General features: G+C 54.1%; 2 protein-coding genes across 5 annotated transcripts; both read right to left on the bottom strand.

Annotated features, from left to right (window-relative positions):
* Positions 1-6,413: 6,413 nt before the first annotated feature.
* On the bottom strand, positions 6,414-26,852 carry LOC129150026 (granulocyte-macrophage colony-stimulating factor receptor subunit alpha-like). Its single transcript, XM_054720210.1, has 12 exons — positions 26,780-26,852; positions 26,576-26,589; positions 25,946-26,080; positions 24,331-24,457; positions 23,544-23,673; positions 20,979-21,163; positions 13,095-13,228; positions 12,070-12,093; positions 11,124-11,259; positions 8,918-9,020; positions 8,062-8,143; positions 6,414-6,631 (listed from the first exon to the last, which is right to left on the bottom strand). Exons 1-12 carry the CDS (start codon positions 26,850-26,852, stop codon positions 6,458-6,460), a joined length of 1,317 nt encoding a protein of 438 aa, XP_054576185.1. The 3' UTR covers positions 6,414-6,457.
* Positions 26,853-36,558: 9,706 nt separating this feature from the next.
* CSF2RA (colony stimulating factor 2 receptor subunit alpha) lies at positions 36,559-66,693 on the bottom strand. Of its 4 annotated transcripts, none has more exons than XM_054720220.1 (13): positions 66,536-66,693; positions 59,230-59,335; positions 57,794-57,936; positions 55,912-56,035; positions 52,946-53,075; positions 51,020-51,195; positions 48,394-48,527; positions 44,911-44,940; positions 44,073-44,208; positions 41,494-41,587; positions 38,870-38,936; positions 38,002-38,136; positions 36,559-36,700 (listed from the first exon to the last, which is right to left on the bottom strand). In XM_054720220.1, the coding sequence occupies exons 2-12, from the start codon at positions 59,303-59,305 to the stop codon at positions 38,041-38,043; spliced, it is 1,206 nt and encodes a 401-aa protein (XP_054576195.1). In that variant the 5' UTR covers positions 59,306-59,335; positions 66,536-66,693; the 3' UTR covers positions 36,559-36,700; positions 38,002-38,040. The 4 variants fall into 4 exon arrangements, with proteins under 4 accessions (XP_054576195.1, XP_054576193.1, XP_054576191.1 ...); XM_054720218.1 differs by lacking the exon at positions 36,559-36,700 and adding an exon at positions 37,043-37,644; XM_054720216.1 differs by lacking the exon at positions 36,559-36,700 and having other exon boundaries at positions 37,043-38,136.
* Between the last annotated feature and the right edge of the window lie 4,265 nt (positions 66,694-70,958).

Raw genomic sequence — 70,958 nt, 5'->3', positions numbered from 1 at the left:
GCCTGGTCACCCCCCAACTGCCCTCCCCTGCAGGCCTGGTCCCCCCCCAACTGCCCTCCCCTGCAGGCCTGGTCACCCCCAACTGCCCTCCCCTGCAGGCCTGATCACCCCTAACTGCCCTCCCCTGCTGGCCTGGTCGCCCCCAACTGCCTTCCCCTGCTGGCCCGATTGCCCCCAACTGCCCTCCCCTGCTGGCCTGGTCGCCCCTAACTGCCCTCCCCTGCAGGCCTGGTCACCCCTAACTGCCCTCCCCTGCAGGCCTGGTCGCCCCTAACTGCCCTCCCCTGCAGGCCTGGTCACCCCAACTGCCCTCCCCTGCAGGCCTGGTCCCTCCCAACTGCCCTCCCCTGCAGGCCTGGTCACCCCCAACTGCCCTCCCCTGCAGGCCTGGTCCCCCCCCAACTGCCCTCCCCTGCAGGCCTGGTCACCCCCAACTGCCCTCCCCTGCAGGCCTGATCACCCCTAACTGCCCTCCCCTGCTGGCCTGGTCGCCCCCAACTGCCTTCCCCTGCTGGCCCGATTGCCCCCAACTGCCCTCCCCTGCTGGCCTGGTCGCCCCTAACTGCCCTCCCCTGCAGGCCTGGTCACCCCTAACTGCCCTCCCCTGCAGGCCTGGTCGCCCCTAACTGCCCTCCCCTGCAGGCCTGGTCACCCCAACTGCCCTCCCCTGCAGGCCTGGTCCCCCCCAACTGCCCTCCCCTGCAGGCCTGGTCACCCCCAACTGCCCTCCCCTGCAGGCCTGGTCCCCCCCAACTGCCCTCCCCTGCAGGCCTGATCGCCCCCAACTGCCCTCCCCTGCAGGCCTGGTCGCCCCCAACTGCCTCCTGCTGGTCTGATTGCCCCTCACAGCTCGCCCCCCTCCGGCCTGGTCGCCCCACGCAGCCTGCTTGTTCAGTTGTTTGGTCGTCCCTCACGAACCCCCCTGCCAGCCTGGTCGTAGGCAGCCATCTTGTGAGGGCGTGAGGGTCAATTTGCACATCGCCTCTTTAGTATATAGGACTGGAGGCCCGGCGCACGGAATTCATACAGGAGTCCGTCTCCCTTCCTACTTCTGGCACCCGTGACCCGGGACCTGGGCTGGCTTCCCTCCGACCCCTGCTTTGTCCGGAAGGACGACCGGAAGGACGTCTGGTCTAATTAGCATATTACCCTTTTATTATTATAGATTTTTTTTTGGAAATAGGGCTGTTGCCAGTGTAATCATATGAAGGTGGAATAAGGTGATTTGTTGATGTATTTATTTTTAATTTATTAAATTTATTTTTTTTTTTAATCCTCAGCCGAGGATATTTCTTTCCGTTGATTTTTAGAGCGAGTGGAAGAGAGAGGGAGAGAAACCTTGATTGGTTGCCCCCTGCACACGCACCCCACCCCCACCAGGGCCCCGGCTCGGGATCAAGCCTGCCACCGAGGGACATGCCCTTGACCGGAATCGAACCCGGGACCCTCCTGTCCGTGGGCTGATGCTCTATCCACTGAGCCACACCGGCCAGGGCTGTTTAGTTTTAAATATATTTTTGTTGATTTCAGAGAGGAAGGGAGAGGCAGAGAGAGAGAGAGAGAAACATCCATGAGGAGAGAGAATCACGGATCGGCTGCCTCCCGCACGCCCCCTACTGGGGATGGAGCCTGCAACCCGGGCCTGTGCCCTTGACCGGGAATCGAACCCGGGACCCTCCAGTCTGCAGGCCGACGCTCTATCCACTGAGCCACACCGGCCAGGATGTTTCTATCTCCCTCTCCGCTCCTCAGAAATCAATAATATATATCTATATCTATATCTATATCTATATCTATATCTATATATATCTATATCTATATCTATATCTATATCTATATCTATATCTATATCTATATCTATATCTATATCTATATCTATATCTATATCTATCTATCTATCTATTTATATATATATATAAAATAGCCATAGCCAGTTTGGCTCAATGGATAGAGAGTCGACCTGTGAACCAGGAGGTCAGGGTTCGATTCCCGGGGTCAGGGCACACGCCCAGGTTGCGGGCTCCATCCCCAACCAGTAGGGGGCGTCCATGATTCTCATCATGGATGTTTCTCTCTCCTCTCCCTCTCCCTTCCTCTCTGAAATCAACAAAAATATACACCGAGCGGCCAGATGATGATGATCTCTGAACGCATAACCATCCGGCCGCTCCGTGTCTATCCTATAGAATAAAAGGCTCATATGCAAATGGTCCCCTCGACCGGGAGTTCGACCAGCAGGCAGGCCGGCCGACCGCCCACGTCCCCTCCCCCTGGCCAGGCTGGCCGGACCCCACCCATGCACGGATTCATGCACCGGGCCTCTAATATATATATATTTATATAAATACTGAGTGGCCAGATTATTATGCATTCAGAGGTCATCATCATCGGGGCCGCTCCGCGTATATTTAAAAAAAGGGAACATCGGAAAAAAACCCCTCGGGGTGGAGAGGGAGGGGGCGGGGGTTGGAGAGCTCCGGCTGCAGGTGGGAAAGGCGGGCGCGCACGTGGGGGGACAGAGGAACAGAAAAAGGGGAAGGTGGTTGGGGAGTGGCTAAGGCCGGGGCTGAGGGGGAGACCAGAATGGGGCCTGTTACCCGCCTCCCCCGCCAGGCCCACCTGCACCCCCAGTCTCAGCGCTCAGCCCGGGGGAAGGGCAGGGTCTAGGACGCTTTCCTGCCCAAACTCTGGGGGCTCTGGACCCCTGGATCACAGAGGACACCCCAAGGTCAGGCGGCTCTCGGTCGGGTGGATGCTGGGAGCTCCGTGGAGCCCCGAGGGGCCCAGGGTCACCCACTCTCCATGGAACCCTCCCAGCCCCCCCTCTCCCCCTCCCAGGTCTTCATCCTTCTATTCCCCTTGTCCATGGGCTGTGCATACAAGTATATAAGTTCTTTCTTTCATTTTTTTAAAAATATATTTTATTGATTTTTTTGCAGAGAGAAAGGGAGAGGGAGAGAGAGTCAGAAACATCAATGATGAGAGAGACACATCCATCAGCTGCCTCCTGCACGCCCCCCACTGGGGATGTGCCCGCAACCAAGGTACATGCCCTTGGCCGGGAATCGAACCCGGGACCCTTCAGTCCGCAGGCCGACGCTCTGTCCACTGAGCCACACTGGCCAGGCTCTGTAATTTTTTAAAAAAATATTTGTATTGATTTCAGAGAGAAGGGAGAGGGAGAGAGAGAGAGAGAGAAACATCTATGATGAGAGAGAATCATGGACCAGCTGCCTCCTGCACGCCCCCTACTGGGGATGGAGCCCGAAACCCGGGCCTGTGCCCTTGGCCGGGAATCGAACCCGGGACCTCCTGGTTCCTAGGCTGACGCTCAACCCCCGAGCCATACCATCCAGGCCCGGGTTTTGATTTTTTTTTAGGTTAAATCCTGCACGTCCATCACAAACTCCCCTCCTCGGGGTCGGGTTCGAGCCCCAAGTCTCTCCCCCCGCCCCCCCCAACCGCCCCCCCGGGCTTTTGCATTTTCAGGAGAAATTTATCTTTTTCCGCCCGGACGTGCCCACAACCCAAGCTGTGGGGTGTGGGGCGTAATCTCGGGGCGATGGCTCCACCCTGCCTTGCCGGGGTTGCGACACGGGCTGGGGGTGGTGGGTCGCGGGCCCCAGCTGGCCCCCAGCGATAACGGGAAACGGGTCGTGCTTTCCGCGATCGGTTCGAGGAAAAAAAATCTTTCGAAACACGTTCTCGCTGCTTTTTTTTTTTTTTTTATCTGCCCTCTGCCTGCCCCGCCCGAGTGGGAAGGGCTGAAGCTAAACCTCTGTCTTATCAGCAGCCACGAACCCTTCTATATTTTTATTGTTTTTCTTTACAGAGAGGAAGGCAGAGGGAGAGAGAGAGAGAAACGTCCATGATGGGAGAGAATCATGGATCAGCTGCCTCCTGCACGCCCCCTAATGGGGATATGCCCGCAACCAAGGTACATGCCCTTGACCGGAATCGAACCCGGGACCCTTCAGTCTGCAGGCCGATGCTCTATCCACTGAGTCATACTGGCTAAGGCTCTTTAAAAAAGAAAAAAAAAACACACACATATATTTTATATAGACTAGAGGCCCGGTGCATGAAATTCATGCACAGGGTGTGTGTGTGGGGGTCCCCTCAGCCCAGCCTGCACCCTCTCCGATCCGGGACCCCTCGGGGGATGTCCGACTGCCCGTTTAGGCTGGATCGGGCCTAAACGGGCAGTCGGACAATCCCTCTCACAATCCTGGACCGCTGGCTCCTAACTGCTCACCTGCCTGCCTGCCTGTCTGATCGCCCCTTACTGGACCCCCCCCCCCAATGCCATCCTGGTCGCCTCTAACTGCCCCACCTGCTGGCCTGGTCACCCCAACTGCCCACCCCTGTCAGCCTGATCGCCCCTAACTGCCCTCCCCTGCAGGCCTGGTCACCCCTAACTGCTCTCCCCTGCCGGCCTGATCGCCCGCCCCTAACTGCTCTCCCCTGCCAGCCTGATCGCCCCTAACTGCTCTCCCTGCAGGCCTGATCGCCCCTAACTGCTCTCCCCTGCCTGCCTGATCGCCCCTAACTGCTCTCCCCTGCCTGCCTGATCGCCCCTAACTGCTCTCCCCTGCCTGCCTGATCGCCCCTAACTGCTCTCCCCTGCCTGCCTGATCGCCCCTAACTGCTCTCCCCTGCCAGCCTGATCGCCCCTAACTGCTCTCCCCTGCCTGCCTGATCGCCCCTAACTGCTCTCCCCTGCCGGCCTGATTGCCCCTAACTGCTCTCCCCAGCCGGCCTGATCACCCCTAACTGCTCTCCCCTGCCGGCCTGATCGCCCCTAACTGCTCTCCCCTGCCTGCCTGATCGCCCCTAACTGCCCTCCCCTGCCTGCCTGATCGCCCCTAACTGCCCTCCCCTGCCGGCCTGGTGCCCCTAACTGCCCTCCCCCTGCCGGCCTGATCGCCCCTAACTGCCCTCCCCTGCCGGCCTGGTCGCCCCTAACTGCCCTCCCCTGCCGGCCTGATCGCCCCTAACTGCCCTCCCCTGCCGGCCAGATCACCCCTAACTGCTGGCCTGATCGCCCCTAACTGCCCTCCCCTGCCGGCCTGGTCCCTAACTGCCCTCCCCTGCCGGCCTGATCGCCCCTAACTGCTCTCCCCTGCCGGCCTGATCGCCCCTAACTGCCCTCCCCTGCCGGCCTGATGCCCCTAACTGCCCTCCCCTGCCGACCTGATCGCCCCTAACTGCCCACCCCCCGCCGGCCTGGTCGCCCCACGCAGCCTGCTGTTCAGTCATTTCATCATCCCTCCCTAACCCCCCTGCCGGCCTGGTCATTAGGGAAGCCCTCTTGTGAGGGCGTGAGGGTTAATTTGCATATCACCTCTTTATTACATAGGAGATACATAATTTTTAAAAATGATTTCAGAGAGGAATGGCGAGAGATAGAGAGATAGAAGCATCTAGGACGAGAGAGGATCCTGGACCGGCTGCCTCCCGCGCACGTCCCCTACTGGGGATCGAGCCCGCAACCCCGGGCGTGTGCCCTTGACCGGGAATCGAACCCGGGACCCTTCGGTCCGCAGGCCGACGCTCTATCCACTGAGCCACACCGGCCAGGGGGAGAAAAGTTTATTTGAGAGTCACAAGTCTCCCCACACGGGCCGCGATCGGGGGACACGTGCGTGTTCCAGGCACTTTGGGAAATCCGTGGTCACGCCTGTTTTCCCTCAGAGCTCCGGCGTGGGAGGTGTCTTCCCACGCCAGAACACGCCACGGGCACACGGCTGTTTTCTGAGGAAGCGTGGGTGCGTGTGTTCACATGGCAGAAGTGGGCTTTAAAAAAAATGCCACGGAGACGCACATAAGGAGGAGAAAGAGTTCCCCGAAGTTTGGCGATAACCGCCCTGGACATGCTGCTGTCGAATCCTCGAGGGCACGTGCATAGAAACACGTGTGCACATGCATGCAAACACACGCTTGCACATGCAACGCGCATGCTTCCACAATGCCCGCGTATTCACGCATACCCACGCACGCACGCACAATGTGCACGCACATACACGCACATGATTGCTCACACACAACACATGTTCATGCTCACAACACACAGCACACAACACACATGATTTTTCATGCACATGTGCACACACAACACACATACAATGCTTCTGCGCACACGGCACATAGGAACACGCACACACAGCACACACATATAGCACATGATCATGCATGCATTCGCAGAAACATGCATGCACACCTGTATACACACCTGCACATATGAACATGTGCATACAGCACACACAACACACACGCGATCCTGCATGCGCGCACATGCATAAATGCACACACACACATGCACCTGCTTTTGCACACACATGCATGCTCACATGTGCACACACGCCTGCACACGCACACACACATGCACAAGCCGATTGAGCAGGCCGCGGGCCCAGGTCGCATGGGGCGGTGACCTTCCTCGTCCCGTCCGGAAACCTCACTCGTCGAGGGGACGACGCTCAGGACCGACGCCCTCCGGGCCGAGGTGCTGGGGCGACGCCGGGCCCACGGGGTCCCCCCGGCCGCTCTCCACGGGCCTCACGTCCTCGACCGACAGGATGTCCTCGGCCTCCTGCAGGCTCGGCGGCCGGCTGTGCCCGTCCCAGGCGACCTGAGAGAGAAGACGGGGCCCCGTCCAGGCCGCCGGCCACAGGGCACGGCTCTCCCAGCCCTCCCGGCCGGTGTGGCTCAGTGGGCAGAGCCTCGGCCTGCGGACTGAAGGGTCCCGGGTTCGATTCCCGGGTCAAGGGCACAGGCCCAGGTTGCGGGCTCCATCCCCAGTGGGGGGCGTGCAGGAGGCAGCGTGCAGGAGGCAGCCGGTCCATGATTCTCTCTCCTCACGGATGTTTCTATCTCTCTCTGTCCCTCTCCCTTCCTCTCTGACATCAATAAAAATATATACTAAACAAAAATTTAAAAAATCAATAAAAAAAGAAAGAAAGAAAGAAAAAGAAAAAAAGAGAAAGAAAAAAAAAGAGAAAGAAAATAGCAGAAACATCAGCACCCTTCACAGCAGCTCAGTGTCCCCGGATGGATGACAGACGAGCAGAGCGGGGCCCACCCCCCAGGGGAATAGCACGCAGCCCCGAAGAAGGAGGCAGCCCTGGCCCAGCCTATCAGGCGGCTGCACCTCGACTACCAGATGCTCAGTGAGAAAGCCGGACACGCAGGCCCGTTTCCTCATGTTATATTATTTTTTAATATTTTTATTGATTCCAGAGAGGAAGGGAGAGGAGAGGGAGAGAGAGAGAAACATCCATGAGGAGAGAGAATCATGGACCGGCTGCCTCCCGCACGCCCCCCACTGGGGATCGAGCCCGCAACCCGGGCCTGTGCCCTTGGCCGGGAATCGAACCCGGGACCCTTCCGTCCGCAGGCCGACGCTCTATCCACTGAGCCACACCGGCCAGGGCTCATTTTATTTTTTTAAAAAATGTATTTTCTAATTTCCCTTGTGATTTCTACTTTAATCCATTCATTATTTTATTTTTTATTGATTTTATTGAGGAAGGGAGAGGGAGAGAGAGAGAAACATCCATGATCAGAGAGAGTCACCAATCGGCTGCCTCCTGCACGCCTCCCACTGGGGATCGAGCCCACAACCCTGGCGTGTGCCCTTGACCGGGAATCGAACCCGGGACCCTTCAGTCCGCAGGCCGAAGCTCTATCCACTGAGCCACACCGGCCAGATATTTTATTTATTAAAAAAACACACAATTTTTATTGATGTCAGAGAGGAAGGGAGACGGAGAGAGAGAAACATCCATGAGGAGAGAGAATCAGGGACCGGCTGCCTCCTGCACGCCCCCCTACTGGGGATGGAGCCCACAACCCGGGCCTGTGCCCTTGACCGGGAATCGAACCCGGGACCTCCTGCTTCACAGGCCGACGCGCTATCCACTGAGCCACGCCGGCCGGGCCGACTCCATTTCCGTGAAACGCCCAGAACGTGCAAACCCAGCTCCCCCCTCCCCCCCCCCAAAACCTCCCGAGCCCCCGGGCCCCGGGGTGGGGGTGGGGGGCTCCCCGCAATCCACTCACCTCCAGAAAGGCCTCGGCCGTGCCCACGACCTCCCTCTTCACCTGGGGCACCGGGGGGAACAGCTTGTGTGTCAGGGAGAACCTGGGGGGCGGGTGTGGGGTGTGGGGAGCAGGAGGAGGAGGAGGAAGAGAAATGGTGAGGGACCCCCCGGCTCTGAGTCTGACCCCCATCGGGGGGCTCCTGGGCCTTCCTCTCCCTGATCACCCCGTCCCCCCCCCCCAAACCCAGAGGCCAAGTTCATGGCAGGCCTGGGGCCCGGTCCCCATCCTCCTGGGACACATACTTCCTGCCGATGGGGTCAGGGATGTGGGGCACGGATGGGGGGGGGGGACCTGGCCCCCCAACCTGCACCCCCTTCATGGCCACTAGGGATGGACACTTACAAACAGCTCTTAGGGACAGAAATTGGCTTTAGATCCCAGGCCTGGGTGATGTGGGCCAATTTTATTTATTTTTTACATTTTTATTGATTTCAGAGAGGAAACGAGAGAGAGAGAGAGAGAGAGAGAGAGAAACATCCATGAGGAGAGAGAATCATGGATCAGCTGCCTCCTGCACGCCCCCCACTGGGGATGGAGCCCGCAACCCGGGCCTGTGCCCTTGACCGGGAATCGAACCCGGGACCCTTCAGTCCACAGGCCAACGCTCTATCCACTGAGCCACACCGGCCAGGGCAATGTGGACCTGTTTTAAAACCCGAGGTTGGAGCCCTGGCCGGTGCGGCTCAGTGGATAGAGCGTCGGCCTGCGGACGGAAGGGTCCCGGGTTCGATTCCCGGTCAAGGGCATGGACCTGGGTTGCGGGCACATCCCCAGTGGGGGGTGGGGGGTGGGGTGGGGTTAGGGGGGGACTTACTTTGTGCCGAGAAACATTAAGACGGTGATGACCAAGGCGGCCACCCCCACCACCATCCCCAGCAGGGCCACCGGGAGGCCGCCCACATCCTGGTCTGCGAGGCCTGTGGTGGGGGGGGAAGAAGAGACAGAGGTTCAGGGAGGACCACAAGCCGGGTTCCCACACACCCCTCCCCCCCACCCCACCCCCCGGCATCTCATCAGCAGACAAACAGGAGGGGAGAGAGGGTAAGGGTGAAATGTGCAGGGACAGGGCCAAGGGGATGCGTGTGCAAGTGTGAACTTTGACCTCCGGCCCTGTGCGTGCGAACGGATCCCTAGGGGCCGCTGGGACCATGGAAGCCGGGATCCCACCCTGTGAGTATTTTTAATTTTAATTTTTTTGGGGGGGTGTTTCTGGTTACCTCACAATTTATTTTTTATTTATTTTAATTTTCTGTTTTTAAAAAATATATATTTTATCGATTTTTTACAGAGAGGAAGGGAGAGGAACAGAGAGTCAGAAACATCGATGAGAGAGAAACATCCATCAGCTGCCTCCTGCACGCCCCCTATTGGGGATGTGCCCGCAACCAAGGTCCATGCCCTTGACCGGAATCGAACCTGGGACCCTCCAGTCCGCAGGCTGACGCTCTATCCACTGAGCCACGCCGGCTTCGGCCCTGTGAGTATTTTTAATTTTAATCTTTTTTTGGGGGGGTGGGGTGTTTCTGGTTACCTCACAAATTCTTTTTTTATTTTTTTAATTTATTATTTTTTAAATTATTATTATTATTATTATTATTATTATTATTACATATGTGTCCTAATTCTCCCATTACCCCTCACCCCCCACTCATGCCCCATCCCCCCTTTAGTTTTAATTTTAATTAATTTATTTTTTGCTGGTTCTACAGGGGCCAGCGTATTAGGAGTCAGCGCAAGGCATGCTGGGAGTTGCACCGCCCTGTGCTTATGGGGCCGGCCCGTGTGACCTCAGCGCCCCCTGCTGGACGAGAGGAGAAGTGCATGATGGGCACGCACAGCCGGGAGAGCAGGCCGGCTGACCGCCCCCCCTCGGGGTGACATCCCAGCATTGGGGGTGGCGGGCAGCCGGGGGCATAGAGACCCACCCCAATGGGGTGGACAGTGAGGTGACGTAGAGGGGCTCAGGGCCCTGTGGTTGGAACCGGGAGGGACCCCTTTATTGGGGGGACCCCAGACATAAGGCTGGGGGTACAGGGGTTCAGTCTAGGATGCAGACGGAGGGTGGGCTTGGGCCGAGAGCCCCCAAGACCTGCCTGGGTCCCCTATGCTGGGGGGGGTCTGCTATGAGCTCATGGGACCCCCCAAAATCATGATGTGTGTGAACAGTCTTATTATTTATTTATTTTTGTGAATGCTCACCTGAGGATATTTTTCCATTGATTTTTAAAATATATATATATTTTATCGATTTTTTACAGAGAGGAAGGGAGAGGGAGAGAGAGTTAGAAACATCGATGAGAGAGAAACATCGACCAGCTGCCTCCTGCACGCCCCCCACTGGGGATGTGCCTGCAACCCAGGTACATGCCCTTGACCGGAATCGAACCCGGGACCCTTCCGTCCGCAGGCCGACGCTCTATCCACTGAGCCACACCGGCCAGGGCGAGAGGTTTCTATCTCTCTCTCCCCACTCTCCCTTCCATTCTCTGAAATCAATAACAAAAAAACAAAACAAACTACACTAATAAAAGAGAAACATGCAAATCGACCGTATCTCCGCGACGCCCACCAGCCAATCAGGAGTGCGTATGCAAATTAACCCGACAAAGATGGTGGGTTAATTTGCATACGCAGGCACGGAGCGGCTGGGGGTGGGGCGGGACGCCTGCTGTGAGGGGGGAGGGCCGGGGGGCGGAGGGAGCTACAGGGTCGAAGCCAGGATAAGGAAGGCCTATTCTTGCACGGAATCTTCCTGCCACGGGCCTCTAGTATTTTGCAAAAAATTGAAAGACACAGGGTCTTTGCAGACGGGATGGGGTGAAGGGTCGGAGATGAGGGCATCCTGGGTCAGGGGGGCCGTCCCTCCGAGGTCGGGGTCCTTGTCAGACAGAGACGAGGAGACGCGGACACAGAGGAGCGGCCACGTGGAGGCGGATGGAGGCAGAGGCGGGAGGGAGGGAGGGAGGCCGAGGAGGGAGGCTGGCGGCCTCCGGCCCCGGGGACACCCCCCCCCCACTCACCGAAACTCACGGTGGCGGTCCAGTCGCTCCACAGCTCGCCGTGCACGAACCTCACTCTCGCCCGGACGGTGTGGCCGGCCCTCGTGGACGAGCTGGGCATCAGGTACACGTTCTCCTCGCTGCCCCTGAGGAAAACCTTCCGGAGAATCGAGGGCCCGCCGTGAGCACCGTGGGTGACCGGGCCCTGGCGACGACGGGGGACGAGGGAGGAGGCTGGGGGGGGGGTCCATTCTCCGGTCCCGGGTGAGCAGGAGTCTGGGGGACACAGTTCCTCTCGCAACAGCGTGAACTAAAAACGTTTAGGCGCCCGGCGGGCGTGGCTCAGCGGTTGAGCGTCGACCTGGGAACCAGGAGGTCAGGGTTCGATTCCTGGTCAAGGGCACAGGCCCGGGTTGTGGGCTCCATCCCCAGTAGGGGGCGTGCAGGAGGCGGCCGGTCCATGATTCTCTCTCATCACGGATGTTTCTATCTCTCTCCCTTTCTCTCTGAAATCAATAAAAATCCTATATAATAAAAGCCTAATATGCTAAGTGTCCAGTTGGCCATTCAACCAATCAGAGCGTAATATGCTAATGATATGCTAAGGCCGCTCAACAGCTCGCTATGACTTGCACTGACCACCAGGGGGCAGACGCTCTGACCGGTAGGTTAGCTTGCTGCTGGGGTCCGGCCGATCGGGACTGAGCGAGACGGGCCGGACACGCCCTGGAGCCCTCCCGCGGTCCCTCCCCGGCTGGCCGACCTCCCGCGTCCCTCCCCGGCCCCGATCGTGCACCGGTGGGGTCCCTCGGCCTGGCCTGCGCCCTCTCGCCATCCGGGACCCCTCGGGGGATGTCGGAGAGCCGGTTTCGGCCCGATCCCACAGGCCAGGCCGAGGGACCCCACGGGTGCACGAATCCGTGCACCGGGCCTCTCGTATATTTTTAAAAATGGAAAAGATACGTACAGAGTCTTGCTTGGAGGAACTTCCCTGGAAAAGCAGAGCAAACAGCAGAGGTTAAAGTGGCTGAGTTTGTAGCGATGGATTTCAACGCAGGAGTCCACCCAGAACCTCAGAATTAGTGTGAAGGTTATTGGGAGCTGAAAATATTTGGGATTCAACAGATGCAGGAAAAAATAAATGCCCTTCTGGACCCTGGCTGGTGTGGCTCAGTGGTTGAGCATCATCCCATGTAATAAAAGATCACGGGTTCGATTCCCGGTCAAGGGCACAGGCCCGGGTTGTGGGCTCCATCCCCAGTAGGGGTCGTGCAGGAGGCAGCCGGTCCGTGATTCTCTCTCCTCATGGATGTTTCTCTCTCTCTCACCCTCTCCCTTCCTCTCTGAAATCTATACAAATATATATTTTTTTTAAATTACAAAAATATATTTTATGGATGTTTTACAGAGAGGAAGGGAGAGGGAGAGAGAGTTAGAAACATCGATGATGAGAGAGAAACATCGATCAGCTGCCTCCTGCACGCCCCCCACCGGGGATGTGCCCACAACCAAGGTCCATGCCCTCGACCGGGAATCGAACCCGGGACCCTGCAGTCCGCAGGCCGACGCTCTATCCACTGAGCCACACCGGTCAGGGCTTTTTATTTTTATTTTTAAAAACACATATTTGAGCCCTGGCCGGTGTGGCTCAGTGGATAGAGCGTCGACCTGCGGACTGAAGGGTCCCGGGTTCGATTCCCGGTCAAGGGCACAGGCCCGGTTTGTGGGTTCGATCCCCAGTAGGGGGCGTGCAGGAGGCAGCCGGTCCATGATTCTCTCTCCTCATGGATGTCTCTCTCTCTCTCCCTCTGCCTCTCCCTTCCTCTCTGACATCAATAAAAACCTATATTTTTAAATCCTTGCATAAAAGAAAAAAATATATGAATGGATGGCGCTCTGAAGGCGGACGGATTTGGGGATCACAGATCCCGTTGGCGAGGGTTCGACCTCAAAAGGGGAGACACAGAGGGGACCCCGGGTTTCCATCCTCACCTCTCGTTGGATGTCGAGCTCGTAATAGAAGATGTGACTCGAGACCTCGAACCGCAGTCTCGGGGGGTCCCAGTGGATGGCGTGATGGGACCCGTTATCGCGGACGGTGAGGTTGGCCGGGGGGTCAAACTTTTCTGAGAAAAAAAAAAAAAAAAAAACAACAACAAAAAACAGATCACAACCAACTCAGCTGCGTATGAGGCCGACGAGGGGACTCCGTGGGACACAGAGAAACGGATTTTAAGAGTCACTTTTCCTGGTTTGTTATTATTATTATTATTTTTAAATATTTATACACGGAGTGGCCAGATGATGAGGATCTCTGAACACATAATCATCCGGCCGCTCCGTGTCTGTCCTATAGAATAAAAGGCTCATATGCAAATGGTCCCCTCGACCGGGAGTTCGACCAGCAGGCAGGCCGGCCGACCGCCCACGTCCCCTCCCCCTGGCCGGGCTGGCCGGACCCCACCCATGCACGGATTCATGCACCGGGCCTCTAACATATCTATCTATCTATCTATCTATCTATCTATCTATCTATCTATCTATATATATATTGAATATCCAGATTATTATGACCTCTGAACGCATAATAATCTGGCCACTCAGTGTATAAATATTTATTTCGGAGAGGAAGGGAGAGGGAGAGAGAGAGAGAAACATCCATGATGAGAGAGAATCATGGACCGGCGGCCTCCTGCACGCCCCCGACTGGGGGATCGAACCCACAACCCGGGCCTGTGCCCTTGACCGGGAATCGAACCTGGGACCCTTCAGTCCGCAGGCCGACGCTCTACCCACTGAGCCACACCGGCTGGGGCTCATGGGTGACGTGTTTTACGTGTGACGCCCGTCTGCACGTGTCCTGTATCCCACCGCAAGGCAGGGCCGTGACCTCCCTAACTCCCATCCGGCATTTCTAACGCCCTGACTCCGCGTCTGGATCCCGGATGGTGGTCTGGCCGGCCCAGGAGACAATGGGGCACACCCCCCCCCAAAAAAAAATAATGCAGAAAATCCAGACGATTTCCTTGGGGGGAAACCACGAGGTGGGGTGTTGTCAGGCCGGCCCAGACACTCTAACACCCCCCAAAATGCAGAAAATCCAGACGATTCCTGTAATGCCCCCCCAAAATGCACTGAATCCAGACGATTCCTGTAACACCCCCCAAAATGCACCGAATCCAGACGATTCCTGTAACACCCCCCAAAATGGACTGAATCCAGACGATTCCTCTAACACCCCCCAAAATGCACTGAATCCAGACGATTCCTCTAACACCCCCCAAAATGCACTGAATCCAGACGATTCCTGTAACACCCCCCCCAAAATGCACTGAATCCACACGATTCCTCTAACACCCCCCAAAATGCACTGAATCCACACGATTCCTGTAACACCCCCCCAAAATGCACTGAATCCAGACGATTCCTCTAACACCCCCCAAAATGCACTGAATCCACACGATTCCTGTAACACCCCCAAAATGCACTGAATCCAGACGATTCCTGTAACACCCCCCCAAAATGCACCGAATCCACACGATTCCTGTAACACCCCCCAAAATGCACTGAATCCAGACGATTCCTGTAACACCCCCCAAAATGCACTGAATCCAGACGATTCCTGTAACACCCCCCCAAAATGCACTGAATCCAGACGATTCCTCTAACACCCCCCAAAATGCACTGAATCCACACGATTCCTGTAACACCCCCCCAAAATGCACTGAATCCAGACGATTCCTCTAACACCCCCCAAAATGCACTGAATCCACACGATTCCTGTAACACCCCCCAAAATGCACTGAATCCAGACGATTCCTCTAACACCCCCCCAAAATGCACCGAATCCACACGATTCCTCTAACACCCCCCAAAATGCACTGAATCCACACGATTCCTGTAACATCGCCCAAAATGCACTGAATCCACACGATTCCTGTAACATCCCCCAAAATGCACTGAATCCGGACGATTCCTGTAACACCCCCCAAAATGCACTGAATCCAGACGATTCCGGTAACACCCCCCAAAATGCACTGAATCCACACGATTCCTATAACACCCCCCAAAATGCACTGAATCCAGACGATTCCTGTAACACCCCCCAAAATGCACTGAATCCAGACGATTCCTGTAACATCCCCCAAAATGCACTGAATCCACACGATTCCTGTAACACCCCCCAAAATGCACTGAATCCAGACGATTCCTGTAACATCCCCCAAAATGCACTGAATCCACACGATTCCTGTAACACCCCCCAAAATGCACTGAATCCAGACGATTCCTGTAACACCCCCCAAAATGCACTGAATCCAGACGATTCCTGTAACACCCCCCCAAAATGCACTGAATCCAGACGATTCCTCTAACACCCCCCAAAATACACTGAATCCACACGATTCCTGTAACACCCCCCCAAAATGCACTGAATCCAGACGATTCCTCTAACACCCCCCAAAATGCACCGAATCCAGACGATTCCTGTAACACCCCCCAAAATGCACTGAATCCACACGATTCCTCTAACACCCCCCAAAATGCACTGAATCCAGACGATTCCTGTAACACCCCCCAAAATGCACTGAATCCACACGATTCCTGTAACACCCCCCAAAATGCACTGAATCCAGACGATTCCTGTAACACCCCCCAAAATGCACTGAATCCAGACGATTCCTGTAACATCCCCCAAAATGCACCGAATCCACACGATTCCTGTAACACCCCCCAAAATGCACTGAATCCAGACGATTCCTGTAACACCCCCCAAAATGCACTGAATCCAGACGATTCCTGTAACACCTCCCAAAATGCACTGAATCCAGACGATTCCTGTAACACCCCCCAAAATGCACTGAATCCACACGATTCCTATAACACCCCCCAAAATGCACTGAATCCAGACGATTCCTGTAACACCCCCCAAAATGCACTGAATCCAGACGATTCCTCTAACACCCCCCAAAATGCACTGAATCCACACGATTCCTGTAACACCCCCCCAAAATGCACTGAATCCAGACGATTCCTCTAACACCCCCCAAAATGCACTGAATCCACACGATTCCTGTAACACCCCCCAAAATGCACTGAATCCAGACGATTCCTGTAACACCCCCCCAAAATGCACCGAATCCACACGATTCCTGTAACACCCCCCAAAATGCACTGAATCCAGACGATTCCTGTAACACCCCCCAAAATGCACTGAATCCAGACGATTCCTGTAACATCCCCCAAAATGCACTGAATCCACACGATTCCTGTAACACCCCCCAAAATGCACTGAATCCAGACGATTCCTGTAACACCCCCCAAAATGCACTGAATCCACACGATTCCTGTAACACCCCCCCAAAATGCACTGAATCCACACGATTCCTGTAACACCCCCCAAAATGCACTGAATCCAGACGATTCCTGTAACACCCCCCAAAATGCACTGAATCCACACGATTCCTGTAACACCCCCCAAAATGCACTGAATCCAGACGATTCCTGTAACACCCCCCAAAATGCACTGAATCCAGACGATTCCTGTAACATCCCCCAAAATGCACTGAATCCACACGATTCCTGTAACACCCCCCAAAATGCACTGAATCCGGACGATTCCTGTAACACCCCCCCCAAAATGCACTGAATCCACACGATTCCTGTAACACCCCCCAAAATGCACTGAATCCACACGATTCCTGTAACACCCCCCAAAATGCACTGAATCCAGACGATTCCTGTAACATCCCCCAAAATGCACTGAATCCACACGATTCCTGTAACACCCCCCAAAATGCACTGAATCCGGACGATTCCTGTAACACCCCCCCAAAATGCACTGAATCCACACGATTCCTGTAACACCCCCCAAAATGCACTGAATCCGGACGATTCCTGTAACACCCCCCCAAAATGCACTGAATCCACACGATTCCTGTAACACCCCCCAAAATGCACTGAATCCGGACGATTCCTGTAACACCCCCCAAAATGCACTGAATCCAGACGATTCCTGTAACACCCCCCAAAATGCACTGAATCCTGACGATTCCTCTAACACCCCCCAAAATGCACTGAATCCAGAGGATTCCTGTAACACCCCCCCAAAATGCACTGAATCCACACGATTCCTCTAACACCCCCCAAAATGCACTGAATCCACACGATTCCTGTAACATCCCCCAAAATGCACTGAATCCACACGATTCCTGTAACATCCCCCAAAATGCACTGAATCCGGACGATTCCTGTAACACCCCCCAAAATGCACTGAATCCAGACGATTCCGGTAACACCCCCCAAAATGCACTGAATCCACACGATTCCTATAACACCCCCCAAAATGCACTGAATCCACACGATTCCTGTAACATCCCCCAAAATGCACTGAATCCAGACGATTCCGGTAACACCCCCCAAAATGCACTGAATCCACACGATTCCTGTAACACCCCCCAAAATGCACTGAATCCAGACGATTCCGGTAACACCCCCCAAAATGCACTGAATCCACACGATTCCTATAACACCCCCCCAAAATGCACTGAATCCAGACGATTCCTGTAACACCCCCCAAAATGCACTGAATCCGGACGATTCCTCTAACACCCCCCAAAATGCACTGAATCCACACGATTCCTGTAACACCCCCCAAAATGCACTGAATCCAGATGATTTCTCTAACGCCCCCCAAAATGCACTGAATCCGGACGATTCCTCTAACACCCCCCAAAATGCACTGAATCCAGATGATTTCTCTAACGCCCCCCAAAATGCACTGAATCCGGACGATTCCTCTAACACCCCCCAAAATGCACTGAATCCAGATGATTTCTCTAACGCCCCCCAAAATGCACTGAATCCAGACGATTCCGGTAACACCCCCCAAAATGCACTGAATCCACACGATTCCTGTAACACCCCCCAAAATGCACTGAATCCACACGATTCCTGTAACACCCCCCCAAAATGCACTGAATCCAGACGATTCCTCTAACACCCCCCAAAATGCACTGAATCCAGACGATTCCTGTAACACCCCCCAAAATGCACTGAATCCACACGATTCCTGTAACACCCCCCAAAATGCACTGAATCCACACGATTCCTGTAACACCCCCCAAAATGCACTGAATCCACACGATTCCTGTAACACCCCCCAAAATGCACTGAATCCACACGATTCCTGTAACACCCCCCAAAATGCACTGAATCCAGACGATTCCTGTAACACCCCCCAAAATGCACTGAATCCAGACGATTCCTGTAACACCCCCCCAAAATGCACTGAATCTCGACGATTCCTGTAACACCCCCCAAAATGCACTGAATCTCGACGATTCCTGTAACACCCCCAAAATGCACTGAATCCAGACGATTCCTGTAACACCCCCCAAAATGCACTGAATCCAGACGATTCCTGTAACACCCCCCAAAATGCACTGAATCCAGACGATTCCTGTAACACCCCCCAAAATGCACTGAATCCTGACGATTCCTGTAACACCCCCCCAAAATGCACTGAATCCAGAGGATTCCTGTAACACCCCCCAAAATGCACTGAATCTACATGATTCCTATAACACCCCCCAAAATGCACTGAATCCAGACGATTCCTGTAACACCCCCAAAATGCACTGAATCCAGACGATTCCTGTAACACCCCCCAAAATGCACTGAATCCAGACGATTCCTGTAACACCCCCCAAAATGCACTGAATCCAGACGATTCCTGTAACACCCCCCAAAATGCACTGAATCCAGACGATTCCTGTAACACCCCCCAAAATGCACTGAATCCAGACGATTCCTGTAACATCCCCCAAAATGCACTGAATCCAGACAATTCCTGTAACACCCCCAAAAATGCACTGAATCCACACAATTCCTGTAACACCCCCCAAAATGCACTGAATCCAGACGATTCCTCTAACACCCCCCAAAATGCACTGAATCCAGACGGTTCCTGTAACACCCCCAAAATGCACTGAATCCAGACGATTCCTCTAACACCCCCCAAAATGCACTGAATCCAGACGATTCCTGTAACACCCCCCCAAAATGCACTGAATCCAGACGATTCCTCTAACACCCCCCAAAATGCACTGAATCCAGACGATTCCTCTAACACCCCCCAAAATGCACTGAATCCAGACGGTTCCTGTAACACCCCCCAAAATGCACTGAATCCACACGATTCCTGTAACACCCCCCAAAATGCACTGAATCCACACGATTCCTGTAACACCCCCCAAAATGCACTGAATCCACACGATTCCTGTAACACCCCCCAAAATGCACTGAATCCACACGATTCCTGTAACACCCCCCAAAATGCACTGAATCCACACGATTCCTGTAACACCCCCCCAAAATGCACTGAATCCACACGATTCCTGTAACACCCCCCAAAATGCACTGAATCCACACGATTCCTGTAACACCCCCCAAAATGCACTGAATCCAGACGATTCCTGTAACACCCCCAAAATGCACTGAATCCACACGATTCCTGTAACACCCCCCAAAATGCACTGAATCCACACGATTCCTGTAACACCCCCAAAATGCACTGAATCCACACGATTCCTGTAACACCCCCCAAAATGCACTGAATCCACACGATTCCTGTAACACCCCCCAAAATGCACTGAATCCACACGATTCCTGTAACACCCCCCAAAATGCACTGAATCCACACGATTCCTGTAACACCCCCCAAAATGCACTGAATCCTGACGATTCCTGTAAACCCCCCAAAATGCACTGAATCCACACGATTCCTGTAACACCCCCAAAATGCACTGAATCCACACGATTCCTGTAACACCCCCCAAAATGCACTGAATCCACACGATTCCTGTAACACCCCCCAAAATGCACTGAATCCACACGATTCTTGTAACACCCCCCAAAATGCACTGAATCCACACGATTCCTGTAACACCCCCCAAAATGCACTGAATCCACACGATTCCTGTAACAGCCCCCAAAATGCACTGAATCCGGACGGTTCCTGTAACACCCCCCAAAATGCAGAAAATCCAGACGGTTCCTGTAACATCCCCCCAAAATGCACTGAATCCAGACGGTTCCTGTAACACCCCCCAAAATGCACCAAATCCAGACGATTCCTGTAACACCCCCCAAAATGCACTGAATCCAGACAATTCCTGTAACACCCCCCAAAATGCACTGAATCCAGACGATTCCTGTAACATCCCCCAAAATGCACTGAATCCAGACGGTTCCTGTAACACCCCCCAAAATGCACTGAATCCAGACGATTCCTGTAACACCCCCCAAAATGCACTGAATCCAGACGATTCCTCTAACACCCCCCCAAAATGCACTGAATCCACACGATTCCTGTAACACCCCCCCAAAATGCACTGAATCCAGACGATTCCTCTAACACCCCCCCAAAATGCACTGAATCCACACGATTCCTGTAACACCCCCCAAAATACATTGAATCCAGACAATTCCTGTAACACCCCCCAAAATGCACTGAATCCAGACGATTCCTGTAACGCCCCCCAAAATGCACTGAATCCACACGATTCCTGTAACACCCCCCAAAATGCACTGAATCCACACGATTCCTGTAACACCCCCCAAAATGCACTGAATCCTGACGATTCCTGTAACACCCCCCAAAATGCATTGAATCCAGACAATTCCTCTAACACCCCCCAAAATGCACTGAATCCACACGATTCCTCTAACACCCCCCAAAATGCAGAAAATCCAGACGGTTCCTGTAACATCCCCCCAAAATGCACTGAATCCAGACGATTCCTGTAACACCCCCCAAAATGCACCAAATCCAGAGGATTTTTTGGGGGGAAGCCACGAGGCGGGGTCTTGTCTCACCGATCTGGATTCCTCTCACCGGGGCGACGTCCGTAAACTGGACGGGTGTCTCCACGCTGGTTCCGTTCACCAAGAAGAAGTACGTGTCCGTCAGCTGGGACCCCACGAGCTCGTCGAAGCGACAGCCCACGCGCGTCCCCGACGGGTCCGCCACGTAACGGGGGCACTCGACCACGTCCTCACGCCTGGAATTTCCAAGTTAGGGGGGCGTCAGGGGGTCAGCCAGAGAGTGCATCCTGTTAGGGGGACACCATGGAGACCCCAATCTCTCCTTTCCCTTCTTCCCCCGACCCCAGTCCCGACACTAAAAACTCTCCAAAAACGGGCACGAAGACTGGCCGGTGTGGCTCAGTGGTTAAGCATCGACCTGTGAATCAGGAGGTCCAGGTTCCATTCCCGGTCAAGGGCACATGCCCTCCATCGCCAGCAGGGGGCGTGCAGGAGGCAGCCGATCCGTGATTCTCTCTCATCATGGATGCTTCTATCTCTCTCTCCCTTTCTCTCTGAAATCAATGAAAAAATATATATTTTAAAAAGGGACAAAAAAAAAAAGGGGGACACATTTTTATCGTGGAATAAGCATGACATCCCAATGGAATGCTTGTCCCAGAAAAATCACAATGAGATTGCAAAAACAGGAAGAAATCTCACCATTTTAATTTTTCAAGACATAGTCACTTTTATTTTATTTTTTTATTGCAATACTCTTTAATTTTTTCATCAGTTTTTTTTTTTCCCCTCCTGGAGCATAGGAACAAAACGTTGCTACCAGCCACATTGCAAACATTCCAATCACCTGAAAATTGTAATTTTATTTTTTTATATTTTAAAATATATTTTTATTGATTTCAGAGAGGGAAGGGAGAGGGAGAGAGAGAGAGAGAAACATCCGTGATGAGAGAGAATCATGGATCGGCTGCTTCCTGCATGCCCCCTACTGGGGATCGAGCCCACAACCCAGGCCTGTGCCCTTGACCGGGAATCGAACCCGGGACCCTTCAGTCCGCAGGCCGACGCTCTATCCACTGAGCCACACCGGCCATGGCGAAAATTGCCATTTTAGATGCCTGTGTTAATTTGATCCTAGACACAGTATCTCTTTGTTTTAATCACTAAGACATTTGTATATTAAAATGCCCAAACATATTAACTTTTAGAGAGAGAGGGAGAGAAAAGAGAGAGAGAGAGAAACATCGATGTGTTGTTCCATTTATTTAGGCATTCTTTGGTTGATTCTTTCTTTTTAAAAAAAAATTAATATACTAGAGGCCCGGTGCACAAAATTTGTGCACGGGGGAGGGGTCCCTCAGCCCGGCCTGCACCCTCTCCATATGGGACCCCCTGGGGGATGTCCGACTGCCAGGATCGGGCCTAAACCGCCAGTCGGACATCCCTCTTGCAATCCGGGACTGTTGGCTCCTAACCACTCACCTGCCTGCCTGCCTGATCGCCCCTAACTGCCCTCCCCTGCCGGCCTGATCGCCCCTAACTGCCCTCCCCTGCAGGCCTGATCGCCCCTAACTGCCCTCCCCTGCCGGCTTGATCCCCCTAACTGCTCTCCCCTGCCGGCCTGATCGCCCCTAACTGCCCTCCCCTGCCGGCCTGATCGCCCCTAACTGCCCTCCCCTGCAGGTCTGATCGCCCCTAACTGCCCTCCCCTGCCGGCCTGATCGCCCCTAACTGCCCTCCCCTGCAGGCCTGATCGCCCCTAACTGCCCTCCCCTGCTGGCCTGATCCCCCTAACTACTCTCCCCTGCCGGCCTGATTGCCCCTAACTGCCCTCCCCTGCCGGCCTGATCACCCCTAACTGCCCTCCCCTGCCGGCCTGATCGCCCCTAACTGCTCTCCCCTGCCGGCCTGATCGCCCCTAACTGCCCTCCCCTGCCGGCCTGATCGCCCCTAACTGCCCTCCCCTGCAGGTCTGATCGCCCCTAACTGCCCTCCCCTGCAGGTCTGATCGCCCCCAACTTCCCTCCCCTGCCAGTCTGATCACCCCTAACTGCTCTCCCCTGCCGGCCTGATCGCCCCTAACTGCCCTCCCCTGCCGGCCTGATCGCCCCTAACTGCCCTCCCCTGCCGGCCTGATGGCCCCTAACTGCCCTCCCCTGCAGGTCTGATCGCCCCTAACTGCCCTCCCCTGCCGGCCTGATCACCCCTAACTGCCCTCCCCTGCCGGCCTGATAGCCCCTAACCACCTCTGCCTCAGCCTCCCCGACCGTGGCTTTGTCCGGAAGGACAACCGGAAGGATATCCAGAAGACGTCTGGTCTAATTAGCATATTACCCTTTTATTAGTGTAGATATTTTTTATTGTGGAGAGAGGAAGGGAGAGGGAGAGAGAGAGAGAAACATTCATGATGAGAGAGAATCAGGGATCGGCTGCCTCCTGCACGCCCCCTACTGGGGATCGAGCCCGCAACCCGGGCATGTGCCCTTGACCGGGAATCGAACCCGGGACCTCCTGGTTCCTAGGCCGACGCTCCACCCCTGAGCCACCCCGGCCAGGACGGCCTTGACTTCAGGGACCCCTGGTAAGTCCCCGATGCCTGGCAGGTCCCCGTCTCACCCGGAGGCCCAGCCGTACAGCTGATACTGGACGTCGGCGGGGGCGGCCGGGCCCGGGACCCAGCTACACCTCATGAGGCGCAGGTTATAAATGAGGCAGGAGAAGTTCGCCGCCCCGGATCCTTCCCGGCCTGAGGAACACAAGGAAACAGCCTTAAAAAGGCGTCATCTGTAACACTTTCAACCAGTAAAGAATTAAAAAAAAATATATATATGTATTTTATTGATTTCTTACAGAGAGAAAGGAAGAGGGATAGAGGGTTAAAAACATCGATGAGAGAGAAACACCCATCAGCTGCCTCCTGCACGCCCCCCACTGGGGATGTGCCCGCCACCAAGGTCCATGCCCTCGACCAGGAATCGAACCCGGGACCCTTCAGTCCGCAGGCCGACGCTCTATCCACTGAGCCACACCGGTCAGGGCTAAAAAAATATATTAATTGATTTCAGAGAGGAAGGGAGAGGGAGAGAGAGAGAGAAACATCCATGATGAGAGAGAATCATGGACCGGCTGCCTCCTGCACGCCCCCTACTGGGGATGGAGCCTGAAACCCTGGGCATGTGCCCTTGACCTGGGAATCGAACCCGGGACCCTTCAGTCCGCAGGCCGACGCTCTATCCACTGAGCCACACCAGCCAGGGATAAAGAATATTTTTTAAAAAAAAAAATCCTTACTGATCGGCCACACGGCCAGCCTTCCAGGCCCTCGGTCCCCGAGCCCCTCTCGACCTTGAGGTCCACGCAGGTCACTCTAAGGGACGCGGGGTCCCCGGGGAGGCGGCCTCACCTGGGTTACGAAACTCCAGGACGGACTGAAACGGGGACCCGTCGGCCGTCCCCTCCACGGTGAGCGTGGCTCCCCCGTGCAGCACGGCGTTGGGGAAGCGGCAAAAGTAGGCGCGGTCTCCTTTGACCTAGAACAGGCGAGGTCAAGGTCAAACGCACGACCTTTGCTCCGCACGACCTTGAGGCTGTTTCTTGCTTTTGACCTTTTCATCTACACGGAGCGGCCAGATGAGGATGATCTCTGAACGCACAATCATCCGGCCGCTCCGTGTCGATCCTATAGAATAAAAGGCTAATATGCAAATGGTCCCCTCGACCGGGAGTTCGACCAGCAGGCAGGCCGGCCGACCGCCCACGTCCCCGCCCCCTGGCCAGGCTGGCCGGACCCTACCCATGCACGGATTCATGCACCGGGCCTCTAATACACACACACACACACACACACACACACACACACACACACACGGAGTGGCCAGGTTATTATGCGTTCAGAGATCATCATCATCTGGCCACTCCGTGTATATTTTAATTGATTTCAGAGAGGAAGGGAGAGAGAGAGAGAGAAACATCCACGATGAGAGAGAATCATGGACCAGCTGCCTCCTGCACGCCCCCTACTGGGGATGGAGCCTGAAACCTGGGCATGTGCCCTTGACCGGGAATCGAACCCGGGACCCTTCAGTCCGCAGGCTGATGCTCTATCCACTGAGCCACACCAGCCAGGGCTTTTTCTTTTTTTTTTAAAAAAAATACATTTTTAAAATTGATTTCAGAGAGAGGAAGGGAGAGGGAGAGAGAGAGAAACATCCACGATGAGAGAGAATCATGGATCGGCTGCCTCCTGCACGCCCCCTACTGGGGATGGAGCCCGAAACTCAGGCATGTGCCCTTGACCTGGAATCGAACCCGGGACCCTTCAGTCCACAGGCCGACGCTCTATCCACTGAGCCACACCGGCCGGGGCCATGTGGTGACACGTTGGCGCCCGTGTTACATCCACCAAATGTTCAGTCCCCCGAAGCCAAAACCCGCTTTCCTTCATCTAGTCCCCTCTCCACCATTTAATGCCTTTTCTTAAAATGGCTCTTCCACGCGCTCCCTCCTCCATCCCCTTCTTTAGTTTGTCCACGTCTTCTCTGCGAAGCTTTGGGTACGTCCACATTTAGCCTGTGAGCACCCGGGGGTAGACTTTTTCTCCCCTTAACCTCTCTGCTGTCGGTTTAATTTGCAGGCCCCCGTCACGGAACCTAAGAGGATGGGGGGAATTTTTTTTTCCTTTTCTTTTCTTTTTCTTAATATATATATTTTTTATTATTGATTTCAGAGAGGAAGGGAGAGGAGAGAGAGAGATAGAAACATCCATGGTGAGAGAGAATCACCGATTGGCTGCCTCCTGCAGGCCCCTCCCGCCCCATCCCGCCCCGGGGATCGAGCTCACAACCCAGGTACGTGCCCTGATTAGGAATCGAACGGTGACCTCCTAGTTCCTACGTCGACGTGCAACCACTGAGCTACACTGGCCGAGCTTTTTTTTTTTTTTCTTTCTTTCTTTTCAGTGAGAGCCGTAAGAGGTTGCCACGGAGCAAAGCCCTCGGGCAGGAACCCTGAGCGCGTACCTGAGGGTGCTGCCGGGTGGAAAAGGCGGGCGGGGTGTCCAACCTGCATTCTTGCTCCGTCACATTTCCCCGGGAATTCCAGGCCAACGTCTTCGTCCTGGGGTCGAGCTTCATGTTGAAAACGGGGGACCATTTCTCCCCTGGTTCAACGGAAACAGAGCCGACAGACAAACGCTATACGCGGAGCGGCCAGATGATGATGATCTCTGAACGCATAATAATCTGCCCACTCAGTGTGTGTATATATATATATTAGAGGCCCGGTGCATGAATCCGTGCATGGGTGGGGTCCGGCCAGCCTGGCCAGGGCGAGGGGACGTGGGCGGTCGGCCGGCCTGCCTGCTGGTCGAACTCCCGGTCGAGGGGACCATGTGCATATGAGCCTTTTATTCTATAGGACAGACACGGAGTGGCCGGATGATTATGCGTTCAGAGATCATCACAATCTGGCCACTCCGTGTATATTTTTATTGGTTTCAGAGAGGAAGGGAGAGGCAGAGAGAGAGAAACATCCATGATGAGAGTCATTGGCTGGATGCCTCCTGCACGCCCCCCACTGGGGATGGAGCCCGCAACCAAGGTCCATGCCCTTGACCGGGAATCGAACCCGGGACCCTTGAGTCCGCAGGCCGACTCTCTGTCCACTGAGCCACACCGGTCAGGGCTGAATATATATTTCTATTGATTTCAGAGAGGAAGGGAGAGGGAGAGAGAGATGGAAACATCCATGATGAGAGAGAATCATGAATCAGATGCCTCCTGCACGCCCCCGACTGGGGATCGAGGCCACAACCCGGGCGTGTGCCCCATCCCACATCCCTCACCGGCACCTACCCACGAGTGCGTCCTCACAGCGTGCAAACCTGAGGATCACCAGGAGAACAGCCACGTCCAACAGAGACGCCATCGCAGACCCACAGCGGGACCTGCTCGCCACAGAGGAGACAGCACCAGGTCAGAGGTCACACTTCTCTCTCTCTCTTTTTTTTAAAAAAATATTTTTATTGATTTCAGGGAGGGAGAGAGAGAGAGAGAGAGAGAGAAACATCCACGATGAGAGAGAATCACGGATCGGCTGCCTCCTGCACGCCCCCTACTGGGGATGGAGCCCTCAACCCGGGCATGTGCCCTTGACCGGGAATCGAACCTGGGACCCTTCAGTCCGCAGGCCGACGCTCTATCCGCTGAGCCACACCGGCCAGGGCTCTCTCTCTCCCTCTTTTTTAAATACATATTTTTATTGATTTTAGAGAGAGGAAGACTATATACATGTATATATAGATCCTCTATAATAAAAGCCAAATATGCTAAGTGTCCTGTCGACCGGTCAGCCGTTCAGCCAATCAAAGCGTAATATGCTAATGATATGCTAACTGCTCAACCGCTCACGATGACGTGCAATGACCACCAGGGGGCAGACGCTCCGACCAGTAGGTCAGCTTGCTGCTGGGGTCCGGCCGATCGGGACTGAGCGAGACGGGCCGGACACACCCTGGAGCCCTCCCGCGGTCCCTCCCCGGCTGGCCGACCTCCCGCGTCCCTCCCCGGCCCCGATCGTGCACCGGTGGGGTCCCTCGGCCTGGCCTGCGCCCTCTCGCCATCCGGGACCCCTCGGGGGATGTCGGAGAGCCGGTTTCGGCCCGATCCCGCAGGCCAGGCCGAGGGACCCCACGGGTGCACGAATTCGTGCCCCGGGCCTCTCAAATATATTTATATTTATATTCTGAACACAGAAAAGGCTTTTGAGCTTCGAGTTGGAGAGGGACGGGGAGGGGACGGGGAGGGGAGGAAATCTGTGGGTCACGGGGGAGTCTGGTTCCGGCGATAAGGCCTCCTGCTGGGATACGATCTCTGTCTGAGGGCAGCTCTCGTCCTGGTACAGAGAGGGGCGTTATCAGTGGAAATTTCCTGCCCCGGCCAGTGCGGCCCAGTGGATAGAGCCGTGGCCGGCAAACCGCGGCGCGCGAGCCGCAGGCGGCTCTCTGGCCCCTGGAGGGCGGCTCTTCCACAAAACACCACGGCCTGGGCGCGTCTGTGTTGAAGACGTGGCGTTAGAAGAAGTTTAAGTTTAAAAAATGTGGCTCTCCAAAGGAATTTCAATCGTTGTGCTGTTGATATTTGGCTCTGGGGATGAATGAGTTTGCCGACCGCTGGGATAGAGCGTGGGCCTGCGGGCGGAAGGGTCCCGGGTTCGATTCCCGGTCAAGGGCACGTACCTCGGTTGCAGGCTCCACCCCTGGCCCTGGTCGTGTCTCTCTCACATCGATGTTTCTCTCTCTCTCTCTCTCTCTCTCCCTCACTCTTCCACTCTCTCTAAAATCCAACCGGAAAGATCTTCTCGGGTGAGGATTAACATCAACACAAACACCAAAAAAACACACATGCAAATGTCCTTTATGCAAATTTCCAAATTTGCTTTGCCAAAGAGGGAATGCCTGCCTGCCTGATCGCCCCTAACCACTCTGCCTGCCTGCCTGATCGCCCCTAACCACTCTGCCTGCCTGATCGCCCCTAACCACTCTGCCTGCCTGATCGCCCCTAACCACTCTGCCTGCCTGATCGCCCCTAACCACTCTGCCTGCCTGCCTGATCGCCCCTAACCACTCACCTGCCTGCCTGATCGCCCCTAACCACTCTGCCTGCCTGTCTGATCGCCCCTAACCACTCTGCCTGCCTGATCGCCCCTAACCACTCGCCTGCCTGCCTGATCGCCCCTAACCACTCGCCTGCCTGCCTGATCGCCCCTAACCACTCTGCCTTCCTGATCACCCCTAACCACTCTGCCTGCCTGATCACCCCTAACCACCCTGCCTGCCTGATCGCCCCTAACCACCCTGCCTGCCTGATCGCCCCTAACCACTCTGCCTGCCTGATCACCCCTAACCACCCTGCCTGCCTGATCGCCCCTAACCACTCTGCCTGCCTGCCTGATCGCCCCTAACCACCCTGCCTGCCTGATCACCCCTAACCACTCTGCCTGCCTGATCACCCCTAACCACTCTGCCTGCCTGATCGCCCCTAACCACTCAGCCTGCCTGCCTGATCACCCCTAACCCCTCTGCCTGCCTGATCACCCCTAACCCCTCTGCCTGCCTGCCTGATAGCCCCTAACCACTCGCCTGCCTGCCTGATTGCCCCTAACCACTCTGCCTGCCTGATCGCCCCTAACCACTCTGCCTGCCTGATCGCCCCTAACCACTCAGCCTGCCTGATCGCCCCTAACCCCTCTGCCTGCCTGCCTGATCGCCCCTAACCACTCGCCTGCCTGATCGCCCCTAACCACTCTGCCTGCCTGATCACCCCTAACCACCCTGCCTGCCTGATCGCCCCTAACCACCCTGCCTGCCTGATCGCCCCTAACCACTCTGCCTGCCTGATCACCCCTAACCACCCTGCCTGCCTGATCGCCCCTAACCACTCTGCCTGCCTGCCTGATCGCCCCTAACCACCCTGCCTGCCTGATCACCCCTAACCACTCTGCCTGCCTGATCACCCCTAACCACTCTGCCTGCCTGATCGCCCCTAACCACTCAGCCTGCCTGCCTGATCGCCCCTAACCCCTCTGCCTGCCTGATCACCCCTAACCCCTCTGCCTGCCTGCCTGATTGCCCCTAACCACTCTGCCTGCCTGATCGCCCCTAACCACTCTGCCTGCCTGCCTGATCGCCCCTAACCACTCGCCTGCCTGCCTGATTGCCCCTAACCCCTCTGCCTGCCTGCCTGATTGCCCCTAACCACTCGCCTGCCTGATCGCCCCTAACCAGTCGCCTGCCTGATCACCCCTAACCACTCTGCCTGCCTGATCGCACCTAACCACTCTGCCTGCCTGATCACCCCTAACCACTCTGCCTGCCTGATCGCCCCTAACCACTCACCTGCCTGCCTGATCACCCCTAACCACTCTGCCTGCCTGATCACCCCTAACCACTCTGCCTGCCTGATCACCCCTAACCACTCGCCTGCCTGATCACCCCTAACCACTCTGCCTGCCTGATCGCCCCTAACCACTCTGCCTGCCTGTCTGATCTCCCCTAACCACTCTGCCTGCCTGATCACCCCTAACCACTCTGCCTGCCTGATCGCCCCTAACCACTCTGCCTGCCTGATCGCCCCTAACCATTCTGCCTGCCTGATCGCCCCTAACCACTCGCCTGCCTGATCGCCCCTAACCACTCACCTGCCTGATCACCCCTAAACACTCTGCCTGCCTCTCTGATCTCCCCTAACCACTCTGCCTGCCTGATCACCCCTAACCCCTCTGCCTGCCTGATCTCCCCTAACCACTCACCTGCCTGATCGCCCCTAACCATTCTGCCTGCCTGATCGCCCCTAACCACTCGCCTGCCTGATCGCCCCTAACCACTCTGCCTGCCTGATCGCCCCTAACCACTCTGCCTGCCTGATCGCCCCTAACTGCCTCTGCCTCGGCTCCCGCCACGGCGGCTTCATCCGGAAGGACGTCCGGAAGGTCCGTTGGCTGCCTGGTCTCATCGGCCTGTTACGCTTTAATTATTGTAGATGATCCATCAGCCACCTTTGGGGGTGTCTCACGCGGCACACCTTCACGGCCGAGGGGTGTGGCCTCGGAGAGAGAGAGAGAGAGAGAATCCAGGTCTTTGCAGCCCGGGTCTGAGGCTCCGCGTGGAGACGGGGAGGAGACGCTGTGACCCCCCAAACTCTGCACGCAGGCCTCCCCGCGCGAGACGAGCGGGCTGGGGGGACGCCACCCCAGACCTCCCCGATGCCGCGTTGAGGGGCAGCCCTCAGGGGTCAAGCTCAGCTGCCTCTGGGCCCCCAATTCCCCACTTTCCTTGGTTTTTATAAAAAATATATATTTTTATCGATTTCAGAGAGAGGAAGGGAGAGAGGGAGAGAGAAAGAGAGAAACATCCATGAGGAGAGAGAATCACGGACCGGCCGCCTCCTGCACGCCCCCCGACTGGGGACGGAGCCCCCAACCCGGGCCTGTGCCCTTGACCGGGAATCGAACCCGGGACCCTTCAGCCCGCAGGCCGACGCTCTGCCCACTGAGCCACACCATCCGTGCTGCCTGTACCTTCTATGACCAGCACCCTGTCCCCCGCCCCCGCCCCCACCCCCCGCCCCGATCACCACCCCAGAGATGAGAAACATCCACTTACTGGCCCGTCCCCGACGTGGGTCTCTCTCTCTCTTTTTTTGAGGGCGCTGGCGTCTTGGCCTGGAACGGGGCGATTCCGGGCAATGCCCCCTCCCCGCCCCCCAGAAGGTCCCCCTGTCTGTCTGTCTGTCTGTCTGTCTGTCCTGGAGGCCGCTGGCAGAGTCGGGGCAGAGGCGAGAAGTAGCAAGAACCCCCTCTGTCTGTCTCTCCCTCTCTCTCTCTCTCTCTCGTTCTGTTAAAGAATTCTCTGCACGAGATCAGGTTTTGCACAAAATCCCCCACTCCTATCGACCGAGCCTTCCTCCCCCTGGGAGGCCAGACCCGGGGTTATCGTCCCATCGAGAGGAAATGCTGTGACCCACACATGTCCGTCTCGAGCCCCACTTCTCCTTTTTATTAAAAAAAAAATAAAAAAATATATTTAAAGTGTTTTATTTTATTTTTTAATATATTTTATTGATTTTTTACAGAGAGGAAGGGAGAGGGATGGAGAGTTAGAAACATCGATGATGAGAGAGACACATCCATCAGCTGCCTCCTGCACGCCCCCCACTGGGGATGTGCCCGCAACCAAGGTCCATGCCCTTGACCAGGAATCGAACCCGGGACCCTTCGGTCCGCAGGCCGACGCTCTATCCACTGAGCCACACCGGCCAGGGCTAAATATATATTTTTATTGATCTCAGAGAGGAAGGGAGAGGGAGAGAGAGAGAGAAACATCCATGATGAGAGAGAATCATAGATCGGATGCCTCCTGCACGCCCCCTACTGGGGATCGAGGCCACAACCCGGGCATGTGCCCTTGACCGGGAATCGAACCCGGGACCCTTCAGTCCACAGGCTGATGCTCTATCCACCGAGCCAACCAGCCAGGACTTAGATACATTTTTTATTTATCTAAGTGATTAATGCACACCAAATCTGAAAGAAACTGCGTTTTTATTATATTTGGTTATTTATTATTATTATTATTTTTTTATAATCCTCACCTGAGGATCAATTTCTTTCTTTTTTCCTTTTTTTTAAAAAATATATATTTTTATTGATCTTTTACAGAGAGGAAGGGAGAGGGACAGAGAGCTAGAAACATTGATGAGAGAGAAACATCGATCAGCTGCCTCCTGTACGCCCCCCACTGGGGATGTGCCCGCAACCAAGGTACATGCCCTTGACCGGAATCGAACCCGGAACCCTTCAGTCCGCAGGCCGACGCTCTATCCACTGAGCCACACCGGTTTCGGCTCCCTTTTTTTTTTTTTTTTATAACTTTCTTTCTTGTGGTTTCCAAATATCACTTTTTTTAAAAAAATATATATTTTCTTGATTTTTTACAGAGAGGAAGGGAGAGAGATAGAGAGTCAGAAACATCGATGAAAGAGATACATCGATCAGCTGCCTCCTGCACATGCCCCACTGGGGACTTGTCAGCAACCAAGGTACATGCCCCCGACCGGAATCGAACCCGGGACCTTTCAGTCCACAGGCCAACGCTCTATCCACTGAGCCACACCGGTTTCGGCAAAATATCACTTTTTATAACGAAAAGAAAATAGGATTCCACCGAGTCTCCTATCTACCCACGCCAGGACTTCCGTGAGGATCAAATGAGATGAGGCACGGGAAATCGCTGCACAGACATTTGGTGAAAGTGTAAAATGTGCCCTGACCGGTGTGGCTCAGTGGATGGAGCCTCGGCCTGCGGACTGAAGGGTCCCAGGTTCGATTCCCGGTCAAGGGCATGCACCTTGGTTGCGGGCACATCCCCAGTGGGGGGGCGTGCAGGAGGCAGCTGATCGATGTTTCTCTCTCATCGATGTTTCTAGCTCTCTAACCCTCTCCCTTCTTCTCTGTAAAAAATCAATAAAATATATTAAAAAAGAAAAAAAAAGAAAAAGAAAGTGTAAAATGTGTGCACCTGGCTATAAAGCAGGCCGTGTTCCTCGGCTGAAGAAACTCCCAGGAGGCTAGTTGCTAGGGAGGGGAAGCCGGGCGTTGCTATGTGACATCATGACCCGGTGTCCACAGCGACCATGTCCGGGCTGGGCTGGGCTGGGGGCCGCATGTTGCATCACGGGGTCTCGGCAGCATCGGCTGCGATTGGGTGGGGTGTCGCTCCGGGCTGGTGGGGGGGCCCACGTCCCACATGGGGGAAGCCGACTGTTGATTTGTGGGCACCAGGTCCGAGGTGCCGTTTCTCTGTGAATGCCCACTGCGCGGCCACGGCGGCTCCCGCGTGGAGCGTCTGCCCCCTGGTGGTCAGTGCGCGTCATAGCGGCCGGTCGGACGGTCGGACACTTAGCATAGTAGGCTTTTATATATAGAGACTAGAGGCCCGGTGCACGAAATTCATGCACAGGGCGGGGGGGGGGGGTATTCCTCAGCCCGGCCTGCACCCTCTCGCAATCCGGGACCCACAGGGATCGGGCCTAAACCGGCAGTCGGACATCCCTCTCGCAATCCGGGACCGCTGGCTCCTCACCGCTCACCTGTCTGCCTGCCTGCTCACCCCCAAATGCCCCCCCTGCTGGCCTGATCGCCCCCAACTGGCCCTCCTGCTGGCCTGATCGCCCCCAGCTGCCCCCTACTGCAGCCTTCTCACCCTCAACTGCCCCCCCCTTGCTGGTTTGATAGCCCCCAACTGCCCCCTCGTGCTGGCCTGCTCACCCCCAAATGCCCCCCCTGCTGGCCTGATCGCCCCCAACCGGCCCCCCTGCCGGCCTGGTCGCCCCACGCAGCCAGCTGTTTGGTCATTTGTCTGGTTGTTTTGTTCGTGACAGCCCCTCGCTTTTTAAATATTAGGGTTTTTATTGATGTCAGAGAAGGAAGGGAGAGGGAGAGAGAGAGAGAAACATCCATGATGAGAGAGAATCATGGACCGGCTGCCTCCTGCACGCCCCCCACTGGGGATCGAGCCCACAACCCGGGCAGGTGCCCTTGACCAGGAATCGAACCCAGGACCTTTCAGTCCGCAGGCTGATGCTGTATCCAATGAGCCAAACTGGCCAGGGCTCAAAAAATTTTTAAAATATGTTTTTATTGATTTCAGAGAAGAAGGGAGAGGAAGGGAGAGAGAGGAGAGAGAGAGAGAGAGAGAGAGAGAGAGGGGGACCTGGTGCATGAATCCGTGCATGGGTGGGGTCCGGCCAGCCTGGCCAGGGGGAGGGGACGTGGGCAGTTGGCCGGCCTGCCTGCTGGTCGAACTCCCGGTCGAGGGGACCATTTGCATATTAGCCTTTTATTCTATAGGCTTATCAAAGCCTCTAAAATAATAAATAAACAAACAAACAAACAAATAAATACATAAATAAAATAAATAAACAAAAATAAATTAAATAACTAAAAAATTAAATAAATAAAAAACAGAAAATAAAAATAGAAAACAAATACAAATTAATTCAACAAAAAATAAAGACCCTAGAAATAAAAATAATTTAATAAACGTATAAAAATAAAATAATTTAAACATGAGCAATAAACAATACTAAAAATAAAATAGTAAAGCGAATAGAAAATAATATAAATACATAAATAGAAACAATCACTACATAAAAATAACACCTAAGCAATAAGTAAAGTTAAATGAACAAAAATGAAATTAATAAATATAAACAATAAATAACTAAATAAAAATAAACAATAATAAATAAATAAACGTTAAAGTAAATTAAATGAATAAAAAATAAAAAATAAATAGAAACAGTAAATAACTAAATAAAAACAGACATATAAACAATAATAAATAAATAAATGAACTAATAAAATAAATGAAGTAAATTAAATGAACAAAAATAAAATAAATATAAACAATGAACAACTACATGAAAATAAACACATAAGCAGTAGTAAGTAAACAAATAAATAAAATAAATAATTAAAGTAAATGAAATGAACAAAATAAAATAAAATAAAAAAATGTTGAAAAGCCTCCTCCCGCTTTGAACCCACCCCGGCCCCTCCCGTCCCAGCTGAAATCCCAAATCAGGGCAAACGTTGGTGGCAATTCCTCGGGGCTCTGGGGAGCTCCCCCTCCCCCTCCTCCCTGCTGCACCCCCAACCCCAGACTCTGTGGGGCGCCCCGCCCCGGAGTCCCCCCCAAAACAGCGGAAGCCAGAGCCGTCCTCAGCCCCTTTTCACAGATGCACCCCGGGAGGCACAGAGAGGGTGAGCCAGCGGCCTGAGGTCACACAGCAGTGGCCGGCAGACACCCCCTTTCCCCCCAGCTGTGCACCCCAGGAAGGGAGTCCTTGGCTCAGCAAACGAAAGCATCGCTTTGGGGGTGCAAGGCCAGGCAGGGAGCACCCCGGACTCAGACCCTGGGCGCTGCTGTGTGACCTCAGGACACTGGCTCACCCTCTCTGTTCTCTGTCTCCCCGCCCCCCACTCTGTCCCTGGGGGTCCCCCTGAGGTCCGGGCACGGATCCGCTGAGCTGGGGAATGGACCCGCTTGTGGGCTATTCTGGGTTGAAGTTTGGGGGTGCTGGGCGGGGGAGGGGATGTGGGGACACGCGGGTTCCACCTGGATGTGGGGACCCATCACAAGACCGCCCGGTGGTCTCCCCGGCTCATCCATTGGCGCCAGGCCCAGCTCAGCAAGTTCCCAGAGGGCTTTGCGTCAGCAGCCACGGATCCAGGCCCAGCTCAGCAAGTTCCCAGAGGGCTTTGCGTCTGCAGCCACGGATCCAGGCCCAGCTCAGCAAGTTCCCAGAGGGCTTTGCAGTCTGCAGCCACGGATCCAGGCCCAGCTCAGCAAGTTCCCAGAGGGCTTTGCGTCTGCAGCCACGGATCCAGGCCCAGCTCAGCAAGTTCCCAGAGGGCTTTGCGTCTGCAGCCAGGGACCCGGGGAAGAGCTGGGTGCTTTTTGGTGTGTGAATTTTTAATGATTTTAAAATATTTTATGATTTTTTTTTTTTTTTTTTAGAGAGTGGAAGGGAGGGCGGCGGGAGAGAGACATGGATTAGCCCACCAGGGGCCAAGGATCAAAACCAGGTCCTTTAGATTTTTCTTTCCTTTCTCTTTCTTACTTTTTATTTTTTTCTTTTGGGTCAAGGTTCACAGTGAAAAAATAAAAAGGTCTATTAATGCTCAAAACAATGATGAAAAAAAAAACGCAGACAGCCCGAGGCGGTGTGGCCCAGTGGTTAGACCGTCTGCCCGCGCACCAAAGGGTCTCGGGTTCGAGTCCTGGTCAACAGCATGCAACTGGGTTGCAAGTTTGATCCCAGGCCCCCCCCCGTCAGGGTGTGTATGGGAGGCAACTAATCTCTCTCTCTCTAAAAGTCAGTGGAAAATGCCAGCTGATGTGGCTCAGTGGATAGAGCATTGACCTATGACCCGGTTCGATCCCCGGTCAGGGGCTCAGGCCAGGGTTGGGGGCTCGATCCCCAGCAGGGGGTGTGCGGGAGGCAGCCGGTCCATGATTCTCTGTTATCAATATTTCTTTCCTTTTTTTAAAAAAAGAAAACTTTATTTATTTTTTTATTTCTTCAATGCAGGACCATCTCACACCTGTCAGAATGGCTACCATCCACAAATCAGCAAACGACAAGTGCTGGCGAGGAGGCGGAGAAAAAGGAACCCTCGTGCACGGCTGGTGGGAATGCAGACGGGGGCAGCCACTGTGGAGAACAGTGTGGAGTTTCCTCAAAAAACTGAAAATGGAACTCCCATTGGACCCAGTAATCCCACTCCTAGGAATATATCCCAAGAAACCAGAAACACCCATCAGAAAGGATATATGCACCCCTATGTTCATAGCAGCACCATTCACCATAGCTGAGATCTGGACACAGCCCGAGTGCCCATCAGCAGATGAGTGGATTAAAAAACGGTGGTCCATCGACACAATGGAATACTACGCAGCCATGAAAAAGGAAGGAATTCTTACCATTTGCAACAGCTTGGAGGGACCTGGAGAGCATGATGCTGAGCGAAATAAGCCAGTCAGAAAAAGATAAATATCACATGATCTCACTCATTTATGGAAAATAAAGAACATTATAACCTGATGAACAAAAACAGATCCGGAGACAGAGAAGCATCGATCAGACCGTCCAACCTCAGAGGGGAGGTAGGGGAGGGTGGGGGTAAGGGGGAGAGATCAACCAAAGGACTTGAATGCATGCATATGGGCCTAACCAATGGACACAGACAACAGGGGGGTGAGGGTATGAGTGGGGGTCGTGGGGGGACAATGGGGAGAATAAGGACACGTATGTAATACCTTAATCAATAAAGAAAAAAAATCTACCTAATAAAAGAGTAACATGCTAATTGACTGTACCTGCGTGACGCCCACCAGCCAATCAGGAGAGAGTATGCAAATTAACCCAACAAAGATGGCGGGCTAATTTGCATACACAGGCACCGAGCGGCCAGGGGCGGGGAGGGACACTTGCGTGGTCACCACGGTGACGATGCAGGCATCCCGCACCGCCCCAGCCGCTCCGGGCCTCTGGGCAGCGTGGGAAGACAGAAAGGTGGCTCCGGCCGGAGCGAGGGCGGTGCCGGTAGCCAGGGGAAGGAAGGCCCGTTTGTGCACGAATCTTCGTGCGTCGGGCCTCTAGTAAAAAAAAATAATAAAATAAAAAATAAAAAAAAAAAAGTTTATCTTTATTGTTGAAAAGGTATTACATGCCTTCCTTTCTCCATTGCTCCCCCCCTACATCCCGCCCCCACCCCTCCCAGGCCTTCACCATACTATTGTCTATGCCTATGCATTAATATGCATACAAGTTCGCTCTTTCATCAATGTTTCTCCCCCACTCCCTTCCTCTCTGTCTAAAAAAAAAAAAAAAAATTCAATAAAAAAATACTTTTAAATTAAAAAAATAAAAGTCAATGGAAAACATATCCTTGGATGGACACAAAGAAACAATCCAAAAAACAACAATGAGAACAACACGGAAAAAACCCGTACACGTTCCAGAATGACGCGGGATCTGGCGCCCTCCGACATTCACACCTTGGCCGTGGATTCTTCGATCTCTTCCACGTGAAAGACCTCCTCGTGGTCCCCTTTCCCCGTGTCCGGGGTGAATTTCTCCCAGATGATCTGGTAGGAGAAAAAAAAAAGAAAAAAAGAATGAGGGCGTCGGGTCTGCGGGATCCCCGGTGCGCGGGTGGGGTGGGGATTGTGGGTAGTAGAAACCCTCAACAGATCCACGTGGGTCTCCTTGCCGCCGAGGGACCAGCCAGACCGCCCTGCTCGAGGGCTGGTGAGCGAATGGGAGATGTTGTGTAGGAGATGGCACGTGCAAAGGTCCTGGGGCAGGTTGGAGCTTGGACAGGAAAATGGGGGAAGTGGCTCATGCTGGTACCCCATGAGGCGCACAGGATGCTGGAGGTCCCCGGAAACCAGGGATCGGGGAACAGGACCCAGGGTGTGGGCTCAGGACCCGAGAGATGTCCATGTCAGTGAGTCGGGAGCTGGTTGCTATGACAACAGCAGAGAGACATGGTCCCTCCCTCAGGGAGAGTGGCCCATGAGGAGGGCCCTCTATGGGGTCTCCCTGTTTTTGTTTTGTTTTTTGTCACGCTTCACCCCTTTCTGGCTCCTCCTCCAGGGGGTCATGTCAGACTCCCTACCATCTGTGTGTCTCTCCATCTCCCCAGACGTAGCTGGCAGGCAAGACCTGACCCCTGACCCCGAGACACGGCCACAGAGCCGGACACAGCATTCCGGCCACACCCCCAAGGGGTCATTGGAACAGGAGATGGTGGGACATTGGCAGGGTCCCCGGACACCCCCATTTTCCACCCTGGGTCACCCCCTTTCCCGTACAGACCTCATCGTCGGTGAGATAGTCATTGTTCACTTTATCTTTGACTCTAGGAATGGGCACCCCGACGAACCTAGTGAGACCAAAACAAAACAAAAAAAAAAAGTGTGAAGAGTGAACCCAGGTGGCGGAGTTCCCCCTAGATGTCCAAGGAGACTTTCCCTGTCAATCAGATGGTGACTGGCGTCGTCCCTGTCCAATCAGATGGCGACTCAGGCCTTCCCTGTCCAATCAGCGCTGAGCACCTATATCCCGTCCCTCCTCCTCCGCCCCCATCAGCATCTGTGCAGCCAGAACAGTGTCATCGAAGCATTGCACGAGGATCCACTCAACTTATACAAAACAGGAAATAGGAGGCATTATGGGAATCCAGCGTGGGAACCACGGGGGTCCTTTCTAGAACCTTCACGCTGGGATGCAGGGATGGGCGTGGGGAGCCCGGGGTCTTCGGGGATAAAGGCTGGGGGCTCAAAAGACCCATGTCCCTCCATCCCTCCAAACTCTGTGTATGAGGCCCAGCCTCTGTTTAGTGACTTTTTTATTATTCTTTGTTTTGGTTTTTCTTGGTTTCCTTTTTTTATTCTTTTTTTCTGGTGTGACTTAATTTTTTAAAATTATTTTTATCATTATCATTATCATTATTATTAAATTGATAACATCTGGGTGCACTGTTAGCCAACCTGAGTTTACAAGTTTTTAAATATAAGTATAGACACTAGAGGCCCGGTGCACGAAATTCGTGCACGGTGTGTGTGGGGGGGTGTCCCTCAGCCCGGCCTGCACTCTCTCCAATCCGGGACCCCTCAAGGGATGTCCGACTGCCGGTTTAGGCCCGATCCCAACACTCCAACACACAAGAATGGCTGCCCCCATGTGGACACAAGATGGCCGCCACAAGATGGCCAGCAGGGGATGGACCAGGTCTGCAAGAGAGGGCAGTGGTGGGCAATCAAGCCAGCAGGGCAGGGCAGATGGGAGGGACCAGGCCTGCAGGGGAGGGCAGTTAGGAGTGACCAGGCCTGCAGGGCAGGGCAGTTGGGGAGGGGACCAGGCCTGCAGGGGAGGGCAGTTAGGGGTGACAAGGCCTGCAAGGGAGGGTAGTTAGGGGTGACCAGGCTGGCAGAGGAGGGAAGTTGGGGGTGACCAGGCCTGCAGGGGAGGGCAGTTGGGGGTGACCAGGCCTGCAGGGGAGGGCAGTTAGGGGTGACCAGGCCAGCAGGGGAGGGCAGTTGGGGGAAACCAGGCATGCAGGGGAGGGCAGTTGGTGGGTGACCAGGCCTGCAGGGGAGGGCAGTTAGGGAGGACAAGGCCTGCAGGGGAGGGTAGTTGTGGGGGACCAGGCATGCAGGGGAGGGCAGTTAGGGGGTGACCACTGCAGGGGAGGGCAGTTAGGAGTGACCAGGCCTGCAGGGGAGGGCAGTTAGGGGTGACCAGGCCTGCAGGGGAGGGCAGTTAGGGGTGACCAGGCCTGCAGGGGAGGGCAGTTAGGGGTGACCAGGCCTGCAGGGGAGGGCAGTTGGGGGTGACCAGGCCTGCAGGGGAGGGCAGTTAGGGGTGACCAGGGGAGGGCAGTTAGGGGTGACCAGGTCTGCAGGGGAGGGCAGTTAGGGGTGACCAGGCCTGCAGGGGGAGGGCAGTTAGGGGAGCAGTTAGGCATCCATCAGGCTGGCAGGGGAGTGGTTAGGGGGTGATCAGGCTGGCAGGCAGAAGCGGTTAGGGGCGATCAGGCAGGAAGGCAGGCGAGCAGGTAGGAGCCAGCAGTCCCGGATGGTGAGAGGGAGGTCCGACTGCCCGTGTAGGCCCGATCTCGCCTAAACCGGGCAGTCGGACATCCCTCGAGGGGTCCCAGATTGGAGAGGGTGCAGGCTGGGCTGAGGGACACGCCCCCCCCTCTCCTCCCCGTGCACGAATTTCGTGCACCGGGCCTCTAGTGACGTATACATTGATGAATAAACAAACAACAACAACATGACGTGAAAACAGCGTGGATTAAAAACAGTGATTGACCAATTGATTAATAACTAAGCAACCACAACATGATATAACAGCCACAGAGCCCCCATCGTCGGTCTTCAGATAGATTCTGGCGTCGCGTGCGATTGGCGGCAGCGAGAGCCTCATCGGTGTCGCGCACGCACGAGTTAACGCTTATTTTTAAATCGCCAGCGCGTGCCCTGTGTACCGGCCGGCGGGTCGGACGGACGGTCGGACGGACGGTCGGTCGGACGGTCGGACGGACGGTCGGACGGTCGGTCACTTAGCATTTTATATAGATAGATAGATAGATAGATAGATAGATAGATCAGAATTGATCCGTTCATACTCAGGAATCCAATCAGCGGGTGGGCTCAGTGGTTAGAGCGTCGGCCCGCCCACCGAGGGGTCACGGATTTCCTTCCTGGCCAAGGCCACGTATGTGGTTTTCCAGGATTGATCCCCGGCCCTGGTTGGAGCACATGTGGGGGGGGTGGGTGGGGGAGGGGGGAGGGCAGGGAGGGAGGAGGCAACCCATCCCCATGTCTCTCTCTCTTTCTCTCTCTCTCATCAGGAATGTGTCCCTGACTCGGGGGATCGGACCCGAGACCGGAGCTCTAACCACTGAGCCACGCCGGCCAGGGCTGGGGGTTTACCTATTAAACAGGAAGAGGAAGATGGGGACGCAGGCGAGGGTGCCCAGGATGACCATGGAGATGAAAAACGCGCCGGACAGCCATTCCCCGGAGCCTGGGGGCAGAGAGAGCGGCGGGTCAGGTACCCCCAGGGGCAGGAGCCGCCGACCCACGGCCCCCTCCCTCCCTCCCTCCCTCCCTGGCGAGTTCGCGGCGAAGAAGAGACACCCAGACGTGGAGGGAGACACTCTCTGAAGGAAGGAACCCAGTCCTGCCCCGGCCGGCCTGGCTCAGGGGTTGAGCGTCGACCTAGGAACCAGGAGGTCACGGGTTCGATTCCCGGTCAAGGGCACAGGCCTGGGTTGTGGGCTCCATCCCCAGTAGGGGGCGTGCAGGAGGCAGCCGGTCCATGATTCTCTCTCCTCATGGATGTTTCTCTCTCTCCCCCTTCCTCTCTGAATTAAATAAAAATACATATATATATATTTTTAAAAATGAAGATATAGAAACTCATCCGAAAAAGAACTGAAAAATCTTTTTAAAAATAAAATAAAAAAAATAAAAAAAATAAACGAAGCCCCAGCTGGTGTGGCTCAGTGGATAGAGCGTCAACCTGCGGACTGAAGGGTCCCGGGTTCGATTCCCCATCGGGGCACATGCCCGGGTTGCAGGCTCCATCCCCAGTAGGGGGCATGCAGGAGGCAGCTGATCTGTGATTCTCTCTCCTCATGGATGTTTCTCTCTCTCTCTCTCTCTCTCTCTCTCTCTCTCTCTTCCTCTCTGTAATCAATAAAATATATATATATATTAAAAAAAACAAACGTTCTATTTAAAAAAGAAAAATATAGTGGCAGCTACGTCCAAACCCCTGAATTCTTTTTTTAAAAAAAATATATATTTTATTGATTTTTTTACAGAGAGGAAGGGAGAGGGATAGAGAGTCAGAAACATCGATGAGAGAGAGAAACATCCATCAGCTGCCTCCTGCACGCCCCCCCACTGGGGATGTGCCCGCAACCAAGGTCCATGCCCTCGACCGGGAATCGAACCCGGGACCCTTCCGTCCGCAGGCCGACGCTCCACCCAGTGAGCCACACCGGTCAGGGCCGAACCCCTGAATTCTTGCCAAGAAATAAAAAATCCCAGGCAGGAAGCCATGGGCGTGTGCTGCTAATTTCATTCCTGCGACCTCCCACGGGGGACGGACGGCGAGGAAACAGGCGTCATTAAAAAGCCCGCCTCCTCCTCACCGGGGACCACGGCTGGGGGTGGCCTGACGGGATCAGGCGGGAGGATTTCCTGGTGGGAAACAGACGTAAGGAAATCTCATTTTCCGTCTCTTCCTTTGGGGATGGGCGGGGTCCGGTGTGGAAGCCTTTTTTTTTTTTTCCTTAAAAATATATTTTTCTTGATTTCAGAGAGAAGAAGGGAGAGGGAGAGAGAGAGACAGAGAAACATCCATGAGGAGAGAGAATCACGGATCAGCTGCCTCCTGCATGCCCCCGACTGGGGATGGAGCCCACAACCCGGGCATGTGCCCTTGATGGGGAATCGAACCCGGGACCCCTCAGTCCGCAGGCCGACGCTCTACCCACTGAGCCACACCGGCTGGGGCTTCGTTTATTTTTTATTTTATTTTTAAAAAGATTTTTCAGCCCCAGCTGGTGTGGCTCAGTGGATAGAGCGTCGGCCTGGGGACTGAAGGGTCCCGGGTTCGATTCCCAGTCAAGGGCACATGCCCGGGTTGTGGGCTCGATCCCCAGTCGGGGGCGTGCAGGAGGCAGCCGATCCATGATTCTCTCTCATCACTGATGTTTCACTCTCTCTCCCTCTCCCTTCCTCTCTGAAATCAATAAAATATATTAAAAAAATTATTTCTGTTCTTTTTCTGATGAGTTTCTATATCTTCATTTTTTAAAAAGATGTATATTGTTACTGATTTCAGAGAGGAAGGGGGAGAGAAAGAAACATCGATGATGAGAGGGAATCATGGACCGGCTGCCTCCTGCACGCCCCCCACTGGGGATGGAGCCCACAACCCCGGGCATATGCCCTTGACCGGGAATCGAACCCGGGACCCTTCAGTCCGCAGGCCGACGCTCTATCCACTGAGCCACACCTGCCAGGGCATCACTAATTTCTTTTAACATTTGCATCACCCGCATAGTACGAATGGCAATACATTGTTCATCTGCTGACTCATAGACTTCTAAATTGTGGCCAGTTTTTGTGCTTATTTTAAAAATATATATTTTATTGATTTCAGAGCGAGGAAGGGAGAGGCAGAGAGAGAGAGAGAGAGAAACATCCATGATGAGAGAGAATCATGGACCGGCTGCCTCCTGCACGCCCCCTACTGGGGATCGAGGGTACAACCCGGGCCTGTGCCCTTGACCGGGAATCGAACCCGTGACCTCCTGGTTCCTAGGTCGACGCTCAACCACTGAGCCACGCCTGCCGGGCTCATGAGCATTTATAAAGTTTCAGGGAGATAAAGTGCATGGGTCCTCGCTCCTGGAATGACTCAGATCAATTCGGGGTGGGCAGCCGCCACCTCGGGTCCGGCTCTCGCGGGGGGCGGGGGGTGGGGTTATACGTACCGAACTCCACCGGCTGGCTCCACGGACCCCACTGCAGGAGCCGGGAGTCGGCCGCCCGCATTCTCACGGCGTGGTTGGCTCTGGGCAGAGGCTTTTGAAAGACGTATGTATTTCTCCAGCCACCAGATATGTCCACCTTTCGGGAGAAGAGGAAGGTAGAGGCTGTCACGTCCGTTGAGCAAAGAGAAGGTGGGGGTGTGTTTTATTTTCATCATCATCATCATCATCATCCTATAGAATAAAAGCCTAATATGCTAAGTGTCCAGTCGACCAGTCGGCCGCTCAACCAATCAGAGCGTCATATGCTAATGATATGCTGAGGCCGCTCAACCGCTCGCTGTGATGTGCACTGACCACCAGGGGGCGGACGCTTCGACCGGTAGGTGAGCTTGCTGCTGGGGTCCGGCCGATCGGGACTGAGCGAGATGGGCCGGACACGCCCTGGAGCCCTCCCGCGGTCCCTCCCCGGCTGGCCAACCTCCCGCGTTCCTCCCCGGCCCCGATCGTGCACCGGTGGGGTCCCTCGGCCTGGCCTGTACCCTCTCGCCATCCGGGACCCCTCGGGGGATGTCGGAGAGCCGGTTTTGGCCCGATCCCGCAGGCCAGGCCGAGGGACCCCACGGGTGCATGAATTTGTGCACCGGGGTGCTAGTAAACATAGATTTTTTAAAAAAAATATCACAGGGATGTAATGACTCATCTCAACGTGAGCCCAGGAGACACCCCACCCAGGCCCCCAGGACTGACTATGGGAAGGGCTCCTTCATCCCTGACTAGATGGGGACTACAATGAAGCTCCAAGAAGGGGTGGTATTTTGGGGTCGGAACCTTCACTCACCAGTTGATGGTCACTGGGCTGCATACTGTTCTGGAGAGACAAAAAAAAAAAAAAATCCACAGAAAGGAACAACAACAACAAAAGAATAGGTTTAGTTTTCTCCTTGCAATGTTTTTTTTTTTGTTTTGTTTCTTTTTTATTGTTGTCTTTTCTGCCATTTGAGGCAGAAAAGAAGTGATGGGTGGGCAGTGACCTTAAAAGCTCAGCTATTCTGGAGGTGACACGGGCAGAGGGATGGACGTGGGCCCTGCGAACCAATCCTTTATTCGTCTGGATCCCCAACGGGTGAACGTGGATCCTCATTAAATCCAGGAGGACATGGAGTCCAGGACTTCCCATTGTGTACACTGAGTCCATGAGGACGTATAACTATTGGATTTTTCCTCATCTATACTGGGTCCATGAGGACGTATAACTATTGGAATTTCCTCATCTACACTGGGCCCATGAGGACGTATAACTATTGGTTTTTCTCGTCTACACTCGGCCCATGAGGACGTATAACTATGAGTTTTTCCACGTCTACACTGGGTCCATGAGGACGTATAACTATTGGATTTTTCCTCGTCTATACTGCACCCAGGTGGACGTATAACTATGGGTTTTCCTCGTCTACACTGAGCCCATGAGGACGTATAACTATTGGAATTTCCTCATCTACACTGGACCCATGAGGACGTGTAACTATTGGTTTTTCACGTCTACACTGGGTCCATGAGGACGTATAACTATTGGTTTTCCTCGTCTACACTGGACCCAGGTGGACATAATCTATTGGATTTTTCCTCGTCTACACTGGGCCCAAGAGGACGTATAACTATTGGTTTTTCCTTGTCTACACTGGACCCAGGTGGACATAAACTATTGGTTTTTCCTCGTCTACACTGGGCCGATGAGGACGTATAACTATGAGTTTTTCCACGTCTACCCTGGGCCAATGTGGACCTATAACTATTGGATTTTTCTTGTCTACACTGGACCCAGGTTGACATATAACTATTGGTTTTTCCTCGTCTACACTGGGCCCAGGTGGACGTATAACTATTGGTTTTTCACGTCTACACTGGGCCCATGAGGACGTATAACTATTGGTTTTCCTCGTCTACACTGGGCCCATGAGGACGTATAACTATTGGATTTTTCTCGTCTACACTGGACCCAGGTGGACGTATAACTATTGGTTTTTCTCGTCTACACTGGACCCAGGTGGACGTATAACTATTGGATTTTCCTCGTCTATACTGGACCCAGGTGGACGTATAACTATTGGATTTTCCTCGTCTACACTGGGCCCATGAGGACGTATAACTATTGGATTTTTCTCGTCTACACTGGACCCAGGTGGACGTATAACTATTGGTTTTTCTCGTCTACACTGGGTCCATGAGGACGTATAACTATGGGTTTTTCCTCATCTACACTGGACCCATGAGGACGTGTAACTATTGGTTTTTCCTCGTCTATACTGGACCCAGGAGGACAAAAACTATTGGTTTTTTCTCGTCTACACTGGGCCCATGAGGACGTATAACTATGGATTTTCCTTGTCTATACTGGGCTCATGAGGACGTATAACTATTGGATTTTTCTCGTCTACACTGGGCCCATGAGGACGTATAACTATGGATTTTTCTCGTCTACACTGGGCCCAGGTGGACGTATAACTATGGGTTTTTCCGTGTCTACACTGGACCCAGGTGGACGTATAACTATTGGTTTTTCCTCGTCTACACTGGGCCCATGAGGACGTATAACTATTGGATTTTCTCGTCTACACTGGGGCCAGATGGACATATAACTATTGGATTTTTCTCGTCTACACTGGGTCCAGGTGGACGTATAACTATTGAAATTTCCTCGTCTACACTGGGTCCATGAGGATGTATAACTATGGGTTTTTCCTCATCTACACTGGACCCATGAGGACGTGTAACTATTGGTTTTTCCTCGTCTATACTGGACCCAGGAGGACAAAAACTATTGGTTTTTTCTCGTCTACACTGGGCCCATGAGGACGTATAACTATTGGATTTTTCTTGTCTACACTGGGCCCATGAGGACGTATAACTATTGGTTTTTCCTCGTCTATACTGGGCCCATGAGGACGTATAACTATTGGTTTTTCTCGTCTACACTGGGTCCATGAGGACATAAACTATTGGATTTTCCTCGTCTACACTGGGCCCATGAGGACGTATAACTATTGGATTTTTCTCGTCTACACTGGGCCCATGAGGACGTATAACTATGGATTTTTCTCGTCTACACTGGACCCATGAGGACGTATAACTATTGGATTTTTCTCGTCTACACTGGACCCATGAGGAGGTATAACTATGGGTTTTTCCTCGTCTACACTGGACCCAGGTGGACGTATAACTATTGGTTTTTTCTCGTCTACACTGGACCCAGATGGATGTATCACTATAGGTTTTTCCTCGTCTACATTGGAGACCAGGTCGACATATAACTATTGGATTTTTCCTCGTCTACACTGGACCCATGAGGACGTATAACTATGGATTTTCCTTGTCTATACTGGGCTCATGAGGACGTATAACTATTGGATTTTTCTCGTCTACACTGAGCCCATGAGGACGTATAACTATGGATTTTTCTCGTCTACACTGGGCCCAGGTGGACGTATAACTATGGGTTTTTCCGTGTCTACACTGGACCCAGGTGGACGTATAACTATTGGTTTTTCCTCGTCTACACTGGACCCAGATGGATGTATCACTATAGGTTTTTCCTCGTCTACATTGGAGACCAGGTCGACATATAACTATTGGATTTTTCCTCGTCTATACTGGACCCATGTGGACGTATAACTATTGGTTTTTCTTGTCTACACTGGGCCCATGAGGACGTATAACTATTGGATTTTTCTCGTCTACACTGAGCCCATGAGGACGTATAACTATGGATTTTTCTCGTCTACACTGGGCCCAGGTGGACGTATAACTATTGGTTTTTCTGCGTCTACACTGGACCCATGAGGACGTATAACTATGGGTTTTTCCTCGTCTACATTGGAGACCAGGTCGACGTATCACTATTGGTTTTTCCTCGTCTACACTGGGGCCAGATGGATGTATCACTATTGGTTTTTCCGCGTCTATACTGGGCCCTTGAGGACATGGAACTATTGGGTTTCTCCTCGTCTACCCTGGGGCCATAAAGACATGTAACTCTCAGTCGTCACGGTTCTGTTTCAGCGTCTGCCTCTCCACCATCACCTTGAGGACTTTCATGGATGCTTGTGTCTGTGTCTGTCTCGGAGCTGCTGTTGGGGTTCACCTCCCCTGGGGACCACCTCTCCCCACTCTGCCCCACCCTCCCTGCATCCCAGCTCTGTCCCCCACCCCTTCCTTGGACCCTGGCCCTCTGACAGGGTCCTGGGGGTGCCCTCCAGCTCTCTGAGGTCCAGGGCCCTGCACCTCTCGGTCACCCGGGGCCCAGCATGCACCGGCCCTCGCTCACCTGTCTCTGGATGTCCAGCTGGTACTGCAGCTCCCAGTTGGACAGGAACACGCGGATCCGTGGCGTGTCCCACTGGAGGACGCAGTGCGAGGCGTTGCACTCGATGGTGATGTTGTCGGGGGGGTCGTAGATTTCTGGAGGGAGAAACCGGGATGTGTCCCGTGAGCTGGGGTGTCTCCCATGAGACCCACGTAGGGGACACGCTGGAGGGGAGACCCAGGAGGTGAAGACCCTGGACGTGAGACCCTGGAGCTGAAGACCCTGGAGGTGAGACCTCAGAGGTGAGACCCTGGACGTGAGACCCTGGAGGTGAGACCCTGGAGGTGAAGACCCAGGAGGTGAGACCCTGGAGGTGAGACCCTGGAGGTGAAGACCCTGGAGGTGAAGACCCTGGAGGTGAGACCTCAGAGGGGAGACCCTGGAGGTGAAGACCCTGGAGGTGAGACCCTGGAGGTGAAGACCCTGGAGGTGAGACCTCAGAGGTGAGACCCTGGAGGTGAGACCTCAGAGGTGAGACCCTGGAGGTGAGACCTCAGAGGGGAGACCCTGGAGGTGAGACCTCAGAGGGGAGACCCTGGAGGTGAGACCTCAGATGGGAGACCCTGGAGGTGAAGACCCTGGAGGTGAGACCTCAGAGGGGAGACCCTGGAGGTGAAGACCCTGGAGGTGAAGACCCTGGAGCTGAAGACCCTGGAAGTGAGACCTCAGAAGTGAGATCCTGGATGTGAGACCCTGGAGGTGAGACCTCAGAGGTGAGACCCTGGAGGTGAGACCCTGGAGGTGAGACCCTGGAGGTGAGACCTCAGATGGGAGACCCTGGAGATGAGACCCTGGAGGTGAGACCCTGGGGTTGAGACCTCAGATGGGAGACCCAGGAGGTGAAGACCCTGGAGGTGAGACCCTGGGGTTGAGACCTCAGATGGGAGACCCTGGAGGTGAAGACCCTGGAGGTGAAGACCCTGGAGGTGAGACCTCAGAAGTGAGACCCTGGAGGTGAAGACCCTGGAGGTGAAGACCCTGGAGGTGAGACCCTGGAGGTGAGACCCTGGAGGTGAGACCCTGGAGGTGAAGACCCAGGAGGTTAGACCCAGGAGGTGAGACCCTGGAGGTGAAGAACCTGGAGGTGAGACCTCAGAAGTGAGACCCTGGAGCTGAAGACCCTGGAGGTGAGACCTCAGAGGGGAGACCCAGGAGGTGAGACCCTAGAGGTGAGACCCAGGAGGTGAAGACCCAGGAAGTGAGACCCTGGACGTGAGATCCTGGACGTGAGACCCTGGAGGTGAAGACCCTGGAGGTGAGACCCAAGAGGTGAGGCCCTGGAGGTGAGACCCTGGGGTTGAGACTTCATATGGGAGACCCTGGAGGTGAGACTTCAGATGGGAGACCCTGGACATGAGACCCTGGAGGTGAGACCTCAGAGGTGAGACCCTGGAGGTGAAGACCCTGGAGCTGAAGACCCAGGAGGTGAAGACCCAGGACGTGAGACCCTGGACGTGAGATCCTGGACGTGAGACCCTGGAGGTGAAGACCCTGGAGGTGAGACCTCAGAGGTGAGACCCTGGAGGTGAGACCTCAGAGGTGAGACCCTGGAGGTGAGACCCTGGGGTTGAGACTTCATATGGGAGACCCTGGAGGTGAGACTTCAGATGGGAGACCCTGGACATGAGACCCTGGAGGTGAGACCTCAGAGGGGAGACCCAGGAGGTGAGACCTCAGATGGGAGACCCTGGAGGTGAGACCTCAGATGGGAGACCCTGGAGGTGAAGACCCTGGAGATGAGACCTCAGATGGGAGACCCTGGAGGTGAGACCCTGGGGTTGAGACCTCAGATGGGAGACCCTGGAGGTGAAGACCCTGGAGATGAGACCTCAGATGGGAGACCCTGGAGGTGAGACCTCAGATGGGAGACCCTGGAGGTGAGACCCTGGAGGTGAAGACCCTGGAGGTGAGACCTCAGATGGGAGACCCTGGAGGTGAAGACCCTGGAGGTGAGACCTCAGATGGGAGACCCTGGAGGTGAAGACCCTGGAGGTGAGACCTCAGATGGGAGACCCTGGAGGTGAGACCCTGGAGGTGAGACCCTGGAGGTGAGACCTCAGAGGTGAGACCCTGGAGGTGAAGACCCTGGAGGTGAGACCTCAGATGGGAGACGCTGGAGGTGAGACCCTGGAGTGAATGGATATTTTATTTATTTATTAAATATATTTTTACTAGAGGCCCAGTGCACGAATTTGTGCACGGGTGGGGTGTAACCGCTCTACCCTGACTAGAGCCGATGGGGTTAAGGGCCAGCGGGGGGGGGAGGGGTTTGGACTGGGGAGGGGATATGGGAATGGCTGGCTGGCCCCACCCCCTGGTCGAACTCCCGGTTGAACTCCCGAGGAGACAATTTGCATATTAACCTTTAATTATAGAGGATTGCTTACAGAGAGAGGAAGGGAGAGGGAGAGAGCTAGAAACATCCATGATGAGAGAGAGAATCATGGATCGGCCGCCTCCTGCACGCCCCCGACTGGGGATGGAGCCCACAACCCCGGGCATGTGCCCTTGACTGGGAATCGAACCCGGGACCCTTCAGTCCTCAGGCCGACGCTCTATCCCTGAGCCACACCGGCCGGGGCCTTACCGATTTTCTTTAACATCAACGTATCGTCGAAGAACTGGATGCCCGCGCTGGGGCTGGTGCCGTTGACGAGGACGTAGATCTCGGAACCGAATGCCGAGGCTCCTTGGAGGTGACAGCCCACGTGGGTGGTCCCTGCGTCTCCGAGGTAACGGGGACACTCCCTCTTGCTCCCCGACCTGCAAGAGGCCGAGGGGTTGGGGCATCCGTGTGGACCGAATATTTTTGCGGTTCAGCCAATAGGACGGTGTGTAAGAAACGTTATGATAGAGATTTCGTCACGTCATTGTTACCTTGTCCTGTTATGCATCATCTATATACACGGAGTGGCCAGGTTATGATGATCTCTGAATGCATAATAACCTGGCCACTCAGTATCTATCTATATCTATCTATATCTATATCTATATCTATATCTATATCTATATCTATATCTATATCTATATCTATAACTATATCTATCTATCTATCTCTATCTCTATCTCTATCACTATATCTATATCTATAACTATATCTATATCTATATCTATATCTATATCTATATCTATATCTATATCTATATCTATATCTATACCTATACCTATATCTATATCATCTATATCTATATCTATATCTATATCTATATCTATATCTATATCTATATCTATACCTATACCTATATCTATATCTATATCTATATCTATATCTATACCTATACCTATATCTATATCATCTATATCTATATCATCTCTATCTCTATCAAATATTTATATCTATATATCTATATATCTATATACCTATATATATCTAGATTGATCTATCATCTATCTATCTATCTATTAGAGGCCCGGTGCATGAATCCGTGCACAGGTGGGGTCCGGCCAGCCTGGCCAGGGGGAGGGGACGTGGGCGGTTGGCCGGCCTGCCTGCTGGTCGAACTCCCGGTCGAGGGGACCATTTGCATATGAGCCTTTTATTCTACAGGATGGACACGGAGCGGCCGGATGGTTATGTGTTCAGAGATCATCGTCATCAGTGTATCTAAAAGCCTAATATGCTAAGTGTCTGGTTGGCCAGTCGGCCATTCAACCAATCACAGCGTGATATGCTAATGATATGCTAAGGCCGCTCAACCGCTCGCTATGACGTGCACTGACCACCAGGGGGCAGACGCTCCGACCGGTAGGTGAGCTCGCTGCTGGGGTCCGGCCGATCGGGACTGAGCGAGACGGGCCGGACACGCCCTGGAGCCCTCCCGCGGTCCCTCCCCGGCTGGCCCACCTCCCGCGTCCCTCCCCGGCCCCGATCGTGCACCGGTGGGGTCCCTCGGCCTGGCCTGCGCCCTCTCGCCATCCGGGACCCCTCGGGGGATGTCGGAGAGCCGGTTTCCGCCCAATCCCGCAGGCCAGGCCGAGGGACCCACCATGCACCGGGGCTCTAGTTATTCATAACGAATTACAACGTTGGCCAATGACCGATGACTGTCACACCAGTCAGGGCATATTCATTGTTTTATGTTCACAATCACTCATGTATTTCAGCCCTTTGCCTTCAGCATGTCTCAATCGCAATAAACCCACATTTCTATGAAAATGGAAGCTTTTGATTTGTTCGAGGCTCACGTCCAGATAAAACTTGTTTATCTGGCCCTGGCCGGTGTTGCTCAGTGGATAGAGCATTGGCCTGCGGACTGAAGGGTCCCGGGTTCGATTCCGGTCAAGGGCATGGACCTTGGTTGCGGGCACATCCCCAGTGGGGGGCGTGCAGGAGGCAGCTGATCCATGTTTCTCTCTCATCGATGTTTCTAACTCTCTCTCCCTCTCCCTTCCTCTCTGTAAAAAATCAGTAAAATATATTTTAAAAGAAAAAAAAAACACACACACAAAAACAACTTGTTTATCTGGCCCGTGTGGGCCTTTGAGGTTGACACGCTTGCTGTACGTCTCTCACCGTAGGTCCCGGATGTGCAGGGAATACTGGACGTTATCAGGGGCGGCCGGGCCCTTGTCCCACGTGCAGTTCATGAAGTCCGCCTTGTAGATCAGGCAGGAGACGTTTTGTGCGGCTGTGCCCTGCCCACCTGGGGAGAGACAAAAAAACACGCACACACACACACATACATGCACACACACACACATACGCACACACACGCACACACACAATAATTGGCACCTGAAAGTTAAAAGGTGGTGGATAACCCCCCCAAAAAAAATTTGTCCTGGCTGGTGTGGCTCAGTGGATAGAGCGTCGGCCTGCAGACTGAAGGGTCCCGGGTTCGATTCCCGGTCAAGGGCACAGGCCCGGGTTGTGGGCTCATCCCCAGTAGGGGGCGTGCAGGAGGCAGCCGGTCCATGATTCTCTCTCATTTTGATGTTTCTTTCTCTCTCTCCCTCTCACCTTCCTCTCTGAAATCAATAAAAATATATTTTTTAAAAATTCAATGGGAAAAATATCCTTGGGTGGGGATTAAAAAAAAACAAAAAAACCCACAAAAAAAAAAACCCTAACAAAAACACACACCTCCATCCTCTGATCACACAGGACTTGTAAACAGACATTTTTTCCAAAAGGAAAAAGATGCTTAAAAATCACTGATCAGCCAAAACCGGTTTGGCTCAGTGGATAGAGCGTCGGCCTGCGGACTGAAGGGTCCCGGGTTCGATTCCCGGTCAAGGGCACGGACCTTGGTGGCGGGCACATCCCCAGTGGGGGGCGTGCAGGAGGCAGCTGATGGATGTTTCTCTCTCATCGATGTTTCTAACTCTCTATCCCTCTTCCTTCCTCTCTGTAAAAATTCAATAAAATATATATATTTTTTTAAAAAAATCACTGACCATCAGGCAAAGGCAAATTGAAAGGCAAGTATCCTATACACTAAAGAGATAATATGCAAATTGGCCCTCACACCCTCACATCACAAGATGGCCGCCCCCACATCGCCACGAGATGGCCGTCCTCGCGTCATCACAAGATGGCCGCCCCCATGTTGTCACAAGGTGGCCAGCAAGGGGCGGGGGGGGGGTGGCACTTGGGGGCAACCAGGCCTGCAGGGAAGGGAATCTGGGGGCGACCAGGCCTGCAGGGGAGGGCAGTTGGGGGGCGATTGGGCTGGCAGGGGAGTGGTTAGGGGGCGATCAGGCCGGCAGGCAGGCGAGTGGTTAGGAGCCAGCAGTCCCGGATGGTGAGAGGGATCGGGACTCAACCGGCAGTCGGACGTCCCCCGGGGGGTCCCAGATTGGAGATCAGGACTGAGCGAGATGGACCGAACTCACTCCCGCGTCCCTCCCCGGTCCCGATCGTGCACCCGTGGGGTCCCTCGGCCTGGCCTGCGCCCTCTCGCCATCCAGGACCCCTCGGGGGATGTCGGAGAGCCGGTTTCGGCCCGATCCCGCAGGCCAGGCCGAGGGACCCCACTGGTGCACGAATTCGTGCACCGGGCCTCTAGCAAAACAATTATTAAAAAAAATAATAAAAAAAAACCAAAAAAACCCACGAGGTAAGAGATGTGAGAGACGATGTGGAGGAAAGGGAACCCTCATGCACGGTTCTTGGAAGTGGGATTGCGAGCCGTCACGGCAGAGAAGAAGGTGGTTCCTGAAAATCTTCGAAATGGAACGGCCCCAGGATTTTGAAATTTCACTTCTGGGAACTGATATTCAAAGGAAATGAAATCTGGGACTTTTTACAAAATTTTCTTATAAAAAAAATTTTTTTTTTGGGTGTGTTGTGGTTAACCCTCATCTGAGGATATTTATTTCCCCACTGATTTTCTAAAGAAAATAAAGATTAAAAAAATATAAATATACACGGAGTGGCCAGATGATGATGATCTCTGAACGCATAACCATCTGGCCACTCAGTGTATATCCTATAGAATAAAAGGCTAATATGCAAATGGTCCCCTCAACTGGGAGTTCGACCAGCAGGCAGGCCGGCCAACCGCCCATGTCCCCTCCCCCTGGCCAGGCTGGCCGGACCCCACCCATGCACGGATTCATGCACCGGGCCTCTAATACACACACACACACACACTGAGTCACTGAGTGGTCAGATGATTATGCGTTCAGAGATCATCATAATCTGGCCACTCAGTATATATATATATATACACACACTATATATATATATATATATACTGATATATATACTAATATATATATTAGGCCCGGTGCATGAATCCGTGCATGGGTGGGGTCCGGCCAGCCTGGCCAGGGCGAGGGGACGTGGGCGGTTGGCCGGCCTGCCTGCTGGTCGAACTCCCGGTCGAGGGGATAATTTGCATATTAGCCTTTTATTCTATAGGACAGACACGGAGCGGCCGGATGGTTATGCGTTCAGAGATCATCATAATCTGGACACTCCATGTATATATTTATCGATTTCAGAGAGGAAGAGAGAGAGAGAGAGAGAGAGAGAAACATCCATGAGGAGAGAGAATCATGGATCGGCTGCCTCCTGCACGCCCCCGACTGGGGGGGTGGGGATATTGAGCCTGCAACCCGGGCACGTGCCCTTGACCGGAATCGAACCCGGGACCCTTCAGTCCGAGGGCTGATGCTGTATGCATCCGGGGCTAAGTATTTATTTTTAACCCTCCCCTGTGGATATTTTTGTTCATTGATTTCTAGAGAGAGCGGAAGGGAGAGAAAAGCGAGAGAGAAAGAGAGAGGGGTGTGGGGGAGAGAGAGAGAGAGAGAAACATCCATGAGGAGAGAGACACATGGACCAGCTGCCTCCTGCACGCCCCCTACTGGGGATTGAGCCCGCAACCCGGGCACGTGCCCTTGACCGGGAATCGAACCCGTGACCTCCTGGTTCCTAGGTCGACGCTCAACCACTGAGCCACACTGGCCTGGCTCATAAGGTCTGCTTTGATTCTCACGGATGGACAGGGGTCACCGGTCTACGCCTCCTACCTGGGTTGGAGTAAGACAGCCGTTCCGTCACCTGCCTCGGGCCGATAGTCGCGGTCACCGTGAAGTTGGCGCCGCCGCGGAGCACAGCGCGTGGGAAGGTGCAATGGCATTGGTTCTCTTTGAGCTGAAAAGACGCAAGACGTGGGAGAATGAGGGACCCACGCGTGTCTCCTCGAGGCCACATCCTGACGTCGCTCACGCTCGTCTCCACGCCGGGACGGCGCCTGGCTCCCCGCGTAAAATTCCGGCCCCGCCCGGCCCCATGTTCCTTCTGGGGGTGAATGTCCGCATGACACCTTGGGGTGGGGGATCTTCGCATGGATAGGTGAGAGGGTTGAGAAGGTCAGGTCAAGGTCATGTTATCAGAAATCCCCTTTAGAATATATAAACGGAGCGGCCAGAGGGTGGAGATCTCTGAACGCATCATCATCGGGCCACTCCGTGTCGATCCTATAGAATAAAAGGCTAATATGCAAATGGTCCCCTCGACCGGGAGTTCGACCAGCAGGCAGGCCGGCCGACCGCCCACGTCCCCTCCCCGTGGCCAGGCTGGCCGGACCCCACCCATGCACGAATTCATGCACCGGGCCTCTAATATATATATATACACAGAGAGTGGTCAGATTATTATGCATTCAGAGATTACAATAATCTTCCAAAACCAGTTTGGCTCAGTGGATAGAGCGTCGGCCTGCGGACGGAAGGGTCCCGGGTTCGATTCCGGTCAAGGGCATGTACCTTGGTTGCGGGCACATCCCCAGTGGGGGGCGTGCAGGAGGCAGCTGATGGATGTTTCTCTCTCATCGATGTTTCTAACTCTCTATCCCTCTCCTTCCTCTCTGTGAAAAATCAATAAAATATATTTTTTAAAAAAAAGAGATTATAATAATCTGGCCACTCAGTGTATGTCTCCTACATAACAAAAGGCTAATATGCAAATTGTCCCCTCGGGAGTTCAACCGACCGGGTGTTTGACCGCTCACTACGATGTACACTGACCACCAGGGGGCAGTGCGGAATTGAATTTCGTGCACCGGGCCTCTAGTATCTATAATAATAAAAGCGTAATATGCTAATTATGCTAGACAGCCGAACGACCTTCTGGACATCATTCCGGATGTCCTTCCGGATGAAGCCACGGCGACGGGGCCAAGGCAGAGGTGGTTAGGGGCGATCAGGCAGGCAGGCGAGCAGTTAGGTGAGATGAGGCAGGCAGGGGAGTGGTTAGGGGCGATCAGGCAGGCAGGCGAGTGGTTAGGGGCGATCAGGCAGGCAAGTGGTTAGGGGCGATCAGGCAGGCAGGCGAGTGGTTAGGGGCGATCAGGCAGGCAGGCGAGCAGTTAGGGGTGATCAGGCAGGCAGGCGAGTGGTTAGGGGTGATCAGGCAGGCAGGTGAGCAGTTAGGGGTGATCAGGCAGGCAGGCGAGCGGTTAGGGGCGATCAGGAAGGCAGGTGAGCGGTTAGGAGCCAGCAATCCTGGATTGCGAGAGGGTGCAGGCCGGGCTGAGGGACACCCCCACCCCATGCACAAATTTCATGCACCGGGCCTCTAGTGTATATGTATTTAAAAATATTTTTATTGAGTTCAGAGAGAAGAAGGGAGAAGAAGAGAGAGAGAGAGAGAGAGAAACATCCATGAAGAGAGAGAACCATGGACCGGCTGCCTCCTGCACGCCCCACACTGGGGATCGAGCCCACATCCTGGGCATGTGCCCTTGACCGGGAATCGAACCCGGGACCCTTCAGTCCGCAGGCCGACGCTCTACCCACTGAGCCACACCAGCCAGGGCTGTGTTTCTCATCCATCCATGTGGTCGCCATGTGTCTAAGCCGACAGGGTCTGTGTAGGGGATCCCGAGGGCGTTTCTTAAACCCTCCTCACCCTCATGGTAACCGGTCCCTTTCTCCGGGTCGTCATCCCGCACTGGACGGAGGTGGTGTTTTCGCCGCAGTCCCAGGTCAAGTTCATTCTCCAGGGGTCGAACCTGACGCTCAGGCTGGGAACGCGTTCCATGGTTGGAAGATCTGAAAGACGAGGTGGCCGGGTTCAGGAATGACTGTTTTTTTTGTATTATTTTTTTCAGGACTGACTCATTTTTTATGTATTTTTACTAGAGGCCCGGTGAACAAAATTCATGCACAAAACGGGGGGTGCGAGTCCCTCAGCCCAGCTTGCACCCTCTCCAATCTGGGACATCCCTCTCACCATCCAGGACTGCTGGCTCCTAACCCCTCACCTGCCTGCCTGCCTGATTGCCCCTAACCACTCCCCAGCCAGCCTGATCAATGCCTAACTGCTCCCCTGCCAGCCTGATTGCCCCTAACTGCCCTCCCCTGCAGGCCTGGTTCCCACCAATTGCCCTCCCCTGCAGGCCTGGTCACCCCTAACTGCCCTCCCCTGCAAGCCTGGTTCCCCCAAAATTGCCCTCTCCTGCAGGCCAGGTTGCCCCCAACTGTCCTCCCCTGCAGACCTGGTCGCCCCTAACTTCCCTCCCCTGAAGGCCTGGTCGCCCCTAACTTCCCTCCCCTGTAGGCCTGGTCACCCCCAACTGCGCTCCCCTGCAGGCCTGGTTGCCCCTAACTGCCCTCCCCTGCTGGCCTGGTCCCTCCCAACTGCCCTCCCCTGCAGGCCTGGTTGCTCCCAACTGCCCTCCCCTGCTGGCCTGGTCGCCCCAACTGCCCTCCCCTGCAGGCCTGGTCACCCACAACTGCCCTCCCCTGCAGGGCTGGTCCCTCTCAACTGCCCTCCCCTGCTGGCCTGGTCCCTCCCAACTGCCCTCCCCTGCAGGCCTGGTCCCACCCTAACTTCCCTCCCCTGCAGGCCTGGTCACCCCCAACTGCCCTCCCCTGCAGGCCTGGTCGCCCCCAACTGCCCTCCCCTGCAGGCCTGGTTGCCCCCAACTGCCCTCCCCTGCAGGCCTGGTCACCCCCAACTGCCCTCCCCTGCAGGCCTGGTCACCCCCAACTGCCCTCCCCTGCTGGCCTGGTCCCTCCCAACTGCCCTCCCCTGCAGGCCTGGTTCCTCCCAACTGCCCTCCCCTGCTGGCCTGGTCACCCCTAACTGCCCTCCCCTGCAGGCCTGGTCTCCCCCACCTGCCCTCCCCTGCAGGCCATCTTGTGGTGGCCATCTTGTGTCCACAGGGGGGCAGCCATCTTTGACCACACAGGAGCGGCCAACCTGTGAGCTGGAGTGACGGTCCATTTGCATATCACCCTTTTATTCGATAGGACTCTCTTGACAAATTTATGTAAAAAAATAAAAGCGAAAATGAACACATGCGCGTGGTAGAAAGGACTCAGGCTCCTCGGCTCACTTACCCCGGGGCTCCTGGGTCAGTAGAAGCGCCGGGACGAGCAGCGTCAGAACCAGGGCCGCGCTCACCAGGGGACCCATGGGGGGAGGGGATGCCGGAGGGAGCGAGACCTGGAGGGAGACAGAGTCAGAGTGTAAGCAAACCTACTCTCCAGGGGGCTCACAGCGGAAGAATTGGCGGTATTCCCGTACGGACACTGACCCCATCCGCTGGGACCAACCCCACATGTCCACGTCCTAGCCCGGCCGGCGTGGCTCAGTGGTGGAGCATTGACCTAGGAACCAGGAGGTCAGGGTTCGATTCCCGGTCAAGGGCACAGGCCTGGGTTGCAGGCTCCATCCCCAGTAGGGGGGCATGCAGGAGGCAGCTGGTCCATGATTCTCTCTCCTCATGGATGTTTCTATCTCTCTCTCTCTCTCTCTCTCTCCCTTCCTCTCTCAAATCAATAAATAATAGCCCTAGCTGGTTTGGCTCAATGGATAGAGCATCGGCCTGTGGACCAAAAGGTCCCGGGTTCGATTCCCGGTCAAGGGCATGGACCTTGGTGGCGGGCACATCCCCAGTGGGGGGCGTGCAGGAGGCGGCTGATGGATGTGTCTCTCTCATCATGGATGTTTCTAACTCTCTATCCCTCTCCCTTCCTCTCTGCAAAAAAAAAATCAATAAAATATATTTTTTTTAAAAAAGAAAAGAAAATGTTTGCTGCCCAGCAAACAGAACCGTATGTAAGAAACATTTTAATAAAAATTTTGTAACTTAATTTGTACAATATCCTGTTATACATAATCCTATAGATTAAAAGCCTAATATGCTAAGTGTCCGGTCGTCCGGTCAGCCATTCAACCAATCACAGCGTCATATGCTAATGATATGCTAAGGCCGCTCAACCGCTCGCTATGACGTCCACTGACCACCAGGGGGCAGACGCTCCGACCGGTAGGTGAGCTTGCTGCTGGGGTCCGGCCGATCGGGACTGAGCGAGACGGGCCGGACACGCCCTGGAGCCCTCCCGCGGTCCCTCCCCGGCTGGCCCACCTCCCGCGTCCCTCCCCGGCCCCGATCGTGCACCGGTGGGGTCCCTCAGCCTGGCCTGCGCCCTCTCGCCATCCGGGACCCCTCGGGGGATGTCGGAGAGCCGGTTTCCGCCCGATCCCGCAGGCCAGGCCGAGGGACCCCACTCGTGCATGGATTCGCGCCCCGGGCCTCTAGCGAATAAATAAATAGAAATAAAATAAATAAATACATAAACAGAATGGGTGCCCCGGGTGCGGCCAAGCGTCCGGACCAAGATGAAGGTGTAACTTCGCACCCGCTTGAGGTCCAACTCAGGGGCCCATCTTTCTCTCTGTCCCGGCGTCACGGACGCTCCCCAGCCCGGCCACGCCCTCTCCCCCCGCCTTTGGATTTCATTTCTCTAAAGTCACGTCCTGGCCCCGGAGACACCCCCATGGGTTCTGCTTTCCACTTCCCTAGACAGAGGCGGTCACCCCCTCCGCGGGGTGGGGATTTACCCGCTGCCCGCCGCCCGCCACCGCCCCCGACCCACCCACTTGGAATCGCCCGTGACTCTCTGGAGGCCCAGGTGGAGCCAGGAGCCGGGGTCACAGATACCGTCACCTGCTTTTTACTTATTTTTTAGTTTATTTTTCAAATACACCGAGTGGCCAGATTATGATGATGGTCTCTGAACGCATGATAACCTGGCCACTCAGTGTGTGTGTGTATATATATATATATATATTAGAGGCCCGGTGCATGAATCCGTGCATGGGTGGGGTCCGGCCAGCCTGGCCAGGGGGAGGGGACGTGGGCGGTTGGCCGGCCTGCCTGCTGGTCGAACTCCCGGTCGAGGGGACCATTTGCTTATTAGCCTTTTATTCTATAGGACAGACACCGAGCGGCCGGATGGTTATGCATTCAGAGATCATCCTCATCTGGACACTCCGTGTATATTTTTATTGATTTCAGGGAGATGAAGGGAGAGAGAGAGAGAGAGAGAGAGAGAGAGAGAGACATGAGGAGAGAGAATCACGGACCGGCTGCCTCCTGCACGCCCCCTACTGGGGATGGAGCCTGCAACCCGGGCGTGTGCCCTTGACCGGGAATCGAACCCGGGACCCTTGAGTCCGCAGGCCGACGCTCTATCCACGGACCCACACCGGCTGGGGCCCTTTCCTTCTTACTGTGCAGGAGGAATTGCAAACGGAGGTACGTTTGCTTGCGTAGCACAGGGCTCTGTTCCTACAATGAAGTCAGATATTTCTCCCTTTTTTTAACCCGTTGACTGCCACGGGGTCCAAACAGAAGCCATCCCCACACGCCACGCTATTTGTAGTCATATTTATATTATTTGTATTTCTATTTATAGTATTTATACTTACGTTATTTATATTTATAACTATAGCTATGTTTATATTTACATTTATATTTATACTTATAGTCGTATTATGTATATTTATGTTTGTAGTTATGCTTAGGTTTATGTTTACATTTATATTTATACTTGTATTTGTATTATTTTGCCATAGGCAACAGCATGGATGGAACTGGAGAGCATGATGCTGAGCGAAATAAGCCAGTTGGAGAAAGATAAATATCACATGATCGCACTCATATGTGTGGTATATTTATATTATTTATAATATTTATATTTATATTTATACTTATACTTACATTTATATTTATATTTATACTATATTTTTATTTATGTTTATATTTATATTTATATTTATACTTATATCTATACCTATATTTATATTTTAAATTTAAATTTATATTTATACCTATACCTATGTTTATGTTTATATTTATACCTATACCTATGCTTATATTTATATTTATACTATATTTTTATTTATGTTTATATTTATACTTATATCTATACCTATATTTATATTTATATTTATATTTGTATTTATATTATTTATCCTAGAGGCCGGATGCATGTAATTCATACAAGAGTAGGCCTTCCTTCCCCCCGGCTTCCGGCACCGGCCTCCCTCTGGCACCCGGGACCCAGGGGGCTTCCCTCGCAGCCCCGGCTTCGCCCGGAAGGTCGCCCCGGAAGGACGTCCGGTCTAATTAGCATATCACGCCTTCATTATGATAGGAGGTGGTTTATGTTTATACTTACACCTATAGGCCTGCTGACATTCATTTTCCACATTGATATTCTTATTAATTAATTTATTTTTAAATATATTTTATTGATTTTTTTCACAGAGAGGAAGGGAGAGGGAGAGAGAGTCAGAAACATCGATGAGAGAGACACATCCATCAGCTGCCTCCTGCACGCCCCCCACCGGGGATGTGCCCGCCACCAAGGTCCATGCCCTCGACCGGGAATCGAACCCGGGACCCTTCGGTCCGCAGGCCGACGCTCTACCCACTCAGCCACACCGGCCAGGGCCTCATATTCGTATTTAAATGTATTTTTTTAATGGGAAAAGCCTTTGTTCCTAGCGGCTTTTTACCTCTTTGTCTGCGGCGCCCCCCGTCAGCTGTGCGCGCACCTGGACCCGCCCGCGCACGCGCACGCACCTTGGGGGCCACGCCCCATCCTCCCAACCTCCCCTCCCCCTCCCCCTGCACAGGGACCCCCCCGCCCCCCGTACCCCCCACTTTCTCCCAAAGGAGGAACTTCCAAAGCCACAGACCACACGCCTTGCAAGGTCTCCGCCCTCCCCCCTCTCCACACCCCCTCCTGCCAGGTAACACCTCTCCGTGCGCCCTGGGGAGCCGCGAGCGCCCCATTTCTGCACCACCCGGCCCGCCTCCCTGCAGGTCTTAGCGCGCGACCCCGCTCTTGGGGTGACGGAGGGCCCCCCCAGAGCCTGAGGGGTGTCTCCCTGGCCGGTCTAGGCTCCTCCTGGTCTCGCCTTTCTCTCCTGCGCAACTTTGTTCCCAATTTGCAATTTGGAGACACAGCGCTTGGCCACGGGGTCAGGCTGCGGGGCGCGCAGGGAGGGGCCGCAGGTTTTGGGGGTGTGTGTCCCCCGCGGGTCTTGGCAGATGCACCCCGCGCCCCGCCCTCCCCCCCATCCTTGCACCCTCTCCCCATTGCACTCTCATTTCTCCTTTTCTGAGCCCGCCCCGGCCACGCCCGGCCTCCGGGAAGGGTGCCCACTTGCGCGCTCTGCGCTCTGTGGTCCCCAAGGAAGCGAAGCGACCCCCTCGCCCCCCCCCCCCCCCCAAAATGACATAACCCCAAGTTACTTACCTCCAAGAGTTCCTCTTTCCGTTCCCCTTTGGGCGGGGTTAGGCAAGCTCTAAACTTCTCTAAACTAGACTTTTAAGAAACTCCCCACCCACCCACCCCCACCCCCACCCCCAACTCCCAACAAATCCACGCAATCATTTCCCTTAAACACAAACCGTTAGTTATAATGTAGGGATAGTTTTCTTAAAAAAAAAAGAAAGAAAATAAATGAATAAATAAATGCTTTTTTTATTTTCCCCCTCTTTTTCTTTTTAAATATATATTTTTATTGATTTCAGAGAGGAAGGGAGAGAGAGAGAAACATCCATGATAAGAATCATGGATCGGCTGCCTCCTGCACGTCCCCCTACTGGGGATCGAGCCTGCAACCTGGGCAGGTGCCCTTGACCGGGAATCGAACCCAGGACCCTTCAGTCCGCAGGCTGACGCTCTATCCACTGAGCCACACCAGCCAGGGCTAAAATATATTTTTATTGAATTCAAGAAGGAAGGGAGAGGGAGAGAGAGAGAGAGAAACATCCATGAGGAGAGAGATCATGGATCGGCTGCCTCCTGCATGCCCCCTACTGGGGATCGAGCCCGCAACCCAGGCATGTGTCCTTGACCAGGAATCGAACCCAGGACCCTTCAGTCCGCAGGCCAACGCGCTATCCACTGAGCCACACCGACTGGGGGGAAAATATTCCCTTTTGAAGCACACGACTCAGACCCTGGCCGCCTAACTCAGTTGCTTAGAGTGTGGTCTTGATACACCAAGGATATAAGATTCGATCCCCAATCAGGGCACATATAGGAAGCACCCAATTGTTTCATCGATAAGTAAAGCAATAGGCCGGCCGGCGTGGCTCCGTGGTTGAGCGTCGACCTAGGAACCAGGAGGCCACGGGTTCGATTCCCGGTCAAGGGCACAGGCCCGGGTTGCGGGCTCCATCCCCTGTGGGGGGCGTGCAGGAGGCGGCCGGTCCGTGATTCTCTCTCCTCATGGATGTTTCTCTCTCTCTGTCCCTCTCCCTTCCCTCTCTGAAATCAATAAAATTGCATTTTAAGTTTAAAAAATAATATTGTATGTAATACCTTAATCAATAAAGAAATTTTTTAAAAATCTGGAAAAAGAAAAAGAAAAAAAATAATATTGAATGTAAATGGCCATTGGAAAACATTTTTGGCCCCGGCCGGTGTGGCTCAGTGGATAGAGCGTCGGCCTACGGACTGAAGGGTCCCGGGTTCGATTCCCGGTCAAGGGCACAGGCCCAGGTTGGGGGCTCCATCCCCAGTAGGGGGCGTGCAGGAGGCAGCCGATCCATGATTCTCTCTCCTCATGGATGTTTCTATTTCTCTCTCTCTCCCTCTCCCTTCCTCTCTCTGAAATCAATAAAAATATATTTTTAAAAATAAATACAGGCTGTGAGTCAGATCTCAGATGCTGTGGGGGCCTTGAATGACCTTGGCATTCGACCTTCCCGCGGTCGGAAGGATGGGCGTCAGCCAAAACTCCAGGGCCTGACCCCAGGGACACCTCTGACCCTGTCTGGCCTCCCTTACCCTGCCAGGTCCTCAAAGGGCCTTGACATAACGTGGCCGTCAGTGCGGCTCAGCGGGTAGAGCGTCGGCCTGCGGACCGAAGGGTCCCGGGTTCGATTCCCGGTCAAGGGCACGGACCTCGGTGGCAGGCTCCTCCCGGACCGGGCCCTGGTCGGGGTGCGGGCAGGAGGCAACTCATCCATGTGTCTCTCTCCCATCGATATTTCTGTCTCTCCCTCTCTCTTTCTCTCTCCCTAAAAAATTAATGGAAAAATATGCTCGGGTGAGGATTCACAATAACAAGAAAAAAGTAAAGATCAATAAAGGGACATATAATATATACACACACACGGAGTGGCCACATGATGATGATGATCTCTGAACGCATAATCCTCTGGCCACTCCGTGTCTGTCCTATAGAATAAAAGGCTCATATGCAAATGGTCCCCTCGACCGGGAGTTCGACCAGCAGGCAGGCCGGCCGACCGCCCACGTCCCCTCCCCCTGGCCAGGCTGGCCGGACCCCACCCATGCACGGATTCATGCACCGGGCCTCTAATATATATATATACACACACACTGAGTGGCCAGGTTATTATGCGTTCAGAGACCATCATCATCTGGCCACTCAGTGTATATATATATATATATATTTTAAAATATATTTTTATTTAAAAACTATTTTTATTGATTTCAGAGAGGAAGGGAGAGGGAGAGAGAGAGATAAATGAGGAGAGAGAACCATGGATCGGCCGCCTCCTGCACGCCCCCTACTGGGGATGGAGCCTGCCACCCTGGGCCTGTGGCCTTGACTGGGAATCGAACCCGGGACCCTTCCATCTGCAGGCCGATGCTCTATCCACTGAGCCACACCGGGGCCAGGGCAGGGCCATAGAATATTAAAAACAAACAAAAAAAAACCAGCCCTCACCCGTGTGGCTCAGTGGATAGAGCGTCGGCCTGCGGACAGAAGGGTCCCGGGTTCGATTCCGGTCAAGGGCATGGACCTTGGTTGCGGGCACATCCCCAGGTGGGGGCGTGCAGGAGGCGGCTGATGGATGTTTCTCTCTCATCATCGATGTTTCTCACTCTCTCTCCCTCTCCCTTCCTCTCTGTACAAAAATCAATAAAATACATTTTTTTTAAAAAAGAAAAAAATCAACAACAACAAAGTGGCCATCAGCCCAGTGTCTCCGTGGGATCCGAGGTCTCCTGTCCCCCTGGTTGGCCCCGGAGACACTCCACCTCCAACTCCTCCCGGTCTCTGGGGCACAGGACAGATTTCCCGGTGAATGGGGCCAGCTCTCCGAGGAGCCCGACCCCCGACCCCCGACCCCCGACCCCCCTCAGACTATTCGAGCCACTCCCCGGTGATCCTTCTTCTGTGGGTACCCTTCCCCCAGCAAATGCCATTTCCCTGTCCGGACACCCCACTCCCCCTGTGACCTGGAGCAGGTCCCTCCACCAGCAGCAACAGAAGCAAAAATAAAAAAAATAAAATAAAATAAAAATAAAATCAGGCCACTGAGGAGGACCCATTAGAGGACTGCAGAGCCACGGACCAGCTTACCCCGATCGCACCGAGCTGTCCTCCAAGCACCTGCCTCGATTCACCCCGTTTCCAGACGCCGCCCAGCCATCCGACCGTCCCCTCGACCGGCGGGCGTCCGTCCGCCGTGGACACACCAACCGACCGAGGGAGGGAATGCAGGAAACGTGGATCCGGGTGGGCGGGTGGCCGTTCCGTCTCCTCATAAAACCGCCCCTTTCCTGTCTGTCGGCGTCGCTTCCTCATTGTCCGACCGGCCCAGCCCACGGGACATGCGTGTGTGTGTGTGTGTGTGTGTGTGTGTGTGACAATGTCCACGTGCAATGCCAGGGGGAGGCGGACATGGGTGTGCATGCGTGCACAGGGGGAAGGAGGAGGAACGAGGGGCGTCGAGGGGCCCTGGCCGGTGTGGCTCAGTGGATAGAGCGTCGGCCTGCAGAATGAAGGGTCCCGGGTTCGATTCCCGGTCAAGGGCACAGGCCCGGGTTGTGGGCTCGATCCCCAGTGGGGGGCGTGCAGGAGGCAGCCGGTCCATGATTCTCTCTCCTCATGGATGATTCTATCTCTCTCTCCCTCTCCTTTCCTCTCTGAATTCAATAAAAAATGTTTAAAAATAAAAAAATAGCCCTAGATGGATTTTGCTCAGTGGTTAGAGCGTCCGGTTGTGGACTGAAGGGTCCTGGGTTCGATTCCCGGTCAGGGCACATGCCCAGGTTGCGGGCACATCCCCAGTCAGGGGCGTGCAGGAGGCAACTGATGGACGATTCTCTCTCATCATGGATGTTTCTTTCTCTCTCTCCCTTCCTCTCTGAAATCAATAAAAATATATTTAAAAATAAAAAAATAGACTAAATAAAAATCAATGGAAAAATATCCACGGGTCACCAGCAGGGGGCATGCAGGAGGCAACTGATGGACGATTCTCTCTCATCATGGATGTTTTTTTCTCTCTCTCTCCCTCTCCCTTCCTCTCTTTAAAAATCAATAAAAAACATTTTAAAAATATATTTTATAGATTTTTTGCAGAGAGGAAGGGAGAGGGATAGCAGAGTTAGAAACATCGATGAGAGAGAAACATCCATCAGCTGCCTCCTGCACGCCCCCCACTGGGGATGTGCCCGCAACCAAGGTACATGCCCTTGACCGGAATCGAACCCGGGACCCTTCAGTCCGCAGGCCGACGCTCTATCCACTGAGCCACACCGGCCAGGGCAAAATATCTATCGATTTTTCATGCAGGTCACCACGCCTGGCCACTCCAACCCTCTTTCGTGCCTCGGTTTCTCTCCCCGTAGTCTGTCTCCTGCAGCCCCGAGGACTGGGGACTGGTATGGACACGCCCCCCCTAAGAGTCAGATAATTAGTTACGGTGGAGTTGGGGCTCCCTCGGGGGCCGTGGAAAAGACAAAGTTACAAAACCAGCCATCCCAGTTTTGTGTTTTTTATCTGCATTCTTATCTATGGCCTCAGGTCTCCTCACCCTAACCCTTCAGCTCAACCTCCAGCATTAAAACACACACACACACACACAAAAACACCCAAACTCTCTCAGAAAGTGACCCGCCATTTAATTCCAGACGCAGAAGAAGGAAGAGAAAGGAGAGAAAAGAATATAATTTTTTTTTTTGCCGAAACCGGTGTGGCTCAGTGGATAGAGCGTCGGCCTGCGGACCGAAGGGTCCCGGGTTCGATTCCCGGTCAAGGGCATGTACCTTGGTTGCGGGCACATCCCCAGTAGGGGGGCGTGCAGGAGGCAGCTGATCGATGTTTCTCTCTCATCGATGTTTCTGACTCTCTCTCCCTCTCCCTTCCTCTCTGTAAAAAAGTCAATAAAATATATTTTTTAAAAAAAGAATATATTTTTTTGCTGAAACCGGTGTGGCTCAGTGGATAGAGCGTCAGCCTGCGGACCGAAGGGTCCTGGGTTCGATTCCCGGTCAAGGGCACAGGCCCGGGTTGCGGGCTCCATCCCCAGTAGGGGGCGTGCAGGAGGCAGCCGATCCATGATTCTCTGTCATCATGGATGTTTCTCTCTCTCTCCCTCTCCCTTCCTCTCTGAAATCAATAAAATATCCTCTATAATAAAAGCCTAATATGCTAAGTGTCTGGTCGGCTGGTCGGCCATTCAACCAATCACAGCGTCATATGCTAATGACATGCTAAGGCTGCTCAACCAGTTGCTATGACGTGCACTGACCACCAGGGGGCAGACGCTCCGACCGGTAGGTCAGCTTGCTGCTGGGGTCCGGCCAATCGGGACTGAGCGAGACGGGCCGGACACGCCCTGGAGCCCTCCCGCGGTCCCTCCCCGGCTGGCCGACCTCCCGCGTCCCTCCCCGGCCCCGATCGTGCACCGGTGGGGTCCCTCGGCCTGGCCTGCGCCCTCTCGCCATCCGGGACCCCTCGGGGGATGTCGGAGAGCCGGTTTCGGCCCGATCCCGCAGGCCGGGCCGAGGGACCGTGCTGGGTGCACGAATTCATGCACCGGGCCTCTAGTGTATTTATTTAAAAAAAAAAAAATCATGGCCAGAGAAAAAGATGGAGGGAGGAAAGAGAATTCAGTGCGTCACGTCCTTCAGGCCGAGATGGCCCCGGGGACCGCCTCACCTGTGCCGAAACAATCCGTATCCCGCTAACCACCGTCCGCGCCGAGGCACCCAATATGCCTCCCGCCGGACGCCGTGGAGAGACGAGATCTCGGTTCTTTATCTCCCGGTTCCGTCCAAGAAGAACGCAGTGGCCGCGGCCCGGAGGGACTCAGGGCGGCGAGACCGGGCCGGGCTGGCTGCCTGGGGAGTCCGAGAAAAGGCGGCGAGCGGGGAGCCTTAGAGACGAGACGGGGTCGAGGCCTGATCCCGGGACGAGCTGCCGCTGCCCGCCGCTCCCCGAGTTCCAAGTCTCCGGGGATTTCGCCGAAGGAGGAAGGAGGGAGAGAAGGCACTGGCGAGGGTGGGCGAGCTGGGCTGGAGTCCTTGAGTCCGTGGCGTTGCGTGGACGTATCTCTGGCTGGATTATTCATCAGCTTCCCAGGCGTGTCCTCTCCGTGTCCTGGTCTCCACGGATTGGCCGGCGCCAGGCCTGGGGGGTCAGGGGTCAACGCCGCTGATGGACAGACTGGGGTCCCTGGTCTGGTTTAGCTGGTTTTCTGTTTTTCAAGATTTTTTCCCTCCCCCTGTTGCTAGGCATCCTGGGATTTCTCGCTCTCCTCCTGTCCGTCTAACTGCCTAGAGCAGAATGGGGGAGGAAAAAATTATTTTTAAAAAAATGATAAAGGTGGGATGGATGGCTCCTTGGTGGAGCATCGACCTAGGAACCAGGAGGTCCCGGGTTCGATGCCCGGTCAGGGCCCGTGCCTGGGTCGCGGGCTCGATCCCCGGGGTTAGGCGTGCAGGAGGCAGCCGATCCATGTTTCTCTGTCTCTCTCTCGCTCTCTCTTTTTTTTTTTAAAAAAAATACATTTTTATTGATTTCAGAGAGGAAGGGAGAGGGAGAGAGAGGAACATCCATGAGGAGAGAGAATCATGGATCGACTGCCTCCTGCACGTCCCCCACTGGGGATGTGCCCGCCACCAAGGTCCATGCCCTTGACTGGGAATCGAACCCAGGACCCTTCAGTCTGCAGGCCGACGCTGTATCCACTGAGCCACACCGGTGAGGGCCGATGTTTCTCTCTTGTCATGGATGTTTCTCTCTCTCCCTCTCCCTCCTCTCTGAAATCAATAACAAATATATTTATTTTAAAAAGTAAAAAAAAAAGAAAGAAAGAAAAGAAATAGGTCTACAATATATATTTTTTAAATATATTTTTATTGATTTCAGAGAGGAAGAGAGAGGAGAGAGAGAGAGAGAGAGAAACATCCATGAGGAGAGAGAACCATGGACCGGCTGCCTCCTGCACGCTCCCTACTGGGGATGGAGCCCGCAACCCGGGCCTGTGCCCTTGACCGGGAATCGAACCCGGGACCCTTCAGTCCGCAGGCCGTCGCTCTATCCACTGAGCCACACCAGCCAGGGCTCTACAATATTGTTAAGAGAGAAAAAAAACAAAAAACACAAAACAAAACCGAACAGAACAGAACAGAACCCGGGAATAGGACACGTTTATAAAAACCCCACCCACCGCCGATACCAGGGGTAAGATCTGGGCCCCACGAGGGGAGGTCGGGGTGACAAGCCCCGCCTTTCAAGACCTAATTGTCACCACGGAGGATGGTCTGAAAGGAAAACCTTCCATTCAAAACCCATTTCAGCCCCGGCCGGCGTGGCTCGGTGGATAGAGCGCCGGCCTGCTGGACCGAAGGGTCCCGGGTTCGATTCCCGGTCAAGGGCATGGACCTTGGTGGCGGGCACATCCCCAGTGGGGGGGGGCGTGCAGGAGGCGGCTGATTGATGTTTCTAACTCTCTCTCCCTCTCCCTTTCTCTCTGTTAAAAAAATCAATAAAA

The sequence above is a fragment of the Eptesicus fuscus genome, chromosome 1 (genome assembly GCF_027574615.1).
Source record: "Eptesicus fuscus isolate TK198812 chromosome 1, DD_ASM_mEF_20220401, whole genome shotgun sequence".
NCBI classification, from domain to species: Eukaryota; Metazoa; Chordata; class Mammalia; order Chiroptera; family Vespertilionidae; genus Eptesicus; species Eptesicus fuscus.
This window is presented reverse-complemented; position numbering and strand designations above follow the sequence as displayed.

What these genes read in the sequence shown, in the direction of transcription:
- LOC129150026 (XM_054720210.1), bottom strand. Translation starts at nt 26,852, where the DNA reads ATGGCGTCTCTGTTGGACGTGGCTGTTCTCCTGGTGATCCTCAGGTTT. An exon ending in AGCTCGACATCCAACGAGAG is followed by an intron (nt 12,094 to 13,094) that starts GTGAGGATGGAA and finishes CTGCTTTTCCAG; the next exon opens with GGAAGTTCCTCCAAGCAAGA. An exon ending in CGGCCGAGGCCTTTCTGGAG is followed by an intron (nt 6,632 to 8,061) that starts GTGAGTGGATTG and finishes CTTCTCTCTCAG; the next exon opens with GTCGCCTGGGACGGGCACAG.
- CSF2RA (XM_054720220.1), bottom strand. Translation starts at nt 59,305, where the DNA reads ATGGGTCCCCTGGTGAGCGCGGCCCTGGTTCTGACGCTGCTCGTCCCG. An exon ending in CTGCACATCCGGGACCTACG is followed by an intron (nt 51,196 to 52,945) that starts GTGAGAGACGTA and finishes GGCCTCTTGCAG; the next exon opens with GTCGGGGAGCAAGAGGGAGT. An exon ending in AGCCCAGTGACCATCAACTG is followed by an intron (nt 44,209 to 44,910) that starts GTGAGTGAAGGT and finishes TTCTCCCGAAAG; the next exon opens with GTGGACATATCTGGTGGCTG.